The sequence below is a fragment of the Mercurialis annua genome, linkage group LG3 (genome assembly GCF_937616625.2).
Source record: "Mercurialis annua linkage group LG3, ddMerAnnu1.2, whole genome shotgun sequence".
NCBI classification, from domain to species: Eukaryota; Viridiplantae; Streptophyta; class Magnoliopsida; order Malpighiales; family Euphorbiaceae; genus Mercurialis; species Mercurialis annua.
Window position 1 is genome coordinate 58,560,718 of NC_065572.1, and position 70,404 is coordinate 58,631,121.

Sequence of the window (70,404 nt, forward strand, 5' to 3'; positions counted from 1 at the left end):
CCTGACATCGATAGCACAGCCAACCGATGTAACACACAATCCTGACATCGATAGCACAGCCAACCGATGTAACACACACACACAATCCTGACATCGATAGCACAGCCAACCGATGTAACACACACACACAATCCTGTCATCGATAGTACAGCCAACCGATGTAACACACACACACAATCCTGACATCGATAGCACAGCCGACCGATGTAACACACACGCACACAATCCTGACATCGATAGCACAGCCAACCGATGTAACACACACACACACAATCCTGACATCGATAGCACAGCCAACCGATGTAACACACATTCAAGCATAAGCAATTGCATAATAATTTTAAAAACTATGTGTGTACCTTTCTATATCAAAATAAGATATACATATAGTATATACATAAAACATACATCCATACAAGGCATGTAAACATATAACACCGCAACACATATATCACACAGTATGTTAAAATATGAGACTTTACGAATACCGAAATATAAAAACATGTACTCACAGAAACCGTTTAACTACGGTATTACTCCATCAATGCTCCTTAATACAACTCCGTTAATTTCCTTGGTCCTCCGACCCGGTAGCTCGACAACTTGTCGAATCTAGTTAGGATCAAAATATTAATTCTCTTAATTAATAAAATCCTAACTCCAGAATTAACTCTATACCATCTTAATTAGATTTAATTAATTAATTCTAGTCTTCAAATTATTTATTATTTAATAAGTTCATAACTTATTTTATTCATGTAATTTTTCTTTACTTATCTCTTTTTACACATAAAACCATTTTTCAGAAATATTCATTTAAATATTTCATTTTTCATAAATATACTTTAATACACAAAATATTTTTTTTTCATCAAGTAATACTTTCCATTTCAAATATATTAAAACAACCCTATATTAGCTTAAACTCCACTTTTGGTCAAAATACCAAAATACCCTCAAACTTTTCAAAATTGACCATTTAGGTCCTTTTGTAAATCAATCGATTTTAAAATCGACAAAATTACTTAAAATATCCTAAAATCATTTTACCTCAGATTATTAACAAATATAATCTGGAAATATTGGAAAACATACCATGTAACCCTTCAAATTTGGAAAATTACAATTTAACCCCAAAACTCTAGTTTTCGGCAAAAACATTCAAAAACCATCAAAGTTCTTTAAAATTCTCAAAATCATTTCAAATCAGATTATATACATCAATAATCTGGAAATATGGTTAAATTACAGGTTGGTCCTTTATTTTTACAAAAATTACATTTTAACCCCTAAACTTTAAATTTTGACAATCAAGTCCAAACCCAACCAAATTCAATAAATCATCAACTCTCAAACTCAGAATCCCATTTATGTTTTGATCACTCCGGTCACCAAATTCCGGTCACCGGATTCCGGTCAAACTCCGATGAGCTTTAAAAACCGTTAAAACGTTCAAAAATCATTTTTACACAATTTTAATCACCCAAAAAAATAAACCAATACATATTTATTTTAATTAACATGTCAAAACAGCAGCCCCAAAATTAAAATAAATTATTTTTCATAATTTTAACAATTAAAACCGAAATAACCATTAATAATCAAAACCGATTATTAATCCGTCAAAACACCTCAATTAAATCAATTAAATTCCATAAATAATCGACATATATATTTTCATACATTTTTCATGAATAATTTCTGCCCGGAAATTGAAATGACGAAAATACCCTTTTTAAACAATTTTTACCGAATAAACAATTATCAAAAATTAAACCCGATTAACAAACCATTAAAAATTCACCATTAAACATTTATTCACCATCAACCCAACATCTAACTCAAACATAAACCAATTTATTTCCAGAAATTTAAAATCCATTTATTTATCCTTTTTAAGCGATTTTTAAGCCTTTAAAACTATTAAAAATCGAACTCCAAACCATTAAATTAATACCCGAAATGTTTAACATTTTTAATCCACAAAAATCACACTTTAAAGCATACATTAGTTAGATCAGCCCAGAAATTAAAAATAATAATTTAATTTCACATAATAAAACCAATTAAAACCGAAACCCATCAAAACAATAATTAAAACCGATTATTTAAGCATCAAACCACAATTCTTAACAATCTAAGCATGTATTTAAAACCCAAATAATATCAGTAAATTAAAATTAAAATTTGAGGTTGAAGGTATACCTTGATCCTACATGCAATTGTAGATTAGAAATCTACGGGAAAATTGCAACGTTTTTTGTTAAGAAATGTTTGTGAGAAAATGAAAAGAAATGGAGGTTGTGCTTTAGTTGAGAGCTTGACAATGGCTATCTCAAATGGTGATGAATATGTCTAGCATTATGAAGAAGAATATTAAGAAACTTGGGCATCAAGTTTGTCTAGAGAAATATCTAGATATTAGTTTGATGTTTTATTTATTTACAAGTTTGCCATTATGGCATTCTTGTAAATAAATCGAACTCTAGGGGCAAAATAAACTCAAGTTTCTCAAATATTCAAAAACATTAAATCATAACATATGGGCTGAATTAAAATATTTTTGGGCCTATAAAATAATTAAAATAATTATTTTGACGGTTTTTTAGCGTAAAATCACAAAATTCACATTTAACACATAAAATTGCCAAAAGTCAAACTTAAGGCAAAACACACTTCAAATCACATTTTCACACTTATAAATTCATCTCGTGAATTTATTAACTATTTTCGAGGTCCTACTTAATAAAAATTGGACACGCGCGAAAATAAATACTAAGAATAATACGGGGTATTACATGGACGGAGTCGGAGGCATTAACGAATCTCACATTCGTCTTCCATGGAGAAAGACAAATAAGCCTCACGACAGTTTCCGGAGGACATGGCGGGTCGAAGGGAGGCGTCTTAGAGAAAGAATGTAGGTTTTAATTTATTTAATTTTTAATAAAATTAAAAAATTTAAAGTATATTTTTAATAAATTTATTTAGCTTTAATAATATTTAATTAAATTTTTAAAGTAATTTTAAATTAATTATGATTTTAAGTTAGATTTTAAAATTTTAAAATTTTATTTGAATTTTTGTTGAGTGAATAGGAATATAATTTTACCTTGAAATTTAGTTTTTTTGAATGATTTCATCATCGTTCTAAATTAAAAATTTAGAGTACAATCGAAAGTTGAAAATGCGGAATAGAGTAAAATTTACGATTTTAAAAAATCGGAGTGGAATTTTAAAAGAATTAAAAGGTTGGAAATTTTTGAAATCTTCTATCTATTTCATTTATGGAAATTTTTTTGATTCGAGAATCATGTAAGCTTCTAACGTTCGAAAAGATTTAAACATGCTTCCAAATTTTTAAAAGGTACTCCCTCCGGTCCATAATATTTGTCGCATTTGGCCATTTCACATAGATTAAGAAAATAATAAATATGTCTTGATTTGTGTATTGTTTTACTAAATTGTCCATATTAATTACCACTTATTTTATATTTGACTAGTTTTTTTAATCTTATAAAGTATTTATTACTAGGGATAATTTTAGAAAAATAGCAATTAATGCTTTTTTGAAACTCTAATGTGACAAGTATTATGGACCAAAAGAAATTCTCAAATGCGACAAATATTATAAATCGGAGGGAGTAAATAATTAGGCCTTCAATTTTGATAATCAAGCCCCAACATTCCATTTATGAGTTTAAATTGAAATATGATTATTTATTTTTTAAAGACGTTAGGAGCATATTTTTTTTGGATGTTAAAGACTTATTTAATTTTATAGACAATTTAAGAATATAGATGATTTTTTTTCCTTCAAATTGATTTTGCTGTGACCGAGGTAATAAGCTTCCAAGAGAGGCAAACGCAGAATGACAGAGTTGGGTTGCTTGCCTTTTGGAAAACGGATTTCGAGAATCGAAGTCTCTTTGGAATAAACGGCGGCTATTATCACGCCTCTTCCCACTCCTTTTTCTTGTAAAACACTTAAAATTCTTGTTTACAAATTAGTATAACCACATAACTAGTGCTTTTAATTTTTGTTTTTTTTTCAAAATAATGCTCTTAAAGCCACCATATTTCAAATTGGCTTTACAAATAATTTTTACTTCAACTGATTTAACCGGTCTAATTTGGATTTTTTATTTTAATAATAAATTATTATTAAATTATAAAAAATAAATTTAATAAATAAAAATTATAAAACATCAAATTGCTCATATAAATAAAAAATTTGAAAAAGTATCTAAATAAAGTAGAATAAGTATATTCAATAGAGTGCTATTTTTTTATGCGAAATTTAGCATGAAATAATAGTAAAATGCTATATTTAGCATAACATTTAAATTTTATCTCCAATGTAACATGTTAAACAAAATGTTATAACTATTTACGATAATAATTATTTATTATCTTTTTTATTTAATATTTTCGAATCACGTATTTTAATGTTTTCTTATTTAGTTGTTCATATTTGATATAATGATGAGCTTTTTTAATAAAATTTTATTTTCAAAAAATCTTGCTTATATGGTCAATTAAATCCAGAAACACTGCATTATATGTGTGGGGACACCTTATTAAGAAAATCGACGGATTATACAAAATTAAATTATTTATATATTTTCTTATTATGTTGGAGTGTGATTTATTATTAAAAAAAAGTAATCCATCGAGATTGTAAAAATGAATAGAAAAAGCACAAAGTTTAAAATATTTTTTTAAATAAAAAAAATTAATAGGGATAAAACTGTAATTAAAAATGATTGTTACTGGTTGTTAAAATTTAGCATATGCTATAATAGGTGCTAAATTTAACACATGATATAGCATATGCTAAATTTAGCATTAAATGTGCTAAATTTAACATCTTTTCATTTTAAATGAAATTATCGGGTTTGTATAAACCTAGCTATTTTTTCATGATGAGAAACTATAGTGGCAATTGTCTTCATACTAATTTTTTGATCTATACTATATATTTTGAGTGGCTTATTTGATGGTCGAAAAGTTCTATTGGGTGATTGTTATATAGTATCATCATTTATTTAAGGTATGACTCACTCATTATGATGAGGAGTTAGTATCTTTGCATTGTAAATATTTTAATTTCAGATATGAAGTTTAGCCTACGATAAAAAAAAATAGCATTAAATATAACATCGAGTTGGAGTCAGTTTTTAAATTAAATGTTAAATTATTAGAATTTAGAAAAGTACTTTTACTTTAAAACACCTCATTTTAACATTACATTGGAAATGCTCTAAAGATCTAAAATTATAAAGAACAACAAACTACATTTTAATCTAATATTTATTTTTCTTAATGTAATAAAAAATAAACATGTTCCATATCGAATAAAAAATTGAGAAGAAAAATAAATTCATCAATTAGTATTTTTACGTGATGAAAGCGATTTAATAAAAAGTTGCAATCCTAAAATTTAATTTATTTTTTTATATTAAAACACTGTAATTATTTTCATTTTATTTTATTCGTCAATTTTTATTTTTTCATATATTACAAATATATTTATATTATAATTTTTATATAGTTTTTATTTTTACTTTAAAAATTTAATATAGTCAAATACATCATCAATTTTATATATTAATCTAAATATTAATATTAAAAATAAAAAAAAAGTATGTGTTAATATTATAAAAAATGATTTTCTTTTTAAACATTAATAAATGCAAAAAAATACAAATAAGAAGGGAAAATAGAATATTAAAAGAAGATAATTTATTAAAATTGGATTGGTAAAATAAATGTTATCGCTTAACTGAATTTATAATTTTTAATTGTGGTAATTTCCTGAAATATATGTTTCGGTAATTTATTTACACTTTTACCTGTTAAGTTTTAATTTTTTTTTGACTTTTTTATTTACGATAAATACCTTTTCTTTTTTTAATTTCACAAATACTTTTTTCGATTTTCAATTTCGATTTTCGGTTTTTTCGGCTCGGTCGACCGAACCAGCCGATTACACAGTCCTATTTTTCAGTTTTTAATAATTTATTCTTTTTTATATATTTTTTTCCTGTTTTTTTTATTTTTTTATAGTGTAACAATAGTGTATATATAGTGTTTTGATGGTGTTTAATAATGAAAGATTAATGTTTATATAGTGTATTTATAGTGTATTTATGGCATTTTGTAGTGTTTTGTGGTATATACCATGAAAACACTGCAAATACACCATGAACACTGCAAATGCACCATAGATATACTAAAAATGGGAAAAATACACCAAACAAACTATAAATATCCCGAAAAATATCAGAAATACACTGTAAATACACCAAAAATACACTAAAACGTAAATATACTATAGAATTACTACAAATGCACCATAAATCAATTTGTTCTTTACAAAATCAGTAGCAATAAATAAATTTATGAATATGAGAAAGACAAAATAAATAATTATATGAATAATAGAACAATTTTATAAACAAAATACTATAGATCTACAATAATTTATTTAAAAAATATTTAAGTCATTATAAAAAACCTAAAAAATTACACAAATCTAAAAACGAGTCGAGAAATTCATAGCGCGAACGGAAGAGACGAACATACTAGTGTGAACGGAAAAGACGAACGGAAAAACGACCAAAAACGACAAAAAATTAATCAGAAGTAGACGAACGGAAGTGCGAACTGAAAAGATGAGCGGAAATGCAAATGGAGGAGATAAATTGAAAATCAAACAAAAAAAGAAGAAGAAGAAAATAATAGAGAACTTTGAGATAGAAGAGAGAGAAGAAAGAAAAAAAGTGATTGTGTAAAAATTTAACTTAAAATGAGTTAAGACTTCTATATATAGTGGGTATTTTTGTATATAAGTTAGAAAAATAGGTAGCGTAGGAAATAAGGACAGATGAGCTAAATTGCCGTAAATACTTTGTCAAAAACAGGTATTTGAAAATAGTCCTTTTTTAATTTTGATATCTAGCAAAATCACACATTTAATATATTTTTAATTATTCAATCCAACCGACCAGTCTAGTTCAGTTAAACATAATTAATTATAACCCGTCAATTATTATAACTAACAAAATAATTAATAATTGAAATACTTATCTTAATAAAATTTACTACTTAAACTATAAAATTAACACGTGTGAGAATGTTATCAAAAAACAATCGTGTGAGAAATTACAATAGAACAAAGGGTCAACGCGCCCCCTGAACTTATGACACGGGGTCATCTAGCCCAAATTATATTTTTTTGAGTAACTAACTCATAAACTCTTCATATTTGGGTCAAATACCCCATAATTTATATTTTTATTTCAAAAAATAGATTTAAGATAATTATATTGCAACAATTAAGGGAGTATTTAATTATTTTGTTGCATTCCTCACCTTCGATTTGTATTTTACGCGTTTTAAAAATATAATTAAGGGGTTATTTGACCCAAAAATGAAGATTTTGGGGTTAGTTGCTCAAAAAAAGTATAAATTGGGTTAGATGAACCTGTGTCACAAGTTTAGGGGGCGTGTTGACCCTTTGTTCAATTACAATATCCATACTAAATGTTTTTTTATATATAATTGATGGAGTCTGCCTTCTGAACCGGTGAGTGAACCTGCAAAACAGGGTAGAAGCTAACCGGACGGTGGTTGTCCGATTAACTCTCCGATGCTAAAGTCAGTTTAGAGCTTTGAGCAGCGTTTTGAGTATATGGATGTAATTGTGATTCTAGGCATACCTCGTGCTCCTTTTATAGTAGTCGAATATACCTAGTAGAGTTGTATTAGGTAGGTGAATCCTACTTTGTAGGGATTCGGCCGTATCTTAAGGATTCTCCTGATTTGTCGAGATCTACCTTAATCTGATAAGAGTCCTATTTAGGAACGTCTTCCTAAATAGTCTTATCTTCCTAAAGTAGAGCTTATCCTTCCATATGTAGTGTTCGTGTCCAAATAGGACAAGGTTTCCATATTTAGTCGTGTATCCGAATCCCGGACCTGACGCGCTCTTGGCGGATCATGTGGGATTCGGTCTTTATTAGTGTATTACCGAATCTTAGAGATTCGGTATCTCCTTCATATCTTTCCGTCTTCAGGGGGAGTCCGGTGTCGCCTGAGAGTGGATCTCCTGCAACTCGGCTCCATTATACTTACAGTAGGATTCGGTATCCATCATTAGCCCCCCCGCAAGTGAGCTGAAGTAGTTTGGCATTTATGCCTTAGTGGATTTTAGCTCTTTTGGAGCTGAGTTCTTTTATGCGGGCGAGTCGCTTTGCATTCCGGGCGAGTCGTTTCATATGTTTGTGGGTGACGTTTCTTCTTTAGTAAGATTCTGTGTTGCCACGTGTCGGCATTTAATGATTTAAACGGTTAATGATTCAAAAGCGTTTTGTATTTAATCTCTTCGCATTTCTTCTTTTCCCTCTTACTTTGCTTTTCGAATTTACTCTCATTTCTTGTAGCTATTTCCTTTTCGTTCTTCGTTTGATTGTTTGATTCTTCGTGACTTATTTTCTCCAGATTTTTCAGGTATGTTTTCTTTCGTCGTTTGGATGTTAATATGGCTTTCTTCTTTGTATACTCTCCATGCTTTATATTCTGGAAATTTCTTCTGTACTTGTTGTTCTTTGATGTGTTCTTCAACGTGTTCTTCAATATATTTTTTGTTTGATCCTTATTTTGTGTTTGTGTTTGTGATTCCCTGTTCTAGGATGCCTCTTAGTCGAGTGGAAGATGCTTGCGCTGCTATGGCTTTTACCCGATCGAAGCTTCGTAGGGATGAAGTCTTAGATATCTATTTTAAGTATAGTTTTCCTTTTGATTATAGGGTAATATTACCCGGTGCCGACATGGCTGCGTCTGACTCTCCCGGATCTTCTTGTAGGGCGGTTCTTTTTGAAGAGCAATTTGCTGCTGGTCTTAGGTTTCCTTTGGATCCCTTTTTAGTAGAAGTGTGTAGGGATTTAAAGGTTGCTCTAGGGCAACTTTACCCTGGTACGATTAGAGTAGTGCTCGCCTTTTCGGAGGCATGTAGGCTCCGGGGCTGTGCCCCTTCTCTCAAAGTGTTATATCATTTTGTAGACTTTAGGAAGTGTGATGGCTGCTTCGTTTTCGCCCTTGGTAGAGAAGGGCGATCTCGTATTTATCTTCCTTGCCTAACCAGTCGCTGGCGAAGGCGCTTCTTTATTGTCTATCATAAATTTGCTTTTCTTCATTTTTCGGATGGTTTTTCTTCTCATCCAGTTCGGAGCTATTCTTCTCCTTTAAGTTTATCCGAGTCAAAGCTTGCTTTTGACATATCTTCCTGTAGTATTGTGTCGCGTCCCATTTTAGATGTCTTGGTTAATAGTCATCTTCGGAGTCGATGGTTTCCTTTGGAGGATCCTCCTCGAGGCTTGGCGGATCTTTGCTACTCTTTTGTTCAAGGTATATTAATTTGCTTAAGTTCTTTTTAATGTTTCTTTTGTAGGATGTCTTCTTCTTCTGACGATTTCCTTTCCGGATTTCAAGTAGATTTGGACGTTCCGATGGGTGGTCCTGACGTTCCTATCGCCGACGTTATTCCTGGCGACATTGTCGTGGATGGGGCTCCTGTTGATATCCCCCTAGCTCCCGCCGAGGTAGCGTTGCCTGAGGTTATTGTTATAAATGATGATGATGGTGATGACTCGGCTGTTCCAGTCGGCGACGAGGCGATTCCGTCACTACTCCCCCCTCTAGCATCATCTATCGTTTCGGGGGGAGTTGGGGGTGTGGCCTCAGAGGGGCCTGTTGTTGCTGATTCGGGGGAGATTTCTCTAGGTCGAGACCCGGATTCTCCGTCTAGAAAAAGACGTCGAGTTGTCGATGATTCTCCTACGAGGGAGAGTTTTCCTGGAAGCTCTTCTTCTGCTCCAGACTTGGTTCAATGGGTCGAAGGTCAGGATCCTGCCAGTTTGCTGAATCCGAGAGTGCTAGCGGAATATATCCGGACTTTGGCGATTCCTGATGATGTCACGTGGTTCTGTGGTAGGCCGGGTCAGGAGCTTTCCGATCTGGCTTGTTTTCATGGTTTCTCTGTAAGTGCTTTCTTTCTTGAGTATAATATGTTTTTTGTATTCAGTTGCTTTCTTATTTGTTTATTTCTGGTGTGTAGGCCCTTCAATCTGTTCTGGTATTGAACGACCGCCGACAGTGTGCCGAGGAGGAGGTCGAGCGTCTGTCTGCTCTTTTGGCGACTTCCGAGTCTGAAAGGGCGAAATTGAAGGCCTCTTTGGAAGAGCATGATTCCCTTCTGGCGCAGCTCAAGGCGCAGGATGCGATTAATGATCGTCAAGTGAAAGTGATTGAGAAAAAGACCGATGACTTGACTCAAGAGATCGAGGAGCTCATTCGGATCAATTCCCTTGTTGGTGGGGAGAGGGATAGTCTTAGAACGGAGGTTGAAGGTCTTCACATCCGTCTGCTAGATACGAAGGCTTTTTACTCTGCTCTGATAAGCGAGTATCGCCTTGCGATTGGGAAGAAGCTTCTGGAGCAGAATCCCAATATTGATCTTTCTGGGGTTAACGGGTTGGATCCCCAGGCCATCGCCCGTGATCTCCTCGTCAAGATTTCTAAAGACCGTGTTTAGTAGTTTTCTTTTGATTGTATTTGCTGATGTATTAATTTTGCTTTTTGTAATTCGCAATTTATGAATATATTTTCTTCGTTTTTCTTCGAAATGTGCTTTTGCCTTATCTTTATGTACTTGTCTTGCCTCGAGGGTTACTCTAAACCCTGTTCTTGGCGTTGCTTTTTGTAGAGTTAATCTAAACTCTTTTTATTTTTGTTTTTGTTTCGAGTTAATCTAAACTCTTTTTTGGCGATTCGCCTTTTCTGAGTTAATCTAAACTCATTTTTAGCCTTTCGTGGCGATCTGCCTGGTTCGGCTATTTTGCTTTGAGTTAATTTAAACTCGTTTTCTTGGTTTTTAGCCTTTCGTGGCGATTTGCCTGGTTCGGCGATTTTGCTTTGAGTTAATTTAAACTCATTTTCTTGGCTTTTAGCTTTTCTTGAGTTTGATCTTTAATTTATTTTTTCTTCTTTCGTCTTTGATTTAATCATTCGTGGCTGTTCTTGATTTTTATTTCTTTATTGGTTCGTCTGGCTAATCAGATGGTAGCGAAATTGAATTTTTATTGATAAAAGATGGCATACAAAGCATTAAAGATAGATTTGACGCCATCTGGTAAGACGGAGAGTCGTTACCGATGATGGGTCGTTTTTCATTCCTATTCTTCCTTCTTTTCGGTCTTGTTTTCTTGGAGATCCACCATTGATTCATCATAGCACTTCTTGGCTATTCCTTGGTCTCCTCTCAGCGTCACTACTCCCTTTTCAGTCGGTACCTTCATTGCCAGTGCTCTGATGCTGGTTACCGCTGCCGAGTCATGGAGGAAAGGTCTTCCTAGGATGGCATTATATGTCAATTCCATGTCCACTATGTTAAATAGTGACATGATTTTCTTGTTCATTCCTCTTTCTGGGCCGATTATTACTTCCAAGGTGACTGCTCCCAGCGGGGTGATGGAGGGTCCACCGAGTCCTGATAGCGGAATTGGGACTCGGCGTAACCTTGACGCTGTTCCTCCCAACATTTTGTATGCTGCATTCGTCATGAGGTTTACTGCACTTCCTTCGTCGATAAGGATCCGCTCCATGTTCCAATTTTCAATGATAGTAGTCACTACCAAAGCATCGTTGTGAGGTGCTTTGACGTGTTCATAGTCTTCTACATCGAAGATCACTGGCGGCATGTGAGTTTCTCGTATGTTCATTACTTCCTTCCTCTGCTTCCTCCTGATCGTGGAGCTACTATGCCCTCCACCATTAATCATGTGTATGGTTCCCAGAATTTTGGATGGGCGCTCGTCTTCCTTTTCTTTTGGCTTGTCTTCTCTGTTTCTTTTTTCTCCCTTGTCATTGCTCTTCTCTTTTCGGGCCACAAATTTCCTCAGTTCGCCTGTGTCGATCATTCTTTCGATCTCGACCTTTAAGTCTCTGCAGCTATCCGTTTCGTGTCCATAATCGTCGTGAAATTTGCAGTACTTTCTGGTGTCTCTTGCTTCTGCTTTCATTTTGGGTGGCCATACCACGTTTTTGATGTTTTCTTTGATCCACATGAGGACATTAGTTCGGCTGGTGTTTAATGGAGTGAAGTTATTCTCATCATCTCTGGGATCGTATCTCGATTCATATCTTGTCTGGGGGGCGAATCGTCTGCTTTCTTCGGGTCTTCCTCTCCTGTCATCAGGTTTGGACTTGGTTTTTTCTCTGGATCTCTCTTTTGATTCTTTTCCTTTTGCTTCCTTTCCGCGAATCGCCCTTCGCCCTTCGTCTAACTCGAAGTATTTCTGAGCTATGCCCATTAAGTTTGAGAAAGTTGTGGGTTTATTGACTAGCAGCTTGTCCACCAGCTTTCCGAATCGCGTCCCGTCTCGCAATGCTTCTGTCGCCATGTCGACGTTCAGGTTGTCTATCTTCATAGCTTGCTTGTTGAATCGTTCGATGTAGCTTCGCAGGGTTTCTCCTTCTTCTTGGATACAGGCTCTTAGGATACTGGTAGTTGTTTTAGCTGGGATGTTTGTGAGATATCTGTTGAGGAATTCTGTTGAAAGCGAAGCGAAGCTTTTGATCGAGCCTGGTTTTAATTTGTTATACCATCTCTGGGCTGTGCCCGTGAGCGTGGTAGGGAAAACCCTGCAGAGGATGGCGTCTGATACGCTGAGTAGCCCCATGGTTGCTGTGAACCTAGAGGTATGGTCTCGGGGGTCTCCTTCCCCATTGAAAATTGGCAAGGTCGGCAGCTTCATGCTGTACGGGATGGTTTCCTCCATGATCTCGGGCGAGAGGGGTGATCCTTTCAACCTGAGGTCCTCTATATCCAATTCTTCAGATTTTAGTTTTTTGAGCGCTTTGGCGATCTTCTCTTCTAGATCTTCTTCCACCACATATGTGGCTTTGCTTTTTTGGGGTGTTTCTGACGATTCGCCCTCTCCTTCTTGGTGTTTTTTCTTATTTTGTTCTTTCCCTGCATCTCTTTCTTGTCGCTTACTCCTTGGTGGGGCATCTTCTTTTTCCTTCTCCCTTCGTTCGTCTCGTTTCGTATTCAGACCGCTTCGGGCGTCCTCCTGGTTGTGCTCATTTCTGGGTGCCTCTGGTGATTCCTCGTTAGATTTTTCTCTGTCAGGACTTTCCTCTTCGCTGGTCTCCTTTTCTCGCTGGTTTCTTGCTTCGTTCCTCTCTTCGTTTCCTCTGGTCCGAGGTTCCTTGCTTTTGTTGTTTTCTGCCCTTGTCTCCCATCGGCCTGGGTTTGCATTTCTTGTTCTTTCTCTTCTTCTGGGAGCTGTAGGGCTGAAGTTTTCCCTTAGCATTCTCATAGTTTCTTCGTGCCTGTCGTTTGTTCTTTTGGCCTCATTAGCCAATCTGTCAAGATTTGCCTGCACAGATTCTAGTATCTTTTTCAGCATTTCGCTGTGTGGATCTTGTGTCGCTGCATTTGGTGCTTGTTCTTCAGTGCTTAGGTTGAAAGCAATTGGGATGCTTCCTCTTATTGGATTAGTTTGGTACTGGGGTGTTGAGAAAGAGAGCCCTCCGGTGTTGCTTTTTTCCCCGGAGTTGAGAAGCCCATCTTCCGTCACGTTGATTATCTCCGGAGTGCTTTTTGGGTCCATTGGTTGTTTGTCTTTCAGGTTTACTCTTTCAGAAGTCATCTTCTTCAATGAGATTTGTATTTGAGTTCAGAAAAGCTCCTTCTTTTGAAGTTTAGTTAAGCTTTTCCCACAGACGGCGCCAATTGATGGAGTCTGCCTTCTGAACCGGTGAGTGAACCTGCAAAACAGGGTAGAAGCTAACCGGACGGTGGTTGTCCGATTAACTCTCCGATGCTAAAGTCAGTTTAGAGCTTTGAGCAGCGTTTTGAGTATATGGATGTAATTGTGATTCTAGGCATACCTCGTGCTCCTTTTATAGTAGTCGAATATACCTAGTAGAGTTGTATTAGGTAGGTGAATCCTACTTTGTAGGGATTCGGCCGTATCTTAAGGATTCTCCTGATTTGTCGAGATCTACCTTAATCTGATAAGAGTCCTATTTAGGAACGTCTTCCTAAATAGTCTTATCTTCCTAAAGTAGAGCTTATCCTTCCATATGTAGTGTTCGTGTCCAAATAGGACAAGGTTTCCATATTTAGTCGTGTATCCGAATCCCGGACCTGACGCGCTCTTGGCGGATCATGTGGGATTCGGTCTTTATTAATGTATTACCGAATCTTAGAGATTCGGTATCTCCTTCATATCTTTCCGTCTTCAGGGGGAGTCCGGTGTCGCCTGAGAGTGGATCTCCTGCAACTCGGCTCCATTATACTTACAGTAGGATTCGGTATCCATCAATAATGATTAGAAAATTACTATGTTTGCGACCATGATTTCTTAATTTTTAATTGAAGTCTCTAAATTAAAATTTATTTATGTTCTGATGCGGCAAACTTTTAAAGTTAAATAAATTGCATACTTTATTTCTTTCTGTCCCGTTTAAGAAAGAATGTATCTCTTTTGTATATGAGTTAAGAGGTCTATAATATTGTTTTTTTTTGTTTTATCCTTATTTATTATAATCTCATAATTTATGTGTAGAGTAGTGGATATTAAATTATGAAAAGAGAAAAGGAGAAATAAGAGAGAATTTTTTATAAATTGGTACAAAATTATGATATGGCCTTTTTATATGAGACATAAAAAATTGAGGTATATTCCTTTTTAAACAAAACGGAATGAGAAATAATTATATTAGCGTCATGATGGTTATTGAATTCAGCTCGAACCAATCGATTCAATTGGAAAACTTAGAGACCAGCCTTTGATTACGGTATGATAATTCTAAAATTCTCATTATTTAATTCCTCTCGAACTCGTTCAACCGACCAAATTGTTTCTAAGTCGTATGGTATGTAAACGATTCAACCAACTTTAATGGATTTTCATATGTTTAGTTATATTATTATTATTTATCTCTTTATGATACTAGTTTCGCATTACGTGCTATGCACGTGGCTCGTCACGTAACTCGTCAATGTACATATTAGTAAATTTATTATAATTATATCAATTTTTTATTTATAATTAATATTAGATTAGTTAAGAATTTTTGTAAAAGTAAATATAATATATTCGGTTATTAAATTTTTTTCCATACTGAATTTATTCTTCTTTTGGTTTTTTAATAACCATAATTAAATAATTAACTTAATTTTATTAATAATTAATAATATTTTTAAAAATAAATAAGATAGAAATTTAAATAATAATATATTGACCAAATGCAATATTTTAATTTTGTAATTAATCAAACTAAAAGATAGATATTCCTACTGATTTAGAGACAATTTAGCTAACTATTCTAATTAGGACTTTAATTACAATAGTGATTAATTCAATAACTAATTAGTTAATGACTATAAAACTTTTATTTAATAATAAACTGAAAAGAATTATTCAGTAAATTTGTCTGTCCTCCCCATCCATACTTTTATATATAGTACTAGTTTTTCGCCACGTGCTACGCACGTGAGCGACATTCATATGACCCGTTGTGTATATTAAATATAAATTAAATTATTATATAAAATATTACAAACGTTTCTTTTATTTTTTCTTTAAAAATAAAAGCAAAACATAAAATAATTCAAAAATAACAATTTTCATCAATTAACAATTAAAGTATGTGCAATTGAGCTCACTGATCTATATTATAATGCTCACAATGTAATCGAAATTCATTAATCTAATAAATCAAAAGAATAGATCTTTAGATACTTATTCATGATACACACATGAAATATTAAAGTTATGATTATCTGAAAATTTAAATTTGATTAATTTTGAATTCAAAATTAAGGGTGCAAGAAATTTGAATTAAATACACACTTTTTTTTATCAAAGCCAATAATTCTTTTCAACTTCAGAAATTTAACATTGAGAACGAAAATTAACTAATATGTACATTGACGATTTACAAACCTTTCATCTAGCCATGATGGAGGAGTATTGCCCATTGTTTTTTCTCTCATAAACATTTATGCAAATCCACAATAATAAACAACGTATGTATATATGTTTGAATTTTCAATAATCTATATTAAAAAACAGGCTTATCATTAGTAAAAGCGGCATAATTCTAGTTAACTTGTAATAGTAGTTATGGTTGTTAAAACAAACAAAAAGTCTCTAACATGTAAATTACTATGACCCGTTAAAAATAATTAATTTTCATTATGTTCTGGTAAAAAAATTAAAGTTTAATTAATTGATTAAATCTTTAAGAATTATATTTGCATTTAACTAGAGTTAGAGTATCATATAACTATTTCTAACTATTAATTAAAAGAACAGTCGTATGATTTACTAATAATAGTGGCAGAATTCTAGTTGACTATGATTGTCAGTTATGGTTGCTAAAACTTCTGGTAAAAGTTTAAAATTTAATTAATTAATTAAATTTTAAAAATTACATTTGTATTTAGCTATAGTTGGCTATTAAATATTGTTTACACCGGCCCAAATAATTACTGGATAGGAGCTTCATGTGGGCTTACAAGGGATTCGGGCCCAACGAAAAGTCTTTTACTTATTGCTTTTTCTTCTTATTAGGAGTTTGTAACTCATTAGGAGTGTTTTATCTTTTAGAATTTTAGTCCTAGTTGAATTAGGAGTCTTAGTTATGAGGAGCTATAAATAGCTCAGAGCTTCATTATTTTTGTATCAACAAATCAATCAATCAAAAACCAAGCCCAGTGCTTTTATCCCGCAATCTCCGGATTGTTTTAATTTAGGAGTAGTTTTCGGTATTAATCTTGCCTGAGTCCGTGACTCCCAGATTATTACTTCTTAAATCACGTGGTTAAGTGTCTTTAACCAAACAAGCCCTGTGAATATCTGCATAGGTTCGTTAAAGTATCAAACCTCAAACCGATCCCGATTATAAATTCAAAGATTCGAGTCCGGAATATTTCCAGGCGAACATCTTTTGGCGACTCCACTGGGGAGCAGTTTATGGTTAGCACAAAAACGGACTTTAAAGACGATTCCAGGCACGCTCGGTCTATACGCCGACAACAACGGAAGGAAGGTGACATAGTAGACGAATCAGATTCGGAAAGAGCAGAAACCATGGCCAAGGACAAACAGGTGAACCAATCAAGCAAGGCGCCGAATACAACGGACGCCGAGGGGAGCCTACCCAAGGACAAGGTCGACGACGCGACCGATGACATGATAGACTACTCACGCCAACTTCCTCCATCTCGCCCTTCTTTATCACAGGCCGACTTCTCGGCCATGAGGGGCGAAATAGCGCAAGAGAACAAGCAAATGTTCGACGGTGCTATGCATCAGATGTCCGAAGTAATGAGGAACATCATGGCCGACCAAACGTCGGTCCAGAGGCAGATCCAAGGGAACTTAGATGGCCTCAATAAGGCAATGGAGAACCTAGGGCGATTATTCTCTGGGCAATCCGCCAACGATCAAGGGTACAGAAGGGCCGAACAGAACCAAACACCGAGCCGTTTTGGTCAACCCGGTGGTTCGGCCGAACAACAACCCAACAAAATGGGGTATACATATGGTTCCGTTAAGCTCTTAACAAGGAACGAGGCCGAGTTCTCAGGAAGGGCCGATCATCCGGGAGCAAGCTCGTCCAACCCACAAGGCGAAGCTAGACCACAAGGGGAAGCTACTGGAGCCAACCCCCAGGAGCCCAACACGGGCGAACGATCGTATTCCGAGGGGGGCGATCCAAGTATATACAATCAAGGGCAACTCGTGGACATGCTAGAAAGGCTCGGGGTGGATCTTCGGCCTATGCCTCGCCCATCGTACATGAAACCGTATCCAGACTGGATCGACAAGTTATATCCTTTCCCAAGGGGGTATAAAGTGCCAGAGTTCAGCTTGTTTTCGGGCGAGGAGAAGGGCCAATCGACGGTTGAACATGTCGCCCGGTTTTCAGCCCAATGCGGCGAAGCGGCCGCTCACGATTTCTGGAAGCTCCGGCTTTTCGCCAGCTCTTTGACGAAAATGGCGTTCACATGGTACTCTAGATTGTCGCCCAATTCGGTGGACACATGGAAGGATCTCGAGATCCTCTTCCATGAAGAGTTTTACAGAGCACCACCTGATGTCACCCTAGCTGACCTCGCCCGAATCTCACAGCTACCGAGTGAGTCGGTAGAAAAGTATATCGGCCGATTTAGGAATCTCAGGACTAGGTGCTCCACCAAAATGTCAGAGGCCGATTGCGTACCCATGGTGGTAAGAGGGATGAGTTTCGCCATGAGGGAACACTTCGAGGGCCACAGGTTTCGTGATTTGTTCGAGCTAACAAACAGGGTGACGAGCTACGAAAGACTCCTCCAGGAAAAAGAACAGAGGAGAGGCGCATCTAAAGGGACCTATTACAAAGACCAGCTTGACGTGGCCGTGGTGTCCGATAGCGAGGATAGTGGTTCCGAGGATGAAGTCAACATGGCCGAATTTTTGGGGACGAAACCCCTGGAATGTTCGGCCTTGCGAAAGCCTGGCTTTGTTAAAAGGAATAAGACCGCGGTGGTACAAAAAGAGTATTCATTCGACTTGACTAAGGCCGATGACATATTCGATGCCCTGTTGAAGGATGGGCAGATTGCCCTAAGCGAAGGACATACGATTCCGCCGTCGGAAGAGCTAGTCGGTAAGGATTATTGCAAGTACCATAATTCCTGGAGGCACAGTACGAACAACTGCGTAAACTTCAGAAATGTGGTTCAGAAGGCGATTAACGAAGGGAAACTTTTGTTCCCAACAAAGAAAGAGGCCGATGCCAAATACGTGTCTATTAACACAGTTCGGCCTCACTTTGATAGCTACCTGGAGCAAGGGCAGATACGGAGCAAGTGGAATCCAAGAAGACCCAAGCCAAGAGTAGAGACCGATGGTTCTAAGTGGCGAGGAGAAAAAAGGCAACCTCAACAACAGAAGAGGAAGCGATATAACTCGCCTACTGCAGATATGACGTGCCCATCATGCAGTACGTGTTTTAAAGTCAAGGGAAGCGATAGCACGAGGAAGCATCCCAAGACCTTTAAACCAAAATCGCCCACAGAACAGTGGCAGAGGCATGAGCCACAACGGAGGCCTGCCACTAATGTATTCAGGAGGATATTTCGGCCAACGGAGGAGACCCCTCGTATGACGAAAACCCAGAAGAGGCGAATGCAAAGGCTGCGACAAGAGTCACGGGCGAATCACGGGGCGGATTCGGCTCCCAGGGAGCAGCACGGGAGTAGGCCAATAACCGAGAGACTGGGGGCAAGGAACCAGGCCGACGCGGACACCAAATCACCTGATAGGCGAAATGCCAAGGTAAGGAAGGTATGGATGCCGAAGATCGAAAAACAAGCGGCCGATGTATCTGCTGCGGCAGTAGTCCACAAGGATGATGAAAATTCCAACGGCCGATCGTCCTACAAGGATGTACTGGTATCGCACCACGATGGCCAACTTAAAGCAAGATTGCCCAGAGACCGCGAGGTCGTCGTTTCGCACAAGAAAGGCATGTTGAAAGCCTGGGTCCCGGTGGTAAGGGACGAATACGGAGTGAAAGTGGTTACGCTTCCCAACTCGTACAGAAGCAAACCAGGGCAGAAGGCAACGTTGGAAGGCGATGTAATCGTACCAGAAGGAGATAGCGCCGATGATACCGCGGTAGTATCCCTCAGTAAACCTCCAACAAGGATGACCAGGCATATTCGGCCGCTATACATCAAGGCCGATCTAAACGGGGTGTCAATTAACAGAGTCCTCATCGACAACGGGGCTGGCGTCAACATACTACCGGCGAAAATGCTCAAGAAATTGGGCATAACTCGGGATCAGCTTGACCCAACCGACGTTTACATGACTGACTTCGCAGGGGGCGAGACGCCGGCCGAGGGGTACATTACCCTCAGAATCAAGGTAGGGCGAGTAGAAACCGAAGAAGGGTTTTTCGTGGTCAACGCCCGGAGCAACTACAACATTTTGCTCGGCCGCGATTGGATACACTCCAACATGTGTATACCCTCAACTATGCATCAGATGCTCTTCATATGGCGAGATGACGGCGAGGCCGAGGTTGTGCAGGGTGATCCCAACCCCTTCGGCGAGGACCATAACGTACTCGAAGCACGTTTATACGATGAAGAGGTGCGTAACATACAATCCCTTAGTTCGAAAGGAGAAACGAGCGTTACTCGCTTACTTGTTAACTCGGATCGGCCGATATCAGTGACCCTTGGGGGCAAAGGCCGATCCACCATCCTCAAAGATTCAAAATGTTAGCACGGCATAAAGAATTGAGGGAGAAAATTAGACAGTTAGCCTCGCTGTACGATGTTGATTCGGCCGAATGCATCTATGAGGACCAGGAGCAAGACCCAACAGGATCGCTGCGGATTGGAGACATACGATTGGCAACCGGGAAGTTGGAAGATGATCCCGCCCAAGTACAGGACGATCTCCTCGAAATCAATCTGGGGACAGATGAATCGCCTAAACCCATATACATCAACGCAGGACTGGACGAGGGATTCAGAGAACAATTGATCGCCCTGCTCATTGAGTTCCGCGACTGTTTTGCCTGGTCGTACGAGGAAATGCCGGGCCTTGACCCTGATATCGCCGAACACAAGCTTCCATTAAAGAGTGGATTTCGGCCATTTCGGCGACCTCCCCGGCGAATGTCCAGGGAAGTGGATACTCTCATACAAGATGAGATCAAACGGCTGGAAGATGCCAAGTTTATTCGGGAAGCCCAATACACCGAATGGCTTTCTAACATCGTACCAGTAATGAAGAAAAACGGGAAGCTACGAGTATGCGTTGATTTTCGGAACCTAAACCTGGCCACGCCCAAGGACGAATACCCAATGCCCGTGGCCGATATGCTGATTGACAGGGCAGCTGGACACACAATACTCAGTTTCCTCGATGCTCACTCTGGGTACAACCAAGTTCCAATCAGCAAAGAGGACATCTCCAAAACGGCTTTTAGATGCCCCGGGCCGATCGGAGCGTACGAATGGGTCGTGATGCCCTTTGGCTTGAAAAACGCAGGGGCAACATATCAGAGGGCGATGAACAAGATGTTCAGAGGCCTTGAATGCCTTGAGGTCTACATCGACGACATCGTAATCAAATCAAACACCGGCGAAGTTCATCTGGCCGATCTCCGGAAAGGTTTCGAGCGTATACGACGTAATGGGTTAAAAATGAATCCTCTGAAATGCGCGTTCGGCGTTTCGGCTGGAAACTTCTTGGGTTTCTTGGTTCACCAGCGGGGAGTAGAAATAGATAAGAACAAAGCCAAGGCGATTATCAATGCTGAACCACCCAAAACCAAGAAGCAGCTCCAGAGGCTCATCGGTCAAATCAATTTTTTAAGAAGATTCATAGCAAACACAGCAGGCCGACTTCGCAGCTGGAGTGTTTTGCTGAGGGGAAGAGAGACCGATGAGTGGATATGGACGGACGAGCAACAGAGGGTGTTTGACGATTTGAAAGGTTACTTGGCGAAACCTCCGGTCATGACCCCGCCAAAGCCGAATAAGCCGTTGTTGCTATACCTATCGGCTGCACACGAATCCCTAGGATGTATGCTCGCCCAAGAGGACGACGGGGTCGAGAGAGCAGTCTACTATTTAAGCCGAGGATTGACGGACACAGAGATTCGTTATACCGACATAGAGAAAATGTGTCTATGCCTGTACTTCACGTGCTGCAAGCTTCGATATTATATGTTGCCGGTCGTTGTGTATGTATTATCCCAGACCGATATCATTAAGTACATCTTATCGAAGCCATACCTAAGGAATCGGATTGGAAAGTGGGCGATTGCAATGTCCGAATTCACATTGGTGTACGTTCCTCAAAGAGCTGTAAAAGGACAAGTATTGGCAGACTTCTTGGCCGATCACCCTGGCATTACCCTCAAGGAAGAGACACCTAATCAGGTAGACATCGCGTTCTTCAACGTCGACGTGTGGAAGATGTGGTTCGACGGATCCAGAACAAGCCAGGGGGCAGGCGCGGGAGTACACATCATCACACCCTTGGGGGCATCCTACCAGCTATCATTCAGACTCCAGTTCGAATGCACCAACAATCAAGCGGAATATGAGGCCCTCATATTCGGCTTTGAGATTTTAGCCGAGCTAGGAGCACGAGCGATTAGTGTAAAAGGAGATTCTCTGCTAGTCATTAAACAAGTGACAGGAGAATTTAAATGCGAGTCCGAGCTATTGGTGAGGTATTGCAACAAGGCGAAACACCTGATTGAAGGCTTCCAAGACACGAGAATAGAATACACGGAGAGGGCCGATAACGGCGTCGCAAACGACCTAGCTCAGCACGGAAGCGGTTACAAGGTAAACCGAGAATTCGACGCCATAGAAAGGGAAGCACCAAATCTCCACACCGGGGGCATCACGATTGACGAAAGACAGTTCTCGGTTTACCAGCTGGACGTTACCCAAGATTGGAGGGACGAGCTCCTGAAGTGGTTCGAAAAACCAGACGCCACGGATAGGAGGTTGAGGACTTTAGCCCTGAATTACGTGGTCTTAGCCGGCGAACTATATAAGAAGGGCTTTGAAGGGCTACTCTTCAGATGCATCGGTCCGAAAGAGGCGATGCTTGCCATGGCCGAGGTACACGAAGGGATAGCAGGCGCCCACCAGGCGGGTCCCAGAATGCGGTGGCTCATCCATAAATACGGCTTTTATTGGCCGAAAATGGAACAAGACTGCATAAGATATGCCAAAGGTTGCGAAGCCTGTCAGAAATTCGGCCCAATACAACATGTCCCGGCCGAAGACCTGCACTCTATTATCAAGCCTTGGCCATTCAGAGGATGGGCGGTCGACCTGATAGGGAAAGTATACCCCGGCTCATCTGACGGTCATACTTTTGTGATTATCGCCACTTGTTACTTCACCAAGTGGGTCGAGGCTAAACCTTTGAAGTCACCGACACAAGAAGCGGTGATCAAGTTCTTCAAAGAATACATCGTCCACCGACACGGCTTGCCCGAGTCCATAACCACAGATCAAGGGACGATGTTCACAGGAGGCGATATAAGTTGGTGGGCTTCCCAAATGAAGATAAAAATGTTGCACTCAACACCATACTATGCCCAGGCCAACGGACAAGCCGAAGCCACGAATAAAGCCATCAAGCTCATAGTGCAAAAGATGATCGAAGAAAACCCAAGACAATGGCATGTGCTTTTATCAGAAGCTGTTTGGGCGAACAGAACCAGTCAGAAGTCAGCTACTGGGACGTCGCCGTTCAGATTGGTTTATGGCTACGATGCGATGCTGCCAATGGAGCTGACCGTCATGTCTACTCGCCGCAGATACCAGAGCGAGTTGTCCAAGGAAGACTACTTTGACAAAATGGTGATAGATTCTCTTGACCTCGACGAGGAACGTCTAACGGCGCTAGACCACTTAGAAGCCCAGAAAAGAAGGGTCGAGAGAGCTTACAACAAACGGGTAAAACGAAAAGTATTTACGGTGGGCGACATAGTATGGAAAGCAGTCTTGCCTATCGGCCATAAAGACACTCGGCTTGGCAAATGGAGCCCGAACTGGGAAGGCCCCTTCATTGTGGTCAACAAGTTAGAAGGCGGTGCTTACTTACTGGCAAATATTGATGGAGAGGAACACAAAAGGGCGATCAACGGCCAATTCCTGAAAAAATACGTCCCTAGCTGTTGGGAGGGCGTAGACCGTCGGTTGTTTGGAGCCACCGAAGAATAATAATATCGGTTATAAACTTCCGCCGAACATCCCGGAGTGAGGAAATTCATGGGGTGTTCGGCCACACTATGTAAGCACCGATCGCCACGGATAGGAGGTTGAGGACTTTAGCCCTGAATTACGTGGTCTTAGCCGGCGAACTATATAAGAAGGGCTTTGAAGGGCTACTCTTCAGATGCATCGGTCCGAAAGAGGCGATGCTTGCCATGGCCGAGGTACACGAAGGGATAGCAGGCGCCCACCAGGCGGGTCCCAGAATGCGGTGGCTCATCCATAAATACGGCTTTTATTGGCCGAAAATGGAACAAGACTGCATAAGATATGCCAAAGGTTGCGAAGCCTGTCAGAAATTCGGCCCAATACAACATGTCCCGGCCGAAGACCTGCACTCTATTATCAAGCCTTGGCCATTCAGAGGATGGGCGGTCGACCTGATAGGGAAAGTATACCCCGGCTCATCTGACGGTCATACTTTTGTGATTATCGCCACTTGTTACTTCACCAAGTGGGTCGAGGCTAAACCTTTGAAGTCACCGACACAAGAAGCGGTGATCAAGTTCTTCAAAGAATACATCGTCCACCGACACGGCTTGCCCGAGTCCATAACCACAGATCAAGGGACGATGTTCACAGGAGGCGATATAAGTTGGTGGGCTTCCCAAATGAAGATAAAAATGTTGCACTCAACACCATACTATGCCCAGGCCAACGGACAAGCCGAAGCCACGAATAAAGCCATCAAGCTCATAGTGCAAAAGATGATCGAAGAAAACCCAAGACAATGGCATGTGCTTTTATCAGAAGCTGTTTGGGCGAACAGAACCAGTCAGAAGTCAGCTACTGGGACGTCGCCGTTCAGATTGGTTTATGGCTACGATGCGATGCTGCCAATGGAGCTGACCGTCATGTCTACTCGCCGCAGATACCAGAGCGAGTTGTCCAAGGAAGACTACTTTGACAAAATGGTGATAGATTCTCTTGACCTCGACGAGGAACGTCTAACGGCGCTAGACCACTTAGAAGCCCAGAAAAGAAGGGTCGAGAGAGCTTACAACAAACGGGTAAAACGAAAAGTATTTACGGTGGGCGACATAGTATGGAAAGCAGTCTTGCCTATCGGCCATAAAGACACTCGGCTTGGCAAATGGAGCCCGAACTGGGAAGGCCCCTTCATTGTGGTCAACAAGTTAGAAGGCGGTGCTTACTTACTGGCAAATATTGATGGAGAGGAACACGAAAGGGCGATCAACGGCCAATTCCTGAAAAAATACGTCCCTAGCTGTTGGGAGGGCGTAGACCGTCGGTTGTTTGGAGCCACCGAAGAATAATAATATCGGTTATAAACTTCCGCCGAACATCCCGGAGTGAGGAAATTCATGGGGTGTTCGGCCACACTATGTAAGCACCGATCATTTGGTAGTACCATTTATGTTTCGGTATTTCACATCTGTTGAGTTTTTTCAACGGGTTCTCCGTTTTTCTCAACGTATTGTAATCTTTTTAATAAACATTATTTCGTATCGGACCAATTACGGACCGATAATATGAGAATAATCAGACATTGAAGTAATGCAAGGGAAATTTACGGCTCTCTGGCCAAATAAACATTGATTATTGATAAAAATCAAACAAGATACGGCCACCCGACCGATCAAATGGTACTAAAATTCGGAGCCATTACAAAACGCACAAAGCAACTGAATTGTTCCGGACTTGCGAGAAGCTAAAAGCTAAAAATTGTTCTGAACTTATAAAAATTTAAAAATGGCGGAAACAAGCGCCCAGTTCGCTACGAACTTGATTGAACTCGGTCATCGCCGTATCATACTTCGGCTTCATCTTTGAAAGATCTCCCTTGAGCAGATTCCGATGCTTCTTCACCTCTATCCCCTCGGCCATCTCCTTGTCCATCGAAACCTCGAGATCGCCGATGCTTTGTTGTTCAGAACGTAACTCATGCTGCATCAGAGCAATTTTCTCTTCCAGCTCCTTGACACGCGATCGGTGGCCTTGAAGGGTGGTGACAGCAGTCTTAACACTGGCCTTCAAGGAGTCCAGTTTTTCCCTCGACTCAAGCTCCCGCCGAACCAGCTCACCATGCTCAGACTGAATCAAGACCGACTCGTTATACATCCTCTGAAAAGCCTCCAGGGAAGCCGAGAGCCTCGCTACAGCCGAGCAAGCATCTGGCGTTAAAATTTTAACAGGGGCCTCGGCCAGAGCAGCTGTCGCCTTCTTCAGTTTTTCAACGTTCTCAGGAGATTTGAAAAGCTGGATGCCTTCGTTCTTCATACGGGCCATCACGGCGAGATGACCTTCCCAGTTCGGGACTTGAACGATCATTTCAGCCACCGGCTCGGTTTCAAGAACAGGAAGAGGCTCTTCGTTGTCACTGTCCGAATCCAGAAAAGCTGCCGCCTTGGCCGCCACATCGGTGATGTGGGGTGGAGAGACTGGAATCTGCCAAGTTCGACCACAATAAAAGATTAGCTGCTAGGCGATATGTTCTGAGGAAGAAAATATAAAGGTCTTACCTTAGAGGTTGGAGAGTGAGTTTGGTCAGCCCCAAGGTTGAGGAATTCGGAGGCCAGGGGCGATAGAAGAGCAGGAGTCTCCATTCTTCTGAGGATCTCCGAGACATTAGGTGTCTGGGAGCTGGTCGCCTTAGAACTTTTGTTAACCTCTTCGGCGCCCTGGGAATCGCCCATGTTCTGCTGATCGCCTTCGATATGGGTGTTTCCCTTAGATGAGGACTGGCAGCTCTGAGACGGCGTAGGGGATGGATTGAACAAGGCCGAACCTTGCAGCTCAGAAGGTTTCTTCCCGGACTTTCTCGAAGATTCGGCTCTTCCTTTCTTAGCCTTCGGTTCTTTGTCAGAAGTTTTGGCCGATCTTTTCTTTTTGCCCTTCTTGGCCGCAGGGTTCTCCTCTTCCTCGTCGTGCTCCCAGTTGTCCTCCTTCTCAAAGTGAGGAATGCCAACTGAAGGAAAACCAAAGTTAGTACATATATGAGGTCAGTAAACTGTAAAAAATTGATGATCGCCCGTACCTGGGATTCTCTGGTAACCGATGCGCACCAGCTCATTTATAGCTTCTTCATCAGGTGGACATCGGATGCCAGTGTAAGTTACTCCTAGATCAGTTAGATCTACCTTAAGTTTTTTAGACTTTCTTTTCTTGGGTTTTTTAATTGGGGCGATGATAGTCATGTTACATTTGGGGACAATTGGGGACTTATACTTAAACTTCGGCCGAACTTTTTCTAAGAAGAGTTGATAGGGCAGGTGTTTATATTTTTCCTCCCATATTTTATCCCATTTTTTATAAAAGTTTTGCCGAGCTATTCTCCTATGATTTTGCATTTTTAAATTCATTCCTGGGCGATCTAGAGGGTCAAATTTGAATTTATAAAAGCGTTCAAAACGAGCAATTTCATAATGATAGCCAATAATACCTGTGAAAGTTTGGCGTTTCGGAGCCTGCAAAAGAAATAAATCGGCATGAGTAGGTTTTCTGTTTAAAGGAGGTAAATCAAAATTATGAAGAGAAAGGATTTCTTTAGGCGATAGGTCGAAAAAAGTTTGGACGGTGGAAGTCCACCAGTTGGTGAATTCCGGAGTACAGGAAGAAGTGATGATAGGGCGAGATAGCTCGGACAAGGGGGGAAGATAGGCTTTATTAAGGCGAATGATGTACTGGAGTTTGGAGTAGTTTTCTATGGAGGTTCTATGGGTCCCGCGATTATTGAAGGCGATCAATAAAGGACAGGGAAGGCCTTGGCAAAAGCCAAATTGGCGAGACACAAAGTTCGGACAGTATGGTTCAACCCCACTCCGATCATAATCAAGCCCAGCTACCAAGTTTCTGCACTTTAGGGCGATTCCCCAGTAAGGACCACCAAGTTTTAGTCTCGGATCGGCTTGTACTGCTTCTTCAAAGTCTTCTACTTCCCATCCGGCGAGTAACCATGACGGTGGGTAAGTGAGCTGAAGAGCAGGGCACATCAATTCGGGCGACCTTATTGCATGATTATTGAAGACTTGTAAAACGTCAAGCACATGAGGAAGGCGAGTCCCAGCCGATATCAATTGAAACCCACATAATTCGGCTTTGATAGGAGGACCGACCTCGAAAAGCTCGGGGAAGTATAGGGCGAGCCACAGTTGGACAATCCAAAGTGGGCCTCCTGGGCACTTGAAGGTTCTTGGGTCTTTCAGGGGTGCGATATCGCCCAAAGAACGATATAGATGTGCCAGTATGAATTCGCCCAGGTTGCATCTTCGACCGTCGGCAAGCGCAGTAGCTAGGAGAAAACAGTCTTCGGTCACTCTGAAAGATGAAGTGCACAATATGTATTTGGCGATGAAAAAGGCCAGGAAGGCGATATGCTCATTACGGTCGGGCTTGTAAGGCTCCTCGCCCATGAAAAGTTTCACGAAAGCACCATAACTTTTCTGCGCCTTAGTTAAATTAAACTGTGGAGCATCGGCACGGAGATTCGGATTGATCCTTTCGCCGTCAAGGGGAACATTGAGCATGAGAGCTAGGTCGAGCAAGGTAACTGTCATCGGCCCAGATTTGAAGCAGAAGCAGTTGATGGCGCTCGACCAGAAAAGAGAGGCCCCCATGATGTAGTGTTTTGCTATCGGCCGGCTTGCCTTGCACAATTCAATTAGATCATGGATGCCAGTGTCGATCCAAGATTGTCGAAAGTGTGGTGAAAGTCTTACAGCCCATTGAGAGAACCCAGGATGTTCGATCGGCCAGTTTCTGAATGTAGTGCCGACCCAAACCGACGATTGATGGGGTAAAGAAAATCTGGGGGGGAGCAGCATCGTGAAAGGGAGAGGCTAGGTCGCATAAATGGCTCGGAGAGGTGACAATAGGACCGACGCATATTTGGCCATAACCCGCATCAGTAATTACCTTAAATTCTGTGTTCGGTGCGTTGGTTCGGACTTCGTCTATTTTTGCGGTCACTTGTTCGGCGAGGTTATTGGGAGCAGCCATGATTCCTGAAATGGATCGGTCAGGTCGGGCGAATAAAGTAAATAGGCGAGGTCAGAGAGGCGAGTGCTTACCAGGGAAGTTTTGCAAGAGACTTGGAGTTGCTGAAGAGAGAGAAAGCTTGTCAAAATGCGGAGAGAGTAGGTGAATGAGTAAATGAGGTGATATTTTTCTTAAGAAACAAAGTTAGAGGTATCCGAGAGGTCGTGGGGCCAAGATGTGACATCGTGGGTGACAGCTGGTGATGACGTGGCATGAAGGGGGTACCGAAACGTCGATAGATGCGCACCCCTTTAGAATTTCTCTGCAATGATTTGGGCCTCAGGGATGGGCCTGGCAGCGTCAGAGAAAAGACTAAGTGAAGAAACAAGCCCAAAAATAAATGTTTCAAGCTTGTTGGGGGCATTGTTTACACCGGCCCAAATAATTACTGGATAGGAGCTTCATGTGGGCTTACAAGGGATTCGGGCCCAACGAAAAGTCTTTTACTTATTGCTTTTTCTTCTTATTAGGAGTTTGTAACTCATTAGGAGTGTTTTATCTTTTAGAATTTTAGTCCTAGTTGAATTAGGAGTCTTAGTTATGAGGAGCTATAAATAGCTCAGAGCTTCATTATTTTTGTATCAACAAATCAATCAATCAAAAACCAATCCCAGTGCTTTTATCCCGCAATCTCCGGATTGTTTTAATTTAGGAGTAGTTTTCGGTATTAATCTTGCCTGAGTCCGTGACTCCCAGATTATTACTTCTTAAATCACGTGGTTAAGTGTCTTTAACCAAACAAGCCCTGTGAATATCTGCATAGGTTCGTTAAAGTATCAAACCTCAAACCGATCCCGATTATAAATTCAAAGATTCGAGTCCGGAATATTTCCAGGCGAACAAATATTTTTGGCGATTAATTGTTAACAGAGTCCTGTTTTTGTTGATATCCCTATTCTATAGTAATTTATACAAACCTAAATAGTAAGTAACTTAGAAGTAGAATTCTATTCTTCTATTAACAGTAAACTCCGAAGTAAATTCTGAATTAAAAAGCGAACAATTTTAAACAATTCTAACCCAAATATAATTCTATTGATATGGTTACTTTTTATTTTAATATTGAATTTATTTTTTATTTATACTCTTAATAAAACCTATTACCGTAATTTTGTTTGTTTCCCCCCTTCCCACATATAAGATAGCAACTAGCGTTTCGCCACGTGCTACGCACGTGAGCGGTATTTATATGACCCGTTATTTATAGTATTAAATTAAATTAATAATTGACCAACTCAATAATTACTCAATGCGCAATTTCAAAAATGAAAAAATGATCCCATTTAATAAATATTCCACATAATTTACGGATATAATCTATTCATAACAAACAATCATCACTAATATACATAAATTAATAACCGGAAATGAAAAAAAAAATTACTTTGAAGAAGAAACATTATAGACCTGAGTTTTAATAGTTATTAGAAATAGTTTATTAGAACAATAACCATCTATATGACCCGTTACAAAATTATTTTTTATTTAGATTGAAATTATAGTTTGTGAGTGATATTTATATGACCCGTTATATAAATTAAATATTAATTAAATTGTTAATTGTACTATTAAATTATTTTTGAATTTATATTTTTAGTTCTGGACATTTTTTGAGAAGTTAAAAACATTTTATGAAAATTTGTTATTGTTATAACAAACCCTATTCGAATACATCTATTTTACCTTTGTTCTATATTAGTGAAAATCATATTATTGATAGAGAATTTGTTACTTGTGTTCAGGATTAGGCTCAAAATAAAATTCCAATTTGAAACCCACATGATCAAAAATTCTACGCCTTTTACTATCTTTGAGGCTACTAATATAATAAAGAGTTTATGTTTTAGTTGAAAGTTCTTTTTGGAGTTAAATTTGTTTTTAGAGTTAAATTTGTACTTAATTTCGTAAATTTTTTAATTATTGAAGGCTACTGTTGTAATTTTACTTGTCCCCCCTATCCCACATATAAGATAGTTATAGATAGATAGATTATAGTTATAGATATAAATTACAGATAGATCAATTTTATTATGCTATAAATATTTAATATTATCAAATTACATTATTTTTTTAATGGGTTTACAATCTATTATGGCTTGATCATTATTAAGTAATAAAATTTTACACGTTATTTTATAGAAGATGTTAACTCTTAGTTATTTACTCTTTTTGTATGCAAAAGCAGACATATAGCTAATCTAGGCCTCTTTTGTAGTATTATAAAATTTATCACTCGGATGCCCTTTCAAATTCTAATTAGTAAAATTAAATTTTTTAATTAGTGAAAGAAGTAAACTTACAATTAACTTCTTCTTTCTTTATATTTATACTTAACATTGTAAATACTTTAATTATTAATTAATTTATTTATTTTTTAAGAGTTAAAGTCCTATTTCACTTCAAATTATTTTAAATCTATTGAATTGTAGCATTTGATATATATTGGAATGCTTCTAATGTAGTAGTAGATTTGAATTTAACTTCTATTATATTATATTATATCATTTAAATTAGTTTTTTATTAGTTTTATCTTTTCAGTTATAAAATATATCCTTAATGAACCTAATATATTTATAATTAGTGGATAATTTGATTAAAAAATAAAAATGCATATTTTAAGAGTTGTGTTGTTCAGTCATTAAATTTAAAATGAGTAAATAACTGGGTTTAGAGTTGGAAAATTTAAGTTAATTAAATAATAAAAAATCCGTCAAATTCAGTAAATTTGAATTGGATTGTCCGGATTAAATGAATATCGGGACAGTTTTAACGGATTTGTTTAAAGGAAGTTTTAAGGGCAATCCGGTCCGGCTAAAGTATCGGTTTCTAATTTTTTCGGTTTAACCGGTCGAGCCAAGTCACATTTAACAGTAATGTGCACAATTAAACCATCTCAACGAATATCATTCAAAAGTTTTTGCATAAAATTATTCCCACCAATATTTAGATAACAATTTATATAATTATTTTCGCATCCTTCAAAATAAACGCAAAGAAGAAAAACTAATCTTATCTTTTCAGATAGATTTTATTAAAAAATAAGGAAAAAATGTCAATCTGACTATAATTAAAAGAAATAATATAAACATATTTAATCTTTCATCTTTTTTTTTTTGAATTTTTATTTAATTTTATTAATTGAATAATTAAATGATGAAATTGATAAAAATAAAATTTGGATAGTTTATTCAAAGGTAATTTACAATAATATGTTTTTATCTTATTTTAGACAATTACTATCTTTTAAAATAATTTCTTTTAACTAATTATTTTATTTATATGATTATTTGCGAATTGAATTATTAATTGGCAAAACCCATCCTAAAATCCCTCTACTTTACCATTTTGACTCGAAAATCCCCTACCCTAAAGTTCGTCACGGCCGAGTCCTTCTACTTACAAAAATCGCATTTTTAAACCCTTATGTGGATGGAAAATGGTAAGTGTGTCTCACTTTCCGTTAAAGAGAGTATGATTAAGTAATCCATCAATTTTTATAGTCATATGGATCCTAATCACATGTAATACGATAAATGGTGGGCCATGAATAAAAAACAGAGAGAGATTTCTCCTTGGGCCATCTTCAAGGAGAAATTTATAGGGATGATGACAAATATACCTAAAATTTTAAAAATATTTACAAAAGTACCTGTAAACTTTTTTATTTACAAAAAACGACGGATTTAAAATTAATTACAAAAGTACCAAAAAATAAAAATTAATTACAAAAGTACGATTTGTATAATTTCGGTATAATTATGGTATAATTTTGGAATATTAAAACTATAAATCAGATAATTTAAAAATAATATTTGGTTTATTATTGGTATAATTTCAGTATATTTTCGGTATATCGATTATAAATTTTTATATATATTTTCTAGTTGATAACATGTATATTTTTTTATATGTATTTTTTATTATAGTTGGTAATGAACTAGAGAATTTGTATATTGTTGTTATAATTTTAGTATATTGTTAGGTTAATATTTAGTATGCGATGTGGTGTAATATTGATATAATAATAAAATTTCAGTATATTTTGATGTGTACACTCTTGGTATACTGTTGGTATAATTTTGGTATATTATTAATTTAATTTTTAATATACGATTTGATGTAATTTTGCTAAATTTTTATTTAATATTAATAAAATCTCAGTATGTATAATGTTGGTATAATTTTGGTATAATGTTGATATAATGTTAGTTTATTAGTATACTGACATTACACCCACAGTATACATCGTATGTTTGATAAATGTTTTTTTGTACTTTTGTAAATATTATTAAGATTTTTGAAAATGAAAAAAGTCAACATGTAATTTTGTAATTATTTTCATTTTTTTTGGTAAATGGTGTAATTTCCTCTTTTTTAAAAGGGCTTGAATTGTCTATTTAATGGAATGAATAAATAAAAGACCAATAATATAATATAAAAGTCATCTAAAAATCACAGAGTTTCGTCTATTTATTAAATAAATACATTAAAAAAAATAGAAAATTAAAGAAAAAGTGAAAGCCTCTGTTGGTTTGAATCAACCGAACCAACCAACCAACGTTTATCAAATTATAAATATAACTGAATTCTAGTATCTGATCACATAAATTTTTAGTTTGGTTTAATTTGGTTAGGATACCAAAGTTTTTTATTTACTTTTTTGAATTTTATTTTATTTTAAAATTAACCTTAATATAACAAAAAATTTGTCTATTAATTTTCCATATACGATTATAAGCAAATTAACAAATAAAGACTGTTTTTAGATATTTTTTATTTATTAGTTCAATTTTCAGTTATTTCGGTTTTTAAAATGTCCAAACCAATTCAAAAACCAAAAATCGAACTTCTAAAATACAAATTAAACTAAACCATATTTTTTAGGCCAAATATTTAAAAAAGGCCAAACCTTTCATAAAAGTTTCACAAAAGTCCTGACCTTTTAATTTTGTCGATTTTGGCCAAAAACAAATTATTTGGTTTCAATTGTGGCCAACTCTCAATTTGATTTCAATTTGCCTATGTGACGCCTATGTGGCATGCCAAATATTGAAAGGTCAGGACTTTTGTGAAACCAAATAATCCATTTTTGGCCAAAATTGACAAAATTGAAAGGTCAGGACTTTTGTGAAACCAAATAATCAGTTTTTGGCCAAAATCGACAAAATTGAAAGGTCAGGACTTTTGTGAAATTTTTGTGAAAGATTTGGCCTTTTTACAACATTTGGCCTATTTTTTAAACACCAAATTATCATTACAATTTTGGTTAGATTCAATTCGGTTTTTATGTATCTTTCTTGGCATATTTCCTTTGTGGAAAATTTAAATTGAATCTAATTGTCCTTGTACACTATCTCGAGCAAATTAGAAAAATAAATAAATATTGTCACTTCTATAAGATTACCTTTTTCCTAATCAATTTCTTTTTTATAATACAAAGTACATAAGGTGTCTTTTGATGAGTTTTAATTATGGAGCAACACTTTTAAACTTTTCATATTCAGACAATTACCACCGGAGCATATAGGTGCCTTATGGAAGATAAAGTTTTCAACATTAAATTTTAATCGGCTATATACATGAATGTGGTTTTAACCACAACCTTATTTAAACCGAAGGGCATCTTACCAATTCAAATATGCTTGAAGATTTTCTAAAAGATTGCAACACAATAACTTTTGTAGGAGGCCACCCACTTTAATACCGCTCTAGTTGAAGCAAATTTTATCAAATAAAAAGACCAACTCTCCCCAAGTAATTCTTACTCTAAAAAGAAGCAATGACTAGGAGTTCAAAATTGTCACCACCTCTTGAGGGGCTGTAAAGTTGCCATATTTCATAAAGCTAAGGCTCTCTCTCAAAAATTTGATTTCTGATCCCAAGTAATCCGCCATGCCACAAATCTCCTGAGATTGTGGATGAGACTTATCTCCTGAAGAAAATGCATACAAACTCAAAGCTGCATCAATATCACAAACATCCACCCAGCTATACCCTACTTCCTTCTTCACTCCCTTTTCTCTCATACCTTTCCTTAACTTCGCCACTTCTTTCCATTGCCCCTTATCAGCATACAAGTTAGACAATAACACATACGAGCCGGATTCTGCCGGCTCCATTGATATCAAAGCATCAGCTACCCTTTCTCCCATTTCTACATTTCCATGTATTCTACAAGCTCCTAACAAGCTCTGCAATACGGATAATCCCGGTCCTCCGGGAATTCGATGCGTTAGTTCCTCTGCCTCCTTTAGTCGCCCTGCACGGCCTAACATATGTTAGAATAGTTAGTGATTCTTGATCACAGGGCTGTATATTGCAGTGCTTGAAAAGAGAAGAATAGAGTGTTTATTAGTATACATATTATTATCAAATAAAATAAACTTGGATGATAAGAATTTTTGATGGTTTGCTATAACCTGGGCACTTGGGCTTTGAATCAAAGCTTGTAATTAATTAATATCTATATTAATTAATTAGTTGTTATAACGGTTAATATCTAAAGTGCCTCTACACAAGAGTTGTGTACTTTATTAAGAATTGTGACTCTATGTAGAGTTATGTCTTTTATAAAGAGTTGTAACTCTTGAGAATTCTCAAGTTGGTTATTATATAAACACTTTACACAGAGCAATTTAAAATAATCTTCTTCTCTTTAAGTTTTTACTTTTCGTACTTGTTCTTGGGAGAATTTAGATTTGCTTTCTAAATTTTAAATAGGTTTTGTTTAATCCTGAAGGAATTTGCTATTACCCAGAAGCAACATAGTGGGGGCATAATTTCTTAAGGACAGTGTTTTTCACGTTCAAAGCCTAAAGTTTCTAACAATCTTAAGAAATTATTCCAAATGGAGACTGCTGGTTCAGATTCTGCATACAACAAGTTTTTTAATTCTGATAGAATCAAATTGGATCGTTTTGATGGAACAAACTTCACCCGATGGAAGGATAAATTATTTTTCTTCCTTACTGAAGTTGGCGTTGCTTATCTGTTGGATATCAATCTACCAGAAATTTCTGAATCTTCTGCCGACGACACCGATGCTATCAAAATTCTTCGTAAAAAGCGCGAAGAAGACGAAGTTCGTTGCCGAGGTTATAGTCTGAATTCATTATCTGATAGGCTTTATGATTTATTCCGTACAATTAAAACTCCACAAGAAATCTGGAAAGCTTTGGAGAATAAATATACATCTGAAAAGCAAGGTACGGATAAATTTCTAAGTATGAAATTTTTTGAATTTCAAATGTGTGAAAATAAATCAGTTATGGAACAAGTTGATGATTTACTAGTCTTAGTTTCAAGACTCAAAGATTTGAACATTGAAGTTTCTGAACCTCTTCAAGTGGCTGCAGTAATTGCAAAATTGCCAACCACTTGGAACAATTATAGAAAGAAACTTCTACATACTTCTGAGGATTTCACCATAGACCAACTTATGAAACATGTCCGAATAGAGGAAGAAACTCGTTTTCGTGATAATAAATTTAATTTAGAATCTGGTTCTAAGGTGAATTATGTTGAGTCTAGTAATAAGAAAAATGAAAAGATGGGAAACAAATTTGGAAATAAAAGGAAATATGTTGAAGAGTCAAATGATAAATCTGTTAATAACAAGAAGAATAAATCTTGTTATTTCTGTGGAAAGAAAGGCCATTTTAAGAAAGAATGCAGGTTCTACAAGAAATTAAAAATAGAGGAAAGTACTCAACACAAGAAGGTAAATGTTATTGAGAAGCAAGCTGATCCTACAGAAATTGTTGCTATGATTGCTGATCTTAAAATCAGTATGATAACAGAATGCAACATGGCAACAGAGGAAAAATCAATGGATTGGTGGTACGATTCCGGTGCAACAATTCATGTATGCAACGACAGAAGTCAATTTAAGAAATTTGAAGTTTCTGGAAAAGATGAGAAGGTATTAATGGGGAATCATAATACTGCCAAAGTACATGGAAAAGGGATGGTTGAATTGCAATTTACCTCTGGAAAGAAATTAATCTTGAAGAATGTTCTCTATGTTCCTGATGTGAGAAAGAACCTTATTTCTGCAGATTTACTACAGATTAGTGGTTTAAAGGCTGTTGTAGAAGCAGGAAAAGTTATATTTTCTATGAATGGTGTCTTTGTTGGACAAGGATATTCTTGTAATGGCATGTTTAAACTAAATATTAATAAAGTTGATGTTTCTGTTTATATGCTTGATTCTTCTATTAGTTTATGGCATGCTCGTCTATCACATGTGAATTATAAATCAATTAAGTTTATGGCAAAAAATGGTTTAATATCTTGTGAAAATGGAAATCCTGGAAAATGTGAAATTTGTATACAAGCAAAAATGACTAAAAAGCCTTTTCCCAAAAATGAAAGAACAACTGGATTGCTTGAGCTTGTGCATTCTGATATTTGTGAATTAAATGGACATTTAACTAGAGGAGGAAATAGATATTTCATTACTTTTATAGATGATCATTCTAGATTTACTTATGTTTATTTAATTAGAACAAAAGATCAAGCATTCAATATGTTCAAATGCTATAAAGCACTAGTAGAAAATCAATTGGAAAGGAAAATTAAAATCCTACGAAGTGATCGAGGAGGTGAATATTTTCCAAATGAATTTTCTAATTTTTGTGAAGAAAATGGCTTGATTCATCAAACTAGTGCGCCTTACACTCCACAACAAAACGGTTTGGCCGAAAGGAAAAATAGAACATTGGTAGATATGGTTAATTCCATGCTTGTACATTCAAAATTACCAATAAATCTATGGGGAGAAGCCTTACTAACAGCTTGTCATGTACATAATCGAATACCTTCAAAGAAAACAAAAACTTCTCCATATGAGGAATGGAAAGGAAGAAAGCCAAATTTGGCTTATTTGAAGGTGTGGGGATGTATAGCCTATTATAGAGTTCCAGATCCTAAAAGAAGTAAGTTAGGGCCTAGAGCTCTTAAGAGTGTCTTTGTGGGATATGGAGAAAATTCCAAAACATATAGGTTATTGGATATAGATTCTAATGTTATCATAGAATCTAGAGATGTTGACTTTGTAGAAACAAGTTTTCTTCGAGATTCAAATATTACTCCGCAACCTATAGCAACACAAGACACTAACATGAATACTAGTTCTTTCTCTATGAATAAAAGAAAGGAAATAGATTCTTCCAGTGAACCTAGGAGAAGTCAAAGAGTACGAATAGAGAAGAATATAGGTGCTGATTTTATTTCTTCACAAGCATTAGTATTTTTAGTGGAAGGAAGTAGAGAGGAATTGTTAAATAAAATACCCATTGTTATGCATTTAGAAGAAGATCCGAAAACATTTAGTGAAGCAATGAATTCTCGAGATTCTGGCTTTTGGAAAGAAGCAATCAATGATGAAATGGACTCTTTGTTATCAAATGGCACATGGGTGTTAGTTGATCTACCTCCTAGTTCTAAACCCATTGGATGTAAATGGGTATTTAGACGAAAATACGATACTAATGGTTCTTTGCAAACTTTTAAAGCAAGATTAGTAGCAAAAGGTTTTAAGCAAAAGGAAGGAATTGATTACTTTGATACATATGCTCCAGTAGCTAGAATCACTTCAATTAGAATGTTGTTTGCTTTAGCTTCAATATATGATTTATATGTTCATCAAATGGATGTTAAAACAGCATTTTTGAATGGTGATCTAGATGAAGAAGTATATATGGAGCAACCTGAAGGTTTTGTTCTTCATGGTAATGAAACGAAAGTTTGTAAATTAGTTAAATCTTTGTATGGTTTAAAGCAAGCTCCTAAACAATGGCATGATAAATTTGATAATGTGATTTTATCACATGGTTTCAGCCATAATGGAGCTGATAAGTGTATTTATTCTAAATTCACTAAGGACTATGGTGTAATAGTTTGTCTCTATGTAGATGACATGTTAATCATAGGAACTAACATGCAAGGAATAAACGATACAAAGAAGTATTTAACCTCCCAATTTAAAATGAAAGATTTGGGGGAAGTTGATACAATTTTAGGTATTAAAATTAAGAAACATAGTGGGGGTTATGCTTTAAGTCAATCTCATTATATTGAGAATCTTATTACTAAATTTAATCATTTAGGAATTAAAGAAGCAAGTACCCCATTTGATGTCTCTAATAAACTGATTGAAAATTCAGGTCGATCTGTTAGTCAATTAGACTATGCAAGTGCTATTGGTAGTCTAATGTATGCTATGCATTGTACTAGACCTGATATTGCTTTCGCTACCTGTAAACTTTCAAGGTACACTCACAATCCTAGTACTGAACACTGGAAAGCCATTGGAAGAGTTTTTGGTTATCTAAAGAAAACAAAGTTCCTTAGCTTGGTTTATAATAAGTTTCCTTCAGTACTAGAAGGTTACACTGACGCTAGTTGGATAACTAGTATTAGTGATAACAAATCAACTTCAGGTTGGATTTTCACTTTGGGTGGAGGGGCTATCTCATGGGCTTCTAAGAAACAAACTTGTATTACTCATTCCACAATGGAGTCTGAGTTTGTTGCCTTAGCAGCGGCAGGCAAAGAGGCAGAATGGCTGAGAAATTTATTATTGGATATAGAGTTGTGGCCACAACCAATGCCAGCAATCTCTTTGCATTGTGATAGTCAAGCAACAATGTCTAGAGCATTCAATAAAATATATAATGGAAAATCTAGGCATATTTCATTAAGGCATGAGTATATTAGACAGCTAATATGTGACAGAATAATCACAATCGTCTTTGTTAGGTCTAAAAGTAATTTAGCTGATCCATTAACAAAAGGACTCTCGAGAGATTTGATAAAAAGCACTACGAGTGCAATGGGTCTAAAGCTAATTTAATTTCATCACTGATAATGGGAACCTTACCTTTATAATTGCTTAGCAATCTTAAAGGTTTAAAAGTGTAACAACAAGTTATCATTTGTGATGGTTAGCAAGCACTAAAATGTAATAGTGCTTAAGAAAAAGAGGTTGAGTATTTGTACTCTTAATGAAGTATTGTTCGGATCAAAGAACAGACAAGTCTCATTTAAAGACTTAATCAGAACTTCACCTATATGAATACATGAAGTGGTGCCGCTTCGATCAAAAGTAGTTATACTAAACTTTTGTAAGTATTCATGAATTCAGGAGGTAGCACAAGGCCATATTGTGGTGCTAAAGCTCACGGTGAACAAGTTAAAAAAAGAGGACTTTGTTGAAATATATGTGTATGACATGTCCGACTTTGTCATTAAGAAATTATGGTTTAAGTAATAAAATAACCATTAATTTCGATAAAGTCTTGATTTGTCTATACTAATAGCAGGTTTAAGTTGAAAGACACCTTCCATATGCATAAATCTCAAAATTAAGTTCGATAATGAGTATCACTAACTAAGTGGGGGATTGTTAGAATAGTTAGTGATTCTTGATCACAGGGCTGTATATTGCAGTGCTTGAAAAGAGAAGAATAGAGTGTTTATTAGTATACATATTATTATCAAATAAAATAAACTTGGATGATAAGAATTTTTGATGGTTTGCTATAACCTGGGCACTTGGGCTTTGAATCAAAGCTTGTAATTAATTAATATCTATATTAATTAATTAGTTGTTATAACGGTTAATATCTAAAGTGCCTCTACACAAGAGTTGTGTACTTTATTAAGAATTGTGACTCTATGTAGAGTTATGTCTTTTATAAAGAGTTGTAACTCTTGAGAATTCTCAAGTTGGTTATTATATAAACACTTTACACAGAGCAATTTAAAATAATCTTCTTCTCTTTAAGTTTTTACTTTTCGTACTTGTTCTTGGGAGAATTTAGATTTGCTTTCTAAATTCTAAATAGGTTTTGTTTAATCCTGAAGGAATTTGCTATTACCCAGAAGCAACATAGTGGGGGCATAATTTCTTAAGGACAGTGTTTTTCACGTTCAAAGCCTAAAGTTTCTAACAACATATCTACCATGCACGAATAATGCTCTGCAGATGGTTCAATCTGATAGTTTCTTATCATTGAATCAAAGAAAGTTTGGCCCGTATCAACCATTCCTTTTCTTCCACATGCTGCAATTACGGAAAGGAAGGTGATGGAGTCGGGTCTTACTCCTTCCGTCTCCATCTTTTGAAACCAATTCATGACCGAGTCGTAATCTCCGTGCCTTGCGTATGCAGAGATAATCGCTGTCCATGCGAATTCGCTTCTTAGAGGTGCATCAGCGAAAACTCGTTGAGACTCACAAATGCTACCGCGTTTTGCATACATGTCAAGCAGAGCACTAGAGACAATAGGGTCCGTGTTGAATCCGAGCTTTATTATTTGGGAGTGGCACATTTGGCCATGTTTCAAAGATATATCCTCGGCAGAGCCGATTGCACTCAAGACACTACCAAATGTGTACTGATTGGGACTTGATTCTGCAACGGCTGATAAAAATGTGATATAAGCTTCTTGAGACGATCCATTTTGTGCATACCCAGAAATTAAAGCATTCCATGTTATGATCTCTCTGTAATTAAGCTCCTCAAAAACCTTCACAGAATCTTTCATGGATCTAAACTTAGCATACATTGTGATGAAACTATTCAAAACACTCGATTCTGATGAAAAAGCACTCTTTATACAAAACCCATGAACCGTCATTCCCGATTCCACCAAATCCTTGACAGTGATTGCATGGATTAAACCAATAGATGTCACATCATTGGGATAAACCCCATCATATCTCATCTCATTAAAGAAAGAAACAGCATTTTCTTCATCAATGGATATCATCGTAGTCCATGATACTACATTGCGCTCAACCATCTTCCGAAACACCAATTTGGCATCCTCTACAACCTCACACTTAGAGTATGTTGAGATGAGAACATTACCAACTGAAACATGTATCCCATATCCTCTTTTAATACTCAAACCATGGACCTGTTTCCCAACCTCTAAGTTTCCTTCATGACCACAAGCTGAAATAGCACTCGTAAATGAAACATGATCAAGTTCTATCCCTCTTCTAACCATTTCGATAAAAATCGAAATGGCTTCCAACCCATAAACTCCTTCCTGAGTATACCCTGATATAATTGCATTCCAAGAAACAAAATCCTTAATTTGCATTTCTTCAAAAACTCTTCTAGCCGCCGTTAAACATCCCCATCTCGAATACATAGTTACAAGAGCATTCCCAACAAAAACTTCACAATCTAATCCAACTTTAAATATACAAGATGCAACTGTAATCCAAAAGGAATCTCTTGAATTGTGGAACAAAGAGAAAGAACAGTAGTATAAGTTACAGCATCATATACAACCCCATTTAGATTCATTCTCAAAGCAAAATTAAGAGCATCGTCTCTCTGTTGAAATCCTGAAAGCACGGTATTCCAAGAAACTACATCAGGGTTATTTAAATTCTCAAAAATACATAAAGTTTGATTAAACTCTCCAGCCTTGCAGTACATATTCATAAGCGAATTGGGTACTGTAGTGTGCGAATAAAACCCGGAAGTAATAGCAAAACCATGGATTTGAGACCCAAGAAATATGTCACCACGGCAACATTTGAGTGCTAAGGAAAGAGTAACTTCATCAACACTGTTAAAAAAATCAAACTGGACGTGTTTCTTAAATATTTTAAGCGCTTGAAATGAGAGATTCTTGTGTATAGAATCGACCATTGATCTATGAATGGAAATAGCACTTGGTTGAGGAATTTTGTCGAACTGTTGGCGTGCATTGTTATAAGTACGAAATTTTTCAAAAGCAACGGACCGTTGGTTGGAGAAATTGTGTAGGGTTTTGCTATAAAATTGGCGGGTAAGCATTTGAATTTGATTAACAAGAATGAAATTTGATCAGTAGCCTTTCTTGTGTCGAACATTTTTCACCAAGTATCCGCTGGGCTAGTAAAAGAGAAAAAAATGTATGTTACGTCGTAATTTCTAGGCCTAATCACTCAAAAACCCCCGACCTTTAATGTTTTTTTCAATTCTACCCTGACGTTGCAAATTTGTCAATTTTACCCACTTTTGAATTTTCCGTTTTCAATTGTACCCCAATTTTTTAACTTTTATTAATTTTTTTACTTAAATGATGAAATCATTCAATTAACTAAGTATAAAGATGAAATTAAATTCTTTTGTATTCAAAAAAGTACAAATAAGTCCTTTATTTTTAAAAACTAATTAAAAACCATAATCAAATTAACACTAATTTAAATTCCTAATTAATTTAACAAAATTTAAATAAATTTTAAAAACATGCAATTAATATATATTAGACGTGGAGAATGTTTTTAAATTTTTTTCAAATAAAAAAGGCATTAATTTAATATTTTAGGGTACAATTGAAACACAAAAATGCAAAATAGGGTAAAATTGACAAATTTACAACGTCAGGGTATGATTGAAAAGGGGCTAAAAGGTCGGGGTTTTTTAAGGTATTAGGCCTAATTTCTATACTTTTATCATTTCCTTTAGGTCTAATACCTTAAAAAATCCCGATTTTATAGTCCCTTTTTTATTCTATTCCGATGTTAACAATTTGTCAATTTTATCATATTTCGTATTTATTGTTTCAATAGTAATCTGAAATATTAAATTGACGTCTTTTTTATTTAAAAATAATTCAAAAACATTTTCTATGTATTGTACACGATACCATATTTAACTTAAAAGGGGTTTGAATAAACTTACGATACCATTTTTATGCAAATCAATCTTATAAATCCATCATTGGATAATAATATATTGGTTCAATTAGTGGAAGAAAAAACTTTAATGTATTGATAGACTTTAAACGTAAGAGAAATTCTAATGATAGTTCTGAGATATCTAATTCCAATTTTATTGATGCTGGAGACATGCGTCCAGTGAACCTGACGCACCTATTACAATGTAGGGACGATGACAAAAATATCTAAAATTTTAAAAATATTTATAAAAGTACCTGTAAATTTTTTTTATTTACAAAAATACGACTGATTTAAAATTAATTATAAAAGTACCAAAAAATGAAAATTAATTACAAAAATATGATTTGTATAATGTCGGTATAATTATGGTATAATTTTGGAATATTATAAATATAAATCAGATAATTTAAAAATAATATTTGGTTTATTATTGGTATAATTTCAGTATATTTTCGGTATATCGATTATAAATTTATATATATATTTTTTAGTTGATAATATGTATATTTTTTTTATATGTATTTTTGACTATAATTGGTAATGAACTAGAGAATTTGTATATTGTTGGTATAATTTTAATACTCCCTCCGTCCGGAAAAGATAAGTTGATTTGGGTTTACACACTTATTAAGAATTTTAGTTATTTTAGTTAAAATTAAACAATTTTCCTAAAGTATCCTTAATAAGAAGATGCATTGTATTTCATGCTAATATTGACACATCAATTACCGAGACAGAGAATTCCCATGCTATTAAATGCAAATTCCTACTTATAGCATATTCCTTAACGAGGTAAAACCTTTATATTTTCTCACACAAATTTGAATTGCCGCCATCATAAAACTTAAAATATGAAAATATCCCGCTAAATATTCAACATGATTTTGTTTCCAAATATGAGTAGATATTATACAGAAATTTGAAATAAGAAAATGATGAAGACAATTGACTACCAAGCTCTTAGGATTCTCAGATTTGTCCATTTTATGAGTTTTCTTTTTCAAATAAGAAAATGATGAAGACAATTGACTATGACTCTTGAGTATATATAATGTCATGCATCTGTTGGAAGTATCAAACGTTATTAATGGATGTCATTTAAACTTGAACTACATTTAATTTAGTTGACTAAGTACTAAATTAAATAAGGATATTTTAGCAATTACTAAGTTAACTAACTTCTAAAATAGGAAATCAGCCTATAATTTGGGAAAACTAAAAAGAGAAATCAGCCTATCTTTTCCGGACGGAGGGAGTATATTATTAGGTTAATATTTAGTATGCGATGTGGTGTAATGTTGATGTTATAATAAAATTTCAGTATATTTTGATGTGTACATTCTTGATATACTGTTGGTATAATTTTAGTATATTATTAATTTAATTTTTAGCATACGATTTGATGTAATTTTGCTAAATTTTTATTTAATATTAATAAAATCTCAGTATGTATAATGTTGGTATAATTTTGGTATAATGTTGATATAATGTTAGTTTATTAGTATACGGACATTATACTCACAGTATACACCGTATGTTTGATATTATTTTTTATTTTTTTATACTTTTATAAATATTATTAAGATTTTTATAAATGGAAAAAGTCAATATGTACTTTTATAATTATTTTTATTTTTTTTTGTAAATGGTGTAATTTCCTCAAATTTATATTGAAATTGAATGCTTATTTTGCCATTATTGCATTCAGATATCAAATCACCAGGCCACCCAAAATACATGAAAGCACTCAAAGCAGTTGGTAAATTATTTGGGTTACTTACTGCATTATACTTCTTTTATGAAATAAAGAGGGATATACTTAAGGCCTAATGTCTTAAAAAAACCCCGACCTTTTAGCCCCTTTTTAATCATATCCTGATGTTGAAGATTTGTCAATTTTACCCTATTTTGCATTTTTGTGTTTCAATCGTACCCTGAAAAATTAAATTAACGTCTTTTGCGTTTGGAAATTTATTTAAAACATTCTCCATGTCTCGCATATATTGATTGTATATTTTTAAAATTTATTTAAATTTAGTTAAATTAATTAAGAATTTAAATTAGTGTTAATTTGATTATGGTTTTTAGTTAGTTATTAAAAATAAAGGACTTATTTGTACTTTTTTGAATAAAAAAGAATTTAATTTCATGTTTAGACTTAATTAATTGAATGATTTCATCATTTAAGTAAAAAAATTAACAAAAATTAAAATATTGGGGTACAATTGAAAACGGAAAATTAAAAAATGGGTAAAATTGACAAATTTTCAACGTCGGGGTGGAATTGAAAAAAGTTTAAAAGTGAGGGGTTTTTGAGTGATTAGGCCTATACTTAATACTCCCTCCGTCCCATTTAAGAAGGGACATATCCCATTTTTATTTGTCCCACTTAATAAGGCCATATCGTATTTTTTGTGCCAATTTATATGAATTTTCTTTTTTTACCTCCTTTTCTCTTTCCATAATTAATGATTATAAGCTTATACACAAAATACAACACTATTATAAATAGGGGTAAAATAAGAAAATACTATAGTAATTAACGCTTTTTTAATATATGTGAAAAAGTCATTTGATGGAGGGAGTAACAAGGGTTTTTGATATTTGGGTGCCTCAAAGGCACCCAAAAATCCAGATCAGTGCCTCTTTCGGATTTAATTCCGAAAGAGTGCCTGGTCCACGTGGTCCGCATTCTAGGAATGCGGACCACAACGTGTTCCGCATTCCTAGAATGCGGAACACGCTAATCAGATTTAATAATCTGATTAGCAGTGTTCCGCATTCTAGGAATGCGGAACACTGCCAACTTTACCGTTGGGAGCTGGTCTCCCAACGGTAAATTAAATGCGTTCCGCATTCATGGAATGCGGAACGCATTTAAAACCGTTGGGAGACCAGCTCCCAACGGTAAGGTTGGCTATAAAAGGGATGGGGGGGTTTTTGATTTGTAAGAAAAAAAAGTTACTAAATCAAAGAAAAAAAAATAAGAGTATAGGGGAGAAAAAAAAGTAGTTTCGAGGTTATATTTTGAAAAATATTTCGGGAAAAAGTTGGAAGAAGTTATATTTCGGAGCTAAACGGATCTCTTCGTGAAGTGTTATATTTTTTATTCGATATTTATTTATTTAAAGGACTACAAGAGGTTAGTACGTGTAATTTTTTTAATTATTGTATTAAATAATTTTAGTGTTTATAAATGTTAGAAATTTAATAATATGTAAAATTGTTATAAAATTAATTTTAATATAGCAAAATATTAGACTTTAATTGTAACTTAGAAATGCATGTATAATATAAAAAAAAAGGATATGTTTAATATAATTATATTAGAATATAATTAAAAATTTCATGTAATAAGGAAGTGTATAATTAGAAATTTCATACAATTATATTAGGATATGTTTAATTTATTTTTATTTGAAAAAAATATTAGAAATAAAGTAATAGTAATTACGATTGATATGTTAACGCTATAAATTTAAGATTAGCATTTTAAATATAACGGTGTTAAAATTTGCTGTTTATTAATTAGAAATGACGAGTCCAAATATATCTTTGTTGATATGGTGTGATGGCCGTATTGTGAGTTCTCCGTGTGGAATAGAATACCACGGGGGTCGTCCGGTTAATATGGCGCTTAGCGAGAGAATGAGTTTCGAGGAATTACAAAATATTTGTAGAAGAGCAGTTTCTACCGACGGGGAAGTAGAAATTTCAAAAATCTACTTCCGGCTTCCAAGAATAGTTGAGGGTGCGATACGGTCGTACTCGTTGTTTTATGTGGAGAATAACGAGCATGTGTTTGGAATTCTGAACGAGGTCGTGCGGTATCCGCAACTCGAGATTTTGGAATTGTACGTGGAATACGAGGCCGTGGTTCGCAACAAGACTTTACTAGATCAGTTGGTCTTAGGTGATTCAAGCGGGTCTGAGAGGGGTAGTGGTGAAGAGGAAGAAGAGGAAGAAGAGGATTTCTACGACAGCAACGAAGAGGATGTCGAGGAAGACTTAGGAGCAGATTCACAATATGAGTCGCAACTTCCTGAGCATGTAAGAACGGCGGATCTTTGCGACTTTGACGTCGCCCCGGAGGATGATGAAAAGATTATGTGGGATCCTGGGATGGAATTCCGAGTAGGGATGGTATTCCCAAATCGCGATGCCGTCCGAGCTTGTGCGACTACTTATTCGGTCGGGGTGGGAAGAGAGTTCAAGGGTTGCCGGACTACCAACTCGACAATAGTGTTGGCTTGCAGGCAGAACCCTGTATGTAAATGGTGGTTGCGCGCTACACTTCTGCAAGCAACTCAGACGTGGACGTTGACAAAATATATTGGCCCGCACACGTGCAATCAGCTGTTACCTGATCCAAACCATCGGAATTTTGGGTCTGTTGCAATCGCAGACTATATCAAGGGTCAAGTAAAGCTGCAACGTGATATACGGATCGATACCCTCAGAGCTGGAATTTGGCAACAAGTTGGAGTTAGGCCTCCGTATAAACTAACCTGGAATGCAAAGGAAAAGGCAATAGCTGATGTTTACGGTGGCTGGTATGAATCATTTGGTATGGTTCACAAGTTCATGAACGAGATGATGCATGTCAACCCTGGATCTTTCTGGGATGCAGAAGGTATACGTAATAACTCTAATTTGTTATATAACGAGTTGCTTCAAGTAATAATTCTAATTTTGTTGAACTTGTGATTTGTAGGCGCTGAGGTGTACACCGACGGGATCCTTCAGCCGAAAGTCGTAACGTTCATCCGAATGTTCTGGACTTTCAAACCGACAATTGAAGGGTTTCGTTTTTGCAAGCCAGTTTTGTTCGTCGACGGTACTCATTTGTATGGCAAATACAAAATGACCTTGTTGATCGCGTCGGCAATCGATGGGAACAGTCACATCATGCCACTGGCATTTGCACTTGTTGAATCTGAAAGTACTGCCAGTTATGAGTACTTTTTTGAACATTTGCGTGAGCACGTGATTTGCGAAAGGAAGGTGGCCATTATATCTGATCGGCACGCTGGAATATTGTCGGTTCTGAAGCGTCCTGAATGGGCCGGTGTCGCCCACAAGTTTTGCATCAGACATTTCTGTAGTAATTTTCAGACCAAGTTTAGGAACAAGGTTTTGAAGAAGCTGGCGGATAAAGCAGGTAATGATTTTTTACGAGTCATTATAAACGCTACATAGGTTATTATTATGCGCTAATATTATGGTTTGCCACATAGGCCGAGCATATCAGAAGCACAAGTATAAACGCTATATGGCAGCGATCGAGATTAGAAGCCCAGAAGCGTATGCATGGCTGACTAAGCAAGAAAAGCGGCCTAAAGAAAAGTGGACAAGGGTGTATGACAAAAAAGGGCAACGGCACAATGTGATGACAACTAACTATGCTGAGTCTGTCAACGCGACACTGAAGAATATAAGGGGGCTTCCGATCACATCAATGCTTGAGGCAATTTTTGCTCGGATGGTGAAAATGTTCGACACGCGTTGGAAGACGTATGAGGAGTTGATTGCTACAAACGTTCACTACACCCCAATATGCATCCAACTACTGAAGCAGAGGGGGGAGAAGGCCCGTTTTCATACAAGTCAGACGTACGACCGTTCTACGATGACATGCAAAGTGGAAACTAGGAAGAACCACTCAAATGGGAGAGGAGGAAATACCCATACGGTAAACCTTCAGCATAAGAAATGCACGTGCGGTAAATTCCAGCAATTTAAGTTGCCCTGCTCTCATGCTATGGCCGTTTGTGCGAAGGAGAAGCTGAACCCTCTTGAGTTTGTGCATTGGCATTACCAGACCAAGTTTGCAATTCAATGCTGGAACACTCCATTTAAAGTGTTACGTGCCGGCACATACTGGAAGAAGTCCGGCGTAGGCGAACCCCACTTCATTCCAAACCCTGAATGGCGTCGAAAAAGAGGGCGTCCAGTCAACCAGCGCTTCAGGAACGAGATGGATCAGGAATACAGGGAAGATCCGAGTCCTAACTGGTGTAGTAGATGTTGTCGCTGGGGTCACAATGCAAATGATTGTACCAATCCTATCCGAGATGAGTAGATTATGACTGTTATCGTGTAATAGACAGGAAGTAGTTATGACTGTTATTGTATTTGTGATGACTGTTATTGTATTTGTGATGATTGTTATTGTTTTAATGAATGTTACTTTAGTAATGTATTATTCTTATGAATCTCCTTTTAGTAATTCTTATGAATATCATTCACTAATGTATTATTCTTATTGTATGTATTTGTTATTTCAGCTATGGCTGAACGTCGGGACTACTACACTCCTGGGCCGTTGGTGCCAGACGTTCTGACAATGCAGGACGATCACAGATCCTCGGTTATTTGGGATAACCAGGTAAAATCTTGTTTTTTATTGTCCTAATTTGGTTATAATTTTTAGTGTCCTAATTTTTATATAATTTTTATATTTTCAGGGCGACGAGTCTTCCTTAGGGTCACGTTCGAGCGCCAGACTTACTCCATTTCACGAGCTAGATTCTCGCATCAGGAATGGGATTATTCAGACTGGCATGTCTGGTTTTCTCGCGATGCGCCAGTTTCCAGTTGACTTGTGCCTTATCACAGCTCTTGTGGAGAGGTGGAGACCAGAGACACACACGTTTTGGTTTCCAGAGGTGGAGAGGTGGGACTGCTGCACGCAGTTCTCAATTAGCTTACGGAGAGGAGCGCCGTGACGTCACACTGCCCCCACCAGAGCCAGCAGTTCCGGCTTACGTACTACCTCCTCTTCCTCCCCTGACCATCGATCTAGCTCACATCAGGGGAGCGCGTAGACGGCAGCCTAGAGTCGCCCCGCCTCGCGAGCGCCCGGCAGACCCTATCCCCCCACCGGTCTACTTCCACTTCGATCCTACAGCCACTACAGACAGACGGGGGGAGTACTATGGCCCGACTCAGTACTACGGTTCCACTTCCACTTCAGCATCACAGCCTCCGTGGCATCAGACCTATTTCCCACAGGTTTCATGTCATTTATAATTTAATTTATTGCTTTTTAACTCGTAGTTAAATATATATTTTAAATGTTGCGTTTTTAACTTTGTATTTCAGGGACCCCAGGTATCATCGTATCAGGTCCCGCCTTCGTCGATGCCGTTTTTTGAGCCGTCGTACGGACAGACAGCATATACCACTTCTCTGGGCACACCACCGGCGTCTCAGTTCCAGCAGGCCACACCACCGGCGTCTCAGTTCCGGCAGGCCACACCACCGGCGTCTCCGTTTCAGCAGACCACACCACCGCCGTTTGCTGCATCAGATCAGTACTACCGTCCAGCGCCATATACAGATGCTCAACCGTTCACGTCTTTCGATCAGTGTTACCGTCCCACGATGCCTTCGGATGATCAGCCGTCGACGTCACATTCGCGGCCATCTTCTTCTCACCAGGCCCAGGATCCATCACAGCTACATTTTACACTGTCAGAGTCATGGTTATTCGGTCCGGAGATCGGTTCAGAGGCGTACGAGGAGCTTTTATCACGACCGGATCTCACACCTCCATCTTTTAGACTTCTACCGCCCACACAGGAGGAGACCGGTACTGCACCACCAGCAGCAGACGTTCAGCATTCAGCTCAGGACGAGGACGCCTCCGACAGCGGCGAGAGCCCTCCCGTACCCAGACAGTTTCACTCGATCACAGACAGCTCGCGGCACCGACGAGAGACTCATGGTTTGAGGGTACAGAGACCGAGGACTCGTAGATATGAGGATTAGATTTCATATCTTTCTTTATTTATCGATTTTTGTATTTTAGTATATGTTGTATGTTTACTATATTATGTATATTATATTCGTGTGTTATAATTGTTATTTTGTTATCAGTGTCTGTTATAATCATTAGTTAAATAAAATAAATATTTATATCGTCTGTTAAATTTTGTCGTTTAATTATAAGCGTTTGTTAAATTCAGTATCGTCTGTTAAAATTATTAGTTAATATCGTCTGTTAAAATCATTAGTTAAATAAAATAAAATTATTTTATATTATTTTTAGTTTATAATTATTTAAACCAAAGGGGTTTTTAAAAAATTAATAATCAGCAATGATTGGGCATTTTAGTGCCCAATCATTGCTGCCCCAATGATTGGGGAGACAAAACTGTCTCCCCAATCATTGGGGAGGCAGTGTTCCGCATTCCTAGAATGCGGAACACTGCTAATCAGATTATTAAATCTGATTAGCGTGTTCCGCATTCTAGGAATGCGGAACACGTTGTGGTCCGCATTCCTAGAATGCGGAACACGTGGGACCAGGCACTCTTTCGGAATTAAATCCGAAAGAGGCACTGATCTGGATTTTTGGGTGCCTTTGAGGCACCCAAATATCAAAAACCCGAGTAACAAACTAAGTTTATTCAATATTCTGGGTAATTGATTGTGGAGGTTACTGTACTTTTCAAAAATTACAAAATGGTGACCGAACTTTAAAATGTAACATTTTAGTTACTATACTATTTAGTTTTGTTAAGATAGAAGGAATTTTGGTCACTGAAGAAAAATATTTCGAGTTGATTTTTTGTTGATTGTTTTTATATATGAAATATAAGGTATTATTTGTCATAAATAATGAAAATATTATTACAACTTATGTATAATTTGACCTTAAAACACTTAAAAACCTCCCAAAATCACATATTTAAAAGTTCAGTAACCATTTTGTTATGTTTTGAAGTTCGGTCACCATTTTGCAATTCTTGAAATGTACAGTAACCTGTAGAATCAATTACCCCAATATTCTTGTCATCACATCCTAATTATTATTTGGATGCATCTTTATGAAGATGTTCTTTTCAAAGAGGTGCGGCAGTTCTTGATCCATTCTTGATTAACTTTTTGATGAATTTTCCACTGTACTGCTTCAACCTGTTCTGTGAAATATCTCATCTTTCTGCATGCATTTTTTTGGTTCTGGACCTTAAAACAGAAGCTTTTGGTGAAGTGCTTTTAGATGAACTTACTTATCACATGGAGTTTTAGGTACCTGGGAGCAAATCTTAACTGGTGATAGACATTTAATTGTACTCGAATCACCATTAGACCTGCACATTAACACAAAAATTTGAGTTAAATCTTGTTTGATAATTGATAGGGCAGATCAGACGGAGGAGAGGTTGGTTTTCAATTGGCAGAGGCAGCGGTTGGTTTTCAGGTTAGTTTCAGACACCGTAAAAATGAGGCTGAGTTTGGTTTACAATTGGCACAGGCGGCGGAGAAGTTGTTGAACCGTCAAGGATTGTATAGGCCAAAAGGCGGAGGAGAGGTAAAGTTGGGTTGTCAGTTTGTTTAAAAATGGGTATTGGAGAAGACCATGTAATGAATTTTTTAGAGAAGATGGTAAAATATCAAGTTGCTCCCTTAAATTTTCTTTCTTTATTTAAAGGAAATAATGATGTGGTATGGTGATGTGGCATTATTTAACGTCGGTTTTGTTAAGGGTGAATTACATATAAAATCATGATCTTTCACCAAATTTCAAAAATAATATTATCTTTAAAACCTGTCAATTGTAGACACCACCTTTCATTTTTTTTCAATTTCATCATGTGCATATTTTTTGGTGAAATCTAGCTGACTTGGACACCCGATGAGTCTGCCACGTGTCATGCCACGTCAGCAAAAATGCCACTAAAAATTACCGATGTTATTTTTGAAAAAAAAATGAAAGGTGGTGTGTATAATTGACACGTTTTAAAGGTTATATTATTTTTGAAACTTGGCGCAAAGTTCACGTTTTTATATATAATTAACCCTTTTGTTAATTAACAGAGAGTGAGACGCATTTTTCATTTTTCATCCACGTAGAGGTCTAAATATGCAATTTTTGAAAGTAAAAAGACTCGGCTGTGACAAACTTTAGAGAGATCTTAAGATGGGTTTTACCTTATTAATTATCCAACGGCAGCCTCCAAGTATTCCATGATCCATTGTTGTGCTTGGAATGGGCATGCATAAGAAGATCCATTGGTTTGTTTGGAATGGGCATGTTGTATCTGTCTGGCCATATTTTGGCAGTTTTGGGTCTAACTTTTAATTTTTATTTGGCTTATCATTTTAAAAATCTCCATTTAACCCTAATTCTTTTACACTTTTAATCGTAAAATCTTCAATTTTATCTAAATTTTCACCTCTCATTTTTTAATTATATTTTCAAAATACTGAATTGACTTCTTTTTACTAAAAAAAAATTTAAATAAATATTTTATATTTTAACCTATTTTCTAAATAGTCCTCAATTTTAAAATTTCAACAATAAAACTATTTTTCTTAAAATAGTATTTTAAAAATTACATAATTTCACATCAATTTTTATTCAATGTTTCCGTTTTAGTTCCGTAAAATTAAATTAATTAATTTTTTTAATAAAATATTCAACAATTTTTAACAAAAATAAAAATTTAAAAAAAATCGAAGTATTCTTCAAGAAAAAACAATTCAGATATGGACTGTACAAAACAATCCACATCTGGGTTGTTTAGAACAACCCATATCTGGGTTGTTCTTTCTTGAAAAGAACAGCTCCGGCGGAATTTGTTTTCGGCGGTTGGTTGGTGGCGGCCTTTTTAATTTTTTTTAAGAGATTGTAATTCAGTTCAAAATCGAAGGATTTAGAATTGTTTAAATTAAACTTAAATTAAAGCTAATATAAAATTAAATTAAATTATTTTTGCGGAATAAAGGCGGTGATTCAATTTAAAATTTAAAATTAATTTTATATTTAAAAAAAATATTTTTTTAATTTTTTTAAATTATTTAACGATATTTTTAATTGATTTTTATTTAATGTAAAATTTATTAACTTTTGAAATTTTAAGAAAGATGGTTTTATTAGTGAAATTATAACATTGAGAACTATTTAGAATATGGGTTAGAATATAAACTATTAATTTGAACTTTTTTTTTATTAAAAAGAGGTGAATTTAATATTTCAATGGTGTAATTGAAAGACAAAATGTGAAAATTTGGACGAAATTAGAGATTTTACAAGATGAGTGTGGGGCTAAAAGGTGAAGGGTTTGCAGAGAATATATCTTTTTATTTTGTAGAATGTGTGTTAAGATGTGATTCCTACATAACATACCAACACTTAATTTTTTTTATAAATAACTCATCTTTTATTAGTTATAGGCCTAACCATTATTTAAATTTAAACTTCTACTTTTTTTATTAATTACGATCAAATTTTGTAATTTTTATAATTATATCCAATTTAAAAGCCGTTTTTACAACTGTAACCAAAATTTTAAATTTCATTTCTTAAATACAAACCTTCGTATTTTTTATCAATTGCGACCCAATGTTCATGATGGAAACCAAATTTTAGAATAAGCACTATAAACCGAGTCGTATAGGATCCATTCATCCGAGTGAATCCAAAAACTCATCCAAGGCGAAAGCCTGAAGATAACAGTACTAGAGTACTAAAGACTGCGCCGTGACTGAGGACCGCTCAGGGGGTTTTCCCAAATCCCCAGCAATACCGAATCTTATAGGATTTGATAAGATCCCGAATCAAGTCCAAAGCGCGTCGCCAGAAACCTAATTACACGGAAACCGAATATTATTTAGAAGACCAGATCTCATGGAATCACTTTCCTACTTGAAAATACGTTCCTATTAAGATAAAGATAAACCTATTTAGGAAGACACTTCTAAACAGGACTCTTATTAAATATGGAATCCTTTTCCTATTCAAACATATACAACTAAATAGGAATCTCTTCCCTTTTCCAACTCTTATAAGGTATTCATCATGCACTATATAAAGACTTGAGATATGCCTACGATCACTACCGAATTAAATACACAAATACGCTGTTTGAGCCTAAACTGACTTAAGCATCAGAGCGTTAATCAGACAACCAACGTCCAATTGACCTCCTATTCTGTTTTGTACGTTTAATCTGCGATCGAGAGGACAGACTCCATCAACTGGCGCCATCTGTGTGAAAAACTTGAAAATTTCAAATTCGAAGGAGTTTTTCTAGACTAAAAATAAATTTTATAGAAGGATGAATTCTGATGGATTGAATCTCAAGAACAAACAAACAACTAAAACGAATATGGAGAAAAATGTCACGACCCAAATTTATGGATCGCAACCGGCGCTAGGGAATGGGAGTGGTTGCTCCAAAACCCGTAGCAAGCCTAAAAACCTTTGTAAATTTTTTGCGTTTTAAAACATAAAAAGGTTTGCAAGCTCGTTGCAGAAATACTTTAACACCTTTGTCAAAAACGTGATCGCAATTCAAGATCATATATCACATATGATCTGTTTTCAGAAAGTACCGTTAAAACCTTTTCTCGTATAATGAAAACATATTTCTGAAAACTGGGTTCGTAAAACCCCGATTGTGTTTAAAGAAACCAGAGCGCAAACATCAATCTCAGTTGACGCACCTGCTCTGTTTCTAATACAATCCTAAAATGCTAAACACATGAACCAAGTGTATCACTTAAACACCTAGTCCTAGCATTTTAGAAAACACGCAGCTTTTCAATCATATACATATACAGTAGTTCAAATCAGAGTATATCAAAATAAGTTTGAACTACTGTAAATAAAAAGACAGACTTCCCAGTACCCGACTACTTGCATCTCTAGAGGTATGGCTGACATTGACTTCTAGAATTATTATGGAAATCCGACTTCATACTTGATTACCTGAAAGGTAAACATTTGGGAGGGTCAGAAATATAAATATTTCTGAGTGAGTCTACAATTTTACAATTGAATATTCAAATCGCAAATACATAAAATATTTGTATATGTATTAGTCGATCCAGATGAAACCCTACAATGTCACCTCCTTATAAGGCAGATCCTTAAGAAGCGATGGGATTACGGTGTAGACTATTGTTTGGGTCTCAACCTACACAACATGGGCCTTAGACCGTGAACTGAATCACTGCCGTCTAAGCTGGGTGTCTGGACCGTAACCGTAAAACTGCCATCACAGTATTGCCTGTGACCGTAACAGTTACTGCCATCTCAGACTGTTAAGTCAGGGTCGCTAGCACTTCTAACGCCCAATGACATTAACTGACATCTATGTCAGACACAGGCTCGTATTGAGAAACACTACTAGTGATCACACAGTCCTATTGACAACCAATAGGAAGCTTGTTCCAATGGATCTTTCATGGTTACTTATACTAGTGCGATTTGTTATTTAAAACAGTATAAATATAAATATTCAAAAGTAAAAACCACAAAGTAAAACTCACAGAACCGATGTCCCCCAAAACCTATGCTCCTCGTAACCCACTAGTCAAACACCCTGGTGTTCTTACTTGACAGATTGACTCTCGTCGCATCTAGCTAGAATTCAAATGTCAAAATATAATTAGACTTCGAATTCCTAACTTTAGTCCTATCGTATAAACGATAGACTTTAACAATTGTCGTTTATAAACGACTCTTTCATTATATCTAACTCTATTAGATATAACTTACTATCTCTTTTTCTATTTATCGATTAAATTGATCGATAAATTAATTAAAACGTCGTAACGTTTTAATAAACCAATTACTTTTTATTTTATTTCTCCTTTTCTTTTAATAGGTTAAAATAACCTATAACTTAATTAAAACGTCATAACGTTTTAATAATTCGAATATCTTTTTTTTATAACGTTTAAATCTTTTAAACGTATTAGTCCATTTTTTTCATAATCCACGTAAATCCTTTTCGGATTGGTTAGAACGAACTGGATTAAATCGAACCAATTGAATCGAACCAATTGAATCGAACCAATTAAATCAAACCCATTTAATTAAACCGGATTGAACCGAACCCATTTAGGTTAAATATCCAAAAATGTCCCTTACAACGGACTGTGCGTCCGCACAGAACGGGCTGTGCGCCCGCACAACCGTTGGTTGTGCGTTCGCAGAACCTTTTAGGTTATGCTTGCGCACAACCAAGGAGATCGCGTCCCCGGGCTATTCCGACCTGCTTTAACTCAAATTTCAATTCGAACATCAATACAACACTTAATTCAATCCATTTCCGCAATTTAAATTTTAAACCGATACGAATTCGATCGATTCGATACGGTTAACGTTATATATCCGATTATAAACCGTTTAAAACTCGAATATAATCCAAAATATATCGAATTAAATATCTAATACGAGTATAATACCTCGATTATTTGAGTAATCGTCGAAGAAGCGGAGTCGGAATCGCGAAATGGATCGCGTTGCGGCGGCACCGCCTCGCCTCTGCTTGCTATGCCTAGCAAGCACCTCAGTTGTTAAACTGAGGTGAGGTATGCGCCTTCCCCCCTTCTCTATTTATAGAGAATTTAATTTGGCTAAAATACCATTTGATATTAGCTCAATTATGCACTTTAACTCAGATTTTAATTAGTCGTCCGTTGTCTAAACAGAGACTAATTCCAAATTCCGTCAAACCTTACCCAAAAATCCAATAAAATATAAAACGAATAAAAATATAATTTTTATTCGCATCCGACTTATATTTTATTTTTAATAAATCTCCAAAGATTTATTAGGTCCAAATCAGTCCTGCTTAATAAAAATTATTATGTCCAACTTCCATAAAAATTTGAAGGTAGCTTCGTCAAATTATTTCGCGAATATTAACACCAACATTATTCGCTCGGGACTTATAAATTATTCAATTTTTATTTGGACTAACGAATACTACTTAATTAGTTAATAATCAAAAACTAATTGAAGTAAAAGTTTAGGGACTAAAGTGGACAATTTTCCTTACTTCTCCATCAAACTCCATCGCCTCTTCTTTTCTTTTCTTTTTTATATATTTTTAATATATATATATATATATATATATATATATATATTTATATATACATCTTAACTTATATTCGTCCATAACTCGTCGAGCTTTCCGAGTTTTGACATTTTAATTTTGGGATTTTGTCCGAAATCTTAAACTCTCCATTTAGAGTGGTACATTGATATATTAATTATTAATATATCAATTTATACGACACTAAAGAGTATTCTCAAATTTATTAGTCCCGTTCACAATCGTATTTAAAATTTAAATTTCCAATTTAAATTTTAAACTCATATTATTACGATATTCTTTTACGGATACATATAAATTAAATTTACGTTTAAATTTAATTTACGTATTCCGAATTTATTAAATCACTTCCCGTGATTTAATAATCTTAAATAGTCAAACCTAACTATTATCCTTTGACTATTAAATTTAGTCTTTCCGAATATTTTGCTTAATATTCGAACCCGCAAAATATTATTTTTAATATTTTGATTACTCCAATTTGACCTCGTGGCATATTCTAATTACTTAAAATTACGGGGTATTACAAAAAAGCAGAAGAAAAGAAAGCGATAAAGAGAAAGCATCATTAGCAAATTGTACGATTACAAGCACAAACAACTGCCCACCGGAGAAAAGGCAAAAGCTGCAAGATTCTAGGAAATTTCCAGTGATAACCTTCGATGATAAAGACTTTGGAAGAAGAAATGAAGCACATAATGACGCCCTAGTAATTGCGATGATCATTGTGCACTGGAATGTGGAAAGAATTCTGATAGATAAAGGAAGCGCGATAAATCTAATGACCAAGAAATCCTATTAAGATCTCGGACGGACAACAACATAGTTAAAAAAAACGCCATCCCATTAACTGGATTTGGCGGATCTCCCATAAAATTGATGGGAGGCATTGCCCTAAATGTAAAATTGGGAAGGAAAAGGAAAGACGAAGAGCTACCGACACTTTTCAGCATAGTAGATATTGATCTATCATATAACGTCATCTTGGGGCGACCTTTCCTCCATGATTCAGCAGCGATCACTAGCATAAAAGTGCTCACAATGAAAATTCCAACTAAAATCGGAATCATCACGATAAAAGAAAGCCAAACAACGGCAAGAAATTACTATGACAAATCTATGAAGGAATCCTTCAAAATAATGTCAATCGAGAAAATCCTAAATCATGACATAGAGGAAAAGGGAAGTGTCCCCAAAGGCAAAATGAAAAAATTGGAATTAGACGCATAAAAGAAAGTGAAGAGGAGGGTGGGAATAGACCCGAGGTTCAAAAAGAGATCGCGGCCATTCGAAAAAGAACATAGGAACATTCGCCTCAAAAGCTAAATATTATGGGAATTGATCTGCACATCATAACTATATGAGCTGAGCGTGGTCGAGGGGGCGAATCCTATGAAGCAGAAGAAAAGAAAGTTCTCTAAAGAAAAACTGAGAATAATTGCAAACGAGGTAGAAAAACTGAAAAAGGCTGGTTTCATCAGAGAAGTCCACTATCGCGAGTGGGTAGCTAATGTGATGATTGTAAAGAATGATAATGGAAAAAATAGGATGTGTGTAGACTGCACCAACCTGAAGAAAGCTTGCCCAAAAGATAGCCATCCTTTACCCGACATATATCAGATGGTAGATTCTATAGCCGGACATGCCATGTATAGCCTAGTAGATGCGGCACAAGGCTACCATCAAATATCAATAAAACAAGAAAATTGGAAAAAGACATCGTTTATCACTAAAAGCGGCACGTATCAAACTGGGGTGTTTGACGCAAAGATTGCGGAAGAGACTCGACGCAATCAGATGAATTAGGTAGTCTTAAAAGCTAACTATAAAACACATAATGAGTGAAAGAGGAGTGTCAACATTCATATTACATAAAGGCGGGTAAAAAGCGAATGAAAATGAGTAATCTTTATTTAATGAGGTCGGGGGCAAAAATGATTTTGAAGCTCCCAAGTTTGCTATCTGCTTTTGCTTTTTTATTTGGTTTGGATCACTTCCCACGTGCTTCTTTTATTTTGAAAAAAAAAGAGCAAATCAATACACTTTCAATAATATATCATTCTTTTTAGTTTTTCTTCTACTAATAGGCTGAAAGACTACTTATCTTTTTTTTTCAATAGTACCTCGATCTTGTAAAATGGTAAATTTTATCATATTCTGTATTTTTGACTTTCAATAGCACAATGTCACATGCTTATGGATGAGATCATCGTGCATCAAACTGTTTCACAATTTCTTCATCATCACAAAGTCGGAAAAATAAAAATTTAAGTAAACGATCTTTTAGTTTATAATAGAGATCATATAAAAATTCCTTCAAAGAAGGATCCAAAGCAACAATTAAAATATTAATAAAAACAACAATATTAATATGCAATACCTTCCGTGAAGGACAAATAATTAAAGTAAAACAGTAATTTAATTTTTAAAAGTAGTCTGCATATGATAAATATAGATAATTTAAATTGCAAATAAAATAGCAATTAAAAACACTGGAGATAAAAGGTTGTTCATGGGGTTACCATGACAAAATTATATGTGAGTACTTTATTGTGTTTTCTATTAGAGTTTACAATCTATATATACAACTGTAGGGTACATAAAATCCCACTAATTTAGAGACTAATATAGAAAGATATATTTACAGCAATTTAGGGAGCTAATTAAGAAAGCTAACTAAAAGAAAAAATCACTACTGATTAAGAAAGAGAACAAAACAGAGATAATTAAGCTAATCGGATCAGATTTGATACTATTAACATCCCCCCTCAAATTGATGCGGGTAAGTCAAATATCATCAATTTGCCTGTAAGGAACTTGCGTCATTGGTAAGGCGTAGCTTTGGTGAAGACGTCAGCAACTTGAAGATCAATAGAGTAATAACATTGCGATCAAACCCCCCCCCCCCCCCCCCCGCGAATATAATGGCAATTTACCTCGATGTGCTTTGTGCGTTCATGATTATTGGAATGGCAGTAATTTGAATTTGAATAGCACTGGTGTTATCAACATGAAAAGGAGTAGGAGCAACTTGAGTAAATCCGAGTTCCGAAAGAAGACCACGTAACCAAACAATTTCAAAACATGCTGCAGACATGGCACTATATTCAGTTTCAATTGAAGACTTTGAAACAAGATCTTCCTTCTTACACTTCTAAGAAATCAACGCATTGCCAAGGAACATGCACCAACCTGTTGTGGATTTCCTAGTATATGGGCAACCGGCCCAATCAGTATCATTGTAAGCTGTCAAATGAAAAGAAGATCCTACAAGAAAGAACAAGCCACGAGATGGTGATCCAAGTATATATCTGTAGCAAGATGAAGATGCCGAGGTGATTTCATGAATTTGCTAACTGTATGAACAACATATGAGATATCGGGTCTTGTAACAGTTAGGTAAATAAGACTTCCGACAAGTCGCCTGTAGAGAAAGGGATCATGCAAGAGATTTCCTTCATCCTTTCGATATTGCACATTTACTTCTATTAGTGTATCAACATGGTAGCCTCTTTCAAACCAGCCAAATCAATGAGATCTTATGCATATTGCAAACTTGGTAAAAGAAAAAATCTTCCTTTTCCATTACATACAACTCATACAATAAACCCTTTGAACTTGTACATACTGATGTTTAGGGAATTGCAACGATCATTTCACATGAACATTATAAGTATTTTGTCAAATTCATTGATGACTATACTTGCTTTACCTGGAGTTACTTTCTTAGGTCCAAAAGTGAGGTTTTCTCCGTGTTTAAAATCTTTTATGCTTTCATTGAGACACAATTTTTAGCAAAATTTAAAATTTTGGGATCAGATTCTGTTGAAGAATACATGTCAAATGAATTTAAATCATTTTTCCAAATTCATGGGATTATATCACAACGTTCTTGTCCTTTCACACCCCAGCAAAATGGTGTTGCTGAAAGGAAGAACCGCCACCTTCATGATGTTGTACGCACTATTTTAATCGACTCTTTTGTTCCACCTCGTTTTTGGTGTGAAGATTTATCTACTGTTTTCTATTTAACGAACAGACTACCTTCTACCATTTTGAATAACATGTCACCATATTTTCTGTTATTTGGAAATACACCACATTATACCGATCTTCATAATTTCGGATGCGTGTGTTTTGTTCATCTTTCATCACATGAAAGAAATAAGCTAGCTGCCCAATCTGTAAAGTGTGCTTTTTTAGGATAATGCTAGAACTCATAAGGGTTTTCTTTGTTACGATCCTTATGCTCGTCGTACTCGTATATCTAGGAATGTAATTTCCTTTGAAAATCAGTTATTTTTCAAGATGCAGCAGGTCGAAGATTTCTCATTTACTTTGCCACCAATTTCAAAATCTTCTCCTTCACTTTCTATTCTTCTAGACTTTGAGTCTCCAAAAACTGTTCAAAGATTTCAGCCTTATTGTGTTTTTTTATATCTAGTTTACAATCTATATATACAGCTCTAGGGTATATAAAATCCCACTAATTTAGAGACTAATATAGAAGGATATATTTACAACAATTTAGGGAGCTAATTAAGAAAGCTAACTAAGGGAACAAATCACTGCTGATTAAGGAAGAGAACAAAACATAGCTAATTAAGAAAATCAGATCAGATATGAAACTATTAACATACCACAGTCGCTAAAATCAGTGATAGATCGAAAGCAGTAGATCCATCAATATTCATGACAGATTGATCACGTCTTAAAATTGTTGGAACTATTCAAACAAATAACATATAATTAGATAATTTGTTCAAACAGTCTATGAAAAATTAGAACGAATTATCAATGAAAATAATATGACTGAGTCGCAAATTAGGACGCTCTCTTTAAAACGTTTCGCGGCTCTGCCCAAAGATGCAAGATAGCCTATCAACCACGATGTCTTTAGGATAAAACAATCAGTAGAAGTTCGTATTTTCTTAACTCAAATAGGGCTTTGATTTTTGGTGTGTTTTGAAAATGAAAATAAAGGCTATATTTATAGGAAGAGAGCAAGAACACAAAATTTTAATTAGCAATAAATATAAAATTTATTTTCATAGAAAATGTGGCTATTACTATATGAGTTAAAAAAAGGTCAAGTAATATAAAAGGATAAAGGAAACCGAAAATTAAAAAATAATAATAGTGCCCAAACCGAACCAACCCACCAACCTATTAAAGAGTCTACTTGTTTCCAATGTGGGATTTTCACTCTAACACACACTAAAAAATAATGTTTATACTCTCACACACTCGAAGTATTTTTCAAATTCTTTCTTAATTCAACACAAATTTCAACATAATCAGACAGATCTGAATGAGGTCATATATACATGTTTCCCTCTAAACATCGCCATAATAAGGTTCCAACCTTTAGTCCAATATTTGAAGTTGATAGAAGGAAGTGGCCAATTCCTAAATGTCTTGCCAACCCAGACAGAAGAATGATATACTTAGGAGAAGCATGGTGGCGCGTAGTCTTCTTTGAATGGAGCAACAACTTCATAAAGATTGTAAAAAAGTAAAAGTATCGACCGCAAAGCGAAGTAAGAATCGTTAATTCTAGTAATTACCTTGTGTAGTTGTCGTAGCTTCTGCTCGACATTATTTGATTTTCTCATGAACCTCTTAGGCGAATTCTCGATTGTTGTTTTCGATGATGATGTTGAAGAAGTTGAAACAAGAGAAGATAAATCACAAGTATAAACTGCTATAAGAAACGGTTCCAACCCATGATTTCAAAGAAGCGATGCTTAGCAAGACGAACGAGAAAAATATTCAAATAGAATATTTCGTAGGATTCCTACGATATTTTATGAAACATATGGGCCTCGAAGAATAAAAAATTTCTTTAAAATTTTGAAAGTGACATTTACTCATTTGGGGAGAATACCACGAGTCAGTCATTAAATTCCACTAGGCTGAGTGAGAATAGATCCATGACTAAGTGGCCAGTTGAGAGGAAATAAAGAACACATAACCATCCAAACAATACTGAACAAGCCTAATTCTCATTTATCCGAATTGTTGGGGAATTGTTTACACTGGTCCAAAAATTAGGCTAGAGGCTGAGTTGATTTGGCCAAGAATTATATAAAAACTGAGATAGGCTAATAAGCCATATTTACCAGAGGAAATTACACAATTTACAAAAAAAAAAAAATACATGTTGATTTTACTAGAGGAAATAATTATAAAAATACCTGTTGATTTTTTTCATTTATAAAAATACCGCGCTGACTTAAAAATATTTATAAAAATACCCAAAACTAAAAAATAATTACAAAAGTACGGTGTATACTGTTGGTATAATGTTAGTATACTAATAAACTAAAGGCTTACTAAAACTATACCAACATTATATTAAAAGTATACACATCAGAACACACTGAAAATTTATTAATATTAAATAAAAATTATACCAACATTACACCACATCATATACTAAAAAAGTAAAATTAACAATATACTAAAATTATACCAATAATATATAAATTCTCTCGCTCACTACCAATGTCTATAATGGAATATAAAAAAAAGTTCATATGTTATCAACTAGAATATATATATATATATATATATATATATATATATATATATATATATATATATATATAAAATTATCATTGATATTATCAAAAGTATACTAAAATTATACCAATACTAAACCAAATAATTTTTTCAAATTCTATGATTCGTAAGTTTTAATATAGCTATACCAGCATTATACACACCGTATTTTTGTAAATGATTTTCAATTTTTGGTATTTTTGTAAATATTTTTAAATCAACTCAGTATTTTTGTAAATGAAAAAAGTCAACTATATTTTTATAAATATTTTTGTAGGAATTTCTATTTACTATTTTAAATTTATAGTCAGGTTGAATTAACAAAAATTTCCTACTGCCTAAACTCCTACGACATGGCATGTGGCAGCCTCTTATATTGGCTGCTACACATACCTCCTCCTTTCACATTGCATGGTTAATTAATCAGTTTAATACTGGTTACTAAACTATTTTAGCTACTACAATTTATTTGTTTTATTATTATATTAATTCAATATTTTTTATGTTTTATAAAATTTTAAAATGTTATTCATTCTTTTCCCGCTGTTACTGCCTAGGCATTTAAATTATTCAAACATTGGAATACAAAACTAACGGAAGGCTTTACTATACGTATAATATATAGGAAATTACACTATTTATCAAAAAAAATTAAAAAAATTACTAAAGTACCTGTTGATTTTTTTCATTTACAAAAATTATCGTTAATTTATAAATATTTACAAAATTACCAAAAATAAAAAATAATTACAAAAATACGGTTTATATTGTTGGTATAATGTTAGTATACCAATGAACCAAAATTATACCAACATTATACATATTAAAACATACTGAAATTTTATTAATACTAAATAAAAAATTTACCAAAATTACATCAAATCGTATACTAAAAATTAAACTAACAATATACTAAAATTATACCAACAATATACACATCAAAATATATTAAAATTTTATTAATATTAGATAAAAACTACACCAACATTACACCACAGCGTATATCAAAAATTAAACTAACAATATACCAAAATTATACCCAAAATATATAAATTCTTTAGTTCATTACCAACTATAGTGAAAATACATATAAAAAATGTATATGTAATTGATGGAAACAAAATTCTATAATAACTATAGTAGAACCGAGTCGCACAATATTCACCCTCCGGGGAAATATTAGTTCTCTCCTAAAGTACAAGAATCCGATAATATCGGTGGCCGAATTCATGAGATTCGCCAAGTCTGAAGATCTAAGAAATAATCAGCTGAATCCTCAGAAGAACCGATATCCTCGAAGACTCGGAGAAAGCGTGTCGTCTAAGGGATTTGCCTAAAGACCGAATATACGGAATATCTTTTCTATTCGGATACGAACTCCAACTTAGGAAAATAAGCTTATTAAGGAAGATGTTCCTAAATAAGACTTTCTCTTGAACAAGGAATCACTAGCCTATTAAAGCTCAATCCCTACTAAATAGGAATCAGTTTCCTATTCGAATTCTACTAGGTATTTGTAAGCGGAGAGGGGTTCGGAGGGCCACTCGCTCAAGGCTTATGGCTGACTTCTCGATTTGGAAATGGTTTGAAAAATGGAATCGCCACCTAATTCAACTAGGAAATGCTTTTAAACCGACTAGATAGCCTTACTCGCCTCCGGTAAGACTATCTTGCATCGGACCAAAGAGTAAGATTCATAGACCTCCCCGAGACTCTTGTTCTTGACTTATCTGGTACTGGCTTTATTTACTGGACATATTCATTTTATATCTCATCTCAACAGTATATGCAGTTCACAGGATATGAAAGCTGTAAATAAACATGTATGAAAGCAGTAAACACGTTTGACACGCATATGACTTGATTTGGACTGGCATTTAAGGCAAGTAGCAGGTACTCCTAAGCATACATCTAACCTTATAGGTTTCTAGCAAGTAGCATAAGTCTGACTGGGCTGGATTGATTACATGCACAAAGCTTAAACCGGATGTATAAGTGTAATTGATTGATTTTATTAAGTGAGTCTTGAAAAACCTATACAACCGTTTACTACATTTTCATGGTAGTCGTACGATGTCTAAGTGATGAGCTGGAACTGCATTAATGAGCCAATTTTAGGTGATTAGTCCTTTAACCGGTAATTATTTGATTTGGAATGCTTTTGGAAAGCAGTAAACATTGCAGGCATGCTCAGGGGCAGTTGGATATACATATAAGGGTAGAAATACTTTTCAACCTCGTTGACTTTTGAGTGTCTGACACTCGCGCGAGTTTTGACCATCGATCCGGTCAGAATGAGCTCTCGGTCAGATAATGAGAGTTGTGCGTCTCATCGATCCAGTTCTAATGGTTCAATCTGGAGTTAATTCCAAGTTTGGGTTAGCCCGGAATCGGCTCTGAAATTTGTTGGTTTGCTGGGTCTCGGGCTCGTGGGCTCGTTTTATACACTATGTTACATATTTGGACTTCTGAGTTCGTTTTACATCGGGTCTGGCCTGTTGCAACACATAATATGATTCTACACTAAATTATCTGCGTCTGGTTCAAACTGAGCCTAATTTTGGTCAGATAACCCCATAATTATATTTTTAAAACGTATAAAATACAAATCAGAGGTGAGGGATGCAAAAAAGTAATTAGATATTTCCCTAATTGTTGCGATATAATTATTCTAAATGTATTTTTTAAAATAAAAATAAGAATTATCGGGTTATTTGACCCAAAAATAAAAAGTTTTGAGGTTAGTTGTCCAAAAGAATATAAATTGAGTTAGATGATCCCGTGTCATAAGTTCAGAGGGCGCCTTAACCCTTTCTCATAAATTAATCAGTACTATCTGTTTAGTTTAAAATGAGCATCATTAGAATAAAACAACTATAGATTTTCTAATTTTATCAAATATCTGTAAAAATAGAATTTTGTTAACTGTATACTAGCAATATGTACAGCAAGAATATTCTCAATCACAATATACAACATTGTTTAGAATGAAAATAATTACAACTTTGATTTACATATATCTGTAATCAAATTCTTGTATATAAAAAAATTATTTATTTATTAACATGATATGTACAAGTTAAATAATACTAAAATAAATTGCAGAATAGTGTCATCTAATACTAAAATTAGCAATTAATAACTCTCAATTATTTTTCCTTTTTATACTTTTTTTTCAGTTTATCTTTTTATTATCATTTTATATAATTGGGTATAAAGAACAATTGCTTCTTTCTCTTCTTCTCCTCCAGTTCTTCTAATATTTCTCTATCTAAAATTTCTCTATTTTGTATAGCATTTGTTTCTATATTTATCGGTTGCGTGTATTATTTTTCTCTATATAGTCATGTCACCGAAAAAGATATGCTCAAGACTATATTGCGACTTTGATTTTGTTTTCTTTTGCGATTTCTAAAAAAAAAAATTTAAATCTATAATATTTTAATTTTATTATTGTAATTATTGAAGCTTTTCAAATAATTTATTTTTTTATTTAACGTTTTCTTAAGTACTTTTTAATTTTAACAATTTGATTTAGATTTATTAGTTTAAATTTTGAATATTTTTGCTTTTTTCTATGAATTAACGATTTTATAATGTATTTTGGTTGTTTATTAGTTTATGGTCTTATTTTTTATACATAATAAGTTTGATAAAATGTTTCAACATATTTTTGTATATTTTCATAAAATTTCATAAGACTCTATAACGTTTATAATCACCGAATGTGTATATTGTATGTAAATATTGTATTATTTATTGATTATTTATGAATTAACAATTTCGTTATGTGTTTGTGGTTGCTCATCAGTTTTGAATTTTGTTTTTTTAAACATTTTAAATATTGCACATAATATATTTGATATGCATCAATAATTTTTCGTTTAATTTCATAAGATTTCATAATAAATTTCATAATATTTCATAATTACTGAATATGTTTTTATATGTTAGGTCATGAGTTCAAATTCTCACACAAGCGTTTTCTTCCCCAATTATCAAAAAAAAAATATGTATATTATAATTTATACATGTATTGAAGCTACAAACCACTTTTAAAAAGATCAAAATTTCAGAAAGAGTGTAAAGAATGATAAAATATCTATTATTACTGTTAAAATTATTCGTATAAATAAAATTTGCTACTTTTATAACATGACATGTAGTACAAAATCAATACTTTTTTTTGCATTTACACAATTTAGTTTCATACAGTGTAAATGGTTTCATATAATTTTATAAAAGTTAATTTCAATTAGTATTAAAAAGATTCAGTAGTTTGATAGATAGTCACAATTTCACTCTGACTTCAAAAAATCATTAAGATAAAAATTAATTCCAATTAATTTCATTACATTCCATAGATTTCAGAAGATAGAAGTTAATTCCAATTAGTTTCATAAAATTTCATACAATTTATACGTTTTTGTTACGAATTTAGATACCAAAACACAAGAAAAAAAGACTATATAGCCCCTACATATTTAGTAAAAGTACACAATAATCCTATGTTAATATGTTTTTAGTGGCTAAAATACATAGAAAGACTCCGCGTGATTAAAATATGAAAAACTCATGTGGCTAAAATATACAAAACAAACCCGCGTGGCTAAAATATATATAAAAAAATCTCGTAATGCTAAAATACAAAATATTATGCATGGCTAAAATACAAATGACCTTATGTGACTAAAGTACAAAAGAACACCACATGGTTTAGAGTAGATAATAATAGATACTAATAATTCTTTAAATCGTATGTATTTTTGTTTTGTTAAAAAAGCTGGCCAGACCAAGAAGAACTATGTTCTACACATAAGAGGGAAGGAAATTTCCATGACGTCTTCCAAATCGTATATATTTTTACTGATAAATACTTTAAAGTAAATATATTTATAAATATCATATAGTTTATAAGTTGTTATTTTTTTTATTTTTTGATAATTAAGAAGGAAGAACGCTTGTGTACAAAATATTGTTTGAATTAATTATAGCTCGTTCATGGAAATATTGTAAATGTAAACAACATTTTTAACCATATTCAATTTTTGCTAATAAAAATCAATATGGCCAAAATGCTAATCCAACTCATTTTGAAACAAAATAGTTTCTTTAATACAAAAAAAAAAAGAACAAAAGTCATATGATTAATGCCTATACAATAATTTTCACATGCTCAAATGAAATGAATGTGTTGGGTTTGGTTGGGTTTGGCATAGTTGTGTTGTGCCTAGGGGTGTGCAAAATCGAACCGAAACCGAAAACCGAATCGAAACCGAACCGAAAATCGCCGGTTCGGTTTTAAAATTAAGATTTTTTGATACATTTCGGTTCGGTTCGGTTTTGAGTTTTCAAAAACCGAAAAACCGAAAAAACCGATATTTTAAATTTTTTTATTTTTT

General features: G+C 35.4%; 4 protein-coding genes across 4 annotated transcripts; 3 read left to right on the top strand and 1 right to left on the bottom strand.

Moving 5' to 3' along the window:
• The first annotated feature begins 7,598 nt into the window (after positions 1-7,598).
• On the top strand, positions 7,599-10,688 carry LOC126675447 (uncharacterized). The gene is made up of 3 exons (XM_050370088.2): positions 7,599-9,411; positions 9,499-10,043; positions 10,121-10,688. Exons 1-3 carry the CDS (start codon positions 8,517-8,519, stop codon positions 10,595-10,597), a joined length of 1,917 nt encoding a protein of 638 aa, XP_050226045.1. The 5' UTR covers positions 7,599-8,516; the 3' UTR covers positions 10,598-10,688.
• A 23,733-nt stretch (positions 10,689-34,421) lies between these two features.
• Positions 34,422-42,825, bottom strand: LOC126671476 (pentatricopeptide repeat-containing protein At4g32430, mitochondrial-like). The gene is given in 3 exon segments (XM_050365243.2): positions 34,422-35,166; positions 40,852-42,114; positions 42,117-42,825. Coding segments are annotated over 3 exon segments (2,352 nt in total). The 5' UTR covers positions 42,712-42,825; the 3' UTR covers positions 34,422-34,672.
• Positions 42,826-46,925: 4,100 nt separating this feature from the next.
• LOC130015275 (uncharacterized) lies at positions 46,926-49,662 on the top strand. Its single transcript, XM_056105059.1, has 3 exons — positions 46,926-48,213; positions 48,295-48,741; positions 48,818-49,662. The coding sequence occupies exons 1-3, from the start codon at positions 47,115-47,117 to the stop codon at positions 49,660-49,662; spliced, it is 2,391 nt and encodes a 796-aa protein (XP_055961034.1). The 5' UTR covers positions 46,926-47,114.
• A 37-nt stretch (positions 49,663-49,699) lies between these two features.
• On the top strand, positions 49,700-51,368 carry LOC126672745 (extensin-like). Its single transcript, XM_056105060.1, has 5 exons — positions 49,700-49,805; positions 49,868-49,968; positions 50,048-50,176; positions 50,247-50,594; positions 50,685-51,368. The coding sequence occupies exons 1-5, from the start codon at positions 49,700-49,702 to the stop codon at positions 51,351-51,353; spliced, it is 1,353 nt and encodes a 450-aa protein (XP_055961035.1). The 3' UTR covers positions 51,354-51,368.
• Positions 51,369-70,404: the final 19,036 nt, after the last annotated feature.

What these genes read in the sequence shown, in the direction of transcription:
- LOC126672745 (XM_056105060.1), top strand. Translation starts at nt 49,700, where the DNA reads ATGACTGTTATTGTATTTGTGATGACTGTTATTGTATTTGTGATGATT. An exon ending in CGGTTATTTGGGATAACCAG is followed by an intron (nt 49,969 to 50,047) that starts GTAAAATCTTGT and finishes TTATATTTTCAG; the next exon opens with GGCGACGAGTCTTCCTTAGG. An exon ending in TCGCGATGCGCCAGTTTCCA is followed by an intron (nt 50,177 to 50,246) that starts GTTGACTTGTGC and finishes TTTGGTTTCCAG; the next exon opens with AGGTGGAGAGGTGGGACTGC.
- LOC126675447 (XM_050370088.2), top strand. Translation starts at nt 8,517, where the DNA reads ATGTTTTCTTTCGTCGTTTGGATGTTAATATGGCTTTCTTCTTTGTAT. An exon ending in TTGCTACTCTTTTGTTCAAG is followed by an intron (nt 9,412 to 9,498) that starts GTATATTAATTT and finishes GATTTCAAGTAG; the next exon opens with ATTTGGACGTTCCGATGGGT. An exon ending in CTTGTTTTCATGGTTTCTCT is followed by an intron (nt 10,044 to 10,120) that starts GTAAGTGCTTTC and finishes TCTGGTGTGTAG; the next exon opens with GCCCTTCAATCTGTTCTGGT.
- LOC130015275 (XM_056105059.1), top strand. Translation starts at nt 47,115, where the DNA reads ATGACGAGTCCAAATATATCTTTGTTGATATGGTGTGATGGCCGTATT. An exon ending in ATCTTTCTGGGATGCAGAAG is followed by an intron (nt 48,214 to 48,294) that starts GTATACGTAATA and finishes TGTGATTTGTAG; the next exon opens with GCGCTGAGGTGTACACCGAC. An exon ending in GAAGCTGGCGGATAAAGCAG is followed by an intron (nt 48,742 to 48,817) that starts GTAATGATTTTT and finishes TTTGCCACATAG; the next exon opens with GCCGAGCATATCAGAAGCAC.